Source organism: Melozone crissalis, unplaced genomic scaffold (genome assembly GCF_028551555.1).
Source record: "Melozone crissalis strain CALT ecotype California unplaced genomic scaffold, PUWL_Pcris_2 ptg000068l_1, whole genome shotgun sequence".
NCBI classification, from domain to species: Eukaryota; Metazoa; Chordata; class Aves; order Passeriformes; family Passerellidae; genus Melozone; species Melozone crissalis.
Genome location: NW_026535846.1, coordinates 5,197,705 through 5,267,158, shown reverse-complemented (window position 1 = coordinate 5,267,158; position 69,454 = coordinate 5,197,705). Strand labels below are relative to the sequence as shown.

The following is a 69,454-nucleotide window of genomic DNA, read 5'->3' as shown; positions in this document are numbered from 1 at the left end:
AGAACATGAGGTTTTCCATGGGGGAACACGAGGTTTTCTATGGGGAACACAAGATTTTCCATGGGGGAACACGAGGTTTTCTATGGGGAACACAAGGTTTTCCATGGGGGAACACGAGGTTTTCCATGGAGAACACAAGGTTTTCCTTGGGGAACACCAGGTTTTCCATGGAGAACACAAGGTTTTCCTTGGGGGAACATGAGGTTTTCCATGGGGAACACGAGGTTTTCCATGGGGAACACGAAGTTTTCCATGGGGAACACATGGTTTTCCATGGGGAAAACCCCCTGTGGTGACCCTGGAAGCACCTCCAGCCCTCCCAGCTCCATTCCTGCTGGGCAGGAAGGACATTGGCTTCCAGAAATCCTGGGGAACAAATTCCCAGCTTTGAAGTGGAGCACCAGGCAGCTCAACACCCCCACACTGGTCCTGTCTATTTATTGGCTTTAACTCAGGCTTGTGACACTGAAACAGGACCCTGTGTGGAGCCACAGCACTGGGCTCCCCTCCTGAGCAGGGCACATTCCTGGGAATCAGCCTGGGGAGCCACAATGCCTGGGTGAAGAGTTTTCCAGGGTTGGCTGGGTTAGGACATCACCCAGAAAAGGCCACAGCTGCTGGCTGGGAGTGAAATCATTCCCATAAAGCAAATGCTTGACTTGGAAAAAATCTGTTTACTTATAGAGAGCCATGAGTGGGGCTTGCCAGCAATGTAGCCACATCCCAACCCTCAGCCTGAGCTGTGCCCACCTGGATTTTGGGGGTGTGGAAGTGGTTTTCCCTCTCTGGGCATTGCAATTTCTCCTTCAGCACCACTCTCCAAAGCTGTGTCAGCATTTGGAGATTTCCCCAGGATAAAAGAGACATTTCCAGGGGTGTGAACACCCAGCCAGAGTGGAGAGCTGCTGAACATCCTGGGAATTTCCCTTCTCCATCCTCAGGCTGGGGTTGGAAGCAGGGAGGGTCTCTGCTCAGGAATTCTCTCTGCCCTGGGGGCTCCGTCCCAAAGCTGTGCTGGGCCTGTCCCCTGGAGCTGCTGGAGGTGCCTTGGCTGAGGAACATCCCCCAGACCCCCACAAATGGATTCATGGCACAAAGGCACCTGGAGCAGGGAATGGGAGAAGCAGCAACAGGGAAACCCCTCCCAATTCTTCAAAACTGCTGAATTTGAAGGATTAGCGGGAGTTAAAAGCAGCAGGATGGATGGGGAGGATGAGACCCAGAACTGCACCTTCCCACCCAGGTTTGAGCTGTTCCCCCGGGGTTTTTCTGGTTTTTTTCCCTTCCTGAAAGGTCAGCTCCCTTGTCAGAGCTGGAAGTCACAAGCAGCATCCCTGACACGAGTGCAGCCGTGTGTGATGAGTCACTTGTTTAACAGGAAGAGGCTGCTGGTTGCTATAGGAATGGCAGCCGAGGGGAGAGGATCCCTCCCTTATCCTGAGCAAACTGAAAATCCCAACAATTCCGGCCCAAACCCCCCTTTGCTGAAACTTTTGGGCGCAGTTTGGTACCCTGGCTGCAGGGATGGCCAGGCAGGTCCCTGAGCATGGGACATCCTGGGCTTTGGGGACATCACAGGGCTGGAAAGAGTCCAGGGAGGGATCTGGATGAGCACTGGGATTGGGGTTTGGAGCTCCAGGGGTTTTGGGGTGACAGGGGCAGACCCTGCTGAGCTCCCCACCCCTCCTCAGGGCTTTTCCCTCCATTGAGGGAGTCACAGCATTCCCAGGAGACCCTGATCCCTCTGCCAGGAGCTGCTGCCCTGCTCGGAAAGGTGAGAATTGCACCGGGCTGGGGGAGCTGTGCCTGTGTCACCTTCGGGAATGCGGCCACCCGGGCACCGAGAACACACCAGTGTCACTGTGACCATCCCCTCCCAGCCAATGTCACCTGAGCCATCCCCTCCCAGCCAATGTCACTGTGACCATCCCCTCCCAGCCAATGTCACTGTGACCATGCCCCCTCACCAGTGTCACTGTGCCCATCCCCTCCCAGCTCGGTGACTGCCACTTTCATCCCCCCCGTTAGGGAAATTCATCCACAAACACCAAAGGTTTATGTCCAAAAAGGAGACAGAGGAGTCTCTTTTTACTTTATTGGAATAAAAGGAGAGGCCATGGGGCTTTCGCCTGGGGTGTCTCCAATTTTTGGAGCACCCAGCCTCCTTTTTATCCCAATTTCCAGCCACATTTCCCTTCTCTCTTTCCCCATTTCTGAGGTACTTGAGAGGTTCAGCTTCCCAGAACACCTGATCCCAAAGATTCCCCTCTAATGTATAACCCTCCCTTTTAATTTTTAATTCTTACAGAATTTAGGGGGTTTTCTTCCCCATTGTTTCTTTCCTCTTTCAATGTCTAATTTCATTTATCAAAAAACCTGAGGTTTATTTGTAAAAGCAAATATCTTTTTCCATTCATCATTCAGTGGAATCCTTCCCATTGTTTCTTTTACCTCCCAGTGCTTGTTTTATCTACCAGCAGCCCCACAGCTGGTTTGGAAAGATAAATCCACCATTCCTCCATGGGGGCTTGATGGTTTTGGGTGCTCTGATGCCACGGTGGCACTGCCAGCACTGGGGAAGGCTCTGTCCCACCACCTCTGTCCTCTCCAAACCACCAGAGCCCCTCCAAACCCAGCCTGGCAAATTCCCCAGGCGTTTTGGGAGCTCCTCACGTTGGCAGCACCACGCCCATGGAGGGGGGAGCACTGGAATTCCCTCTGCTCCACGAATCTCCTCGTGCTTCACGGGGTGCCTGTGCCCAAATCTGCATCGTTGGGGGCCTGAGTTCCCCAAATCCTGCCCTGCTGGGTCCCTGCATCCCAAATCCTGCCCTGCATCCCAAATCCTGCCCTGATGGGTCCCTGCATCCCAAATCCTGTCCTGCATCCCAAATCCTGCCCTGCCAGGTCCCTGCATCTTCAAATCCTGCCCTGATGGGTTCCAGCATCCCAAATCCTGCCCTGCCAGGTCCCTGCATCCCATATCCTGTTCTGTTGGGTCCCTGCATCCCAAATCCTGCCCTGCTGAGTCCTTTCATCCCAAATCCTGCCCTGCATCCCCAAATCCTACCCTGGTGGGTGTTCCTGCATCCCAAATTCCCCTTGTTGAGTCTCTTCCCCTCAAATTTCCCTTGTTGAGTGCTAACCCCCCAGATTCTTTCTCATCAAGCCCCTGACCCCCAAATCCCGTCCTGCTGGGTTCCTGCATCCCAAATCCTGTCCTGCATCCCAAATCCTGTCCTGCTGGGTTCCTGCATCCCAAATCCCTCTTGTTGAGTCTCTTCCCCTCAAATCTCTCTTATTGAGTGGCAATAAGAGAGATCCTTTCTCAGCGAGCCCCTGACCCCCAAATCCCGTCCTGCTGTCTCCCTGCTCCCCAAGGTGCACAACTCCAACCCCAAAATCCCATCCTATTCTCTCCCTGCACCCCAAGGTGCACAACCCCACCCCTGGGGAAGGCAGAGCTTCTCCAGGACCACCCAACCAAATCATCACAGCCCTGTGCTTAATGAAATCCGACTCGAAATCATCCACTTTGGGATAATCTGAGTCCAGGTGGTTCTTCCAGCGAGGGAACCCCCCTCGTTTTCCCCATCAGGCGTTTCTCGAGGCACAGCAGAGGTTTTTAAAGGGCGCAGCACCAGCGCAGCCCCCGGGGCGGCTCCGCGCACGGGTTCACACCGGGACACCGCGGGCTCACGGCTGTTTTTAGCTGCCTGGCTTTCTGAGAGAACAAAACCCCATCCAGGAAGAAACATCGCGGAGATATTGGGAGGAATAAACCGAGCCCGAGCTGCCGCTGCTGGAGAGGGATCCCCGGAGCATCCCTGAGCGCTCACAGCCCGGCCCCAGCCCTGCTCACGGCAGGTTTAGGGAAATGTCACAGATTTCACCCCAGGGCACAGGGTGTGGCATTTCCTGACCCTGCTAAACCGGGAACGGGGAGATCAGAGCATCCTCCCGGCGCACGGCTGGATGCTGTGGCGTTAATTAGTGCCTCGGCTTAATTAGTGCGCGGGGAAGGGGAGGGAAGGCAACGGGGTTGATTTGTGGAGCACCCGGGGCAGGTGGGGCCACTCCAGAACCCTCCCAGCAGCCTGGCCCGGCCTTTGGGGGTGTTTCGGGTTTTGGAGCATCCCCAGAGCCGGGCTCTGTCCCTGTGCCCCAGCAGAGGCACCCCAAGGTGTCTCTAGGAGCCCCTTCCTGCCTGGCACTGCATTGGGCAAATCCAGGGGTATTTCTCCTCTAATTGCAGCATTTTCATCCTCTAAACCTTTTGAGTTTAGAGGAAAGAGCAGCATTTTCATCCTCTAAACCTCTCCAGGTGTCACAACCCGAGGGGTGGCACAGCACGATGGGGGCCTCACCTCCTCCATGACCCACAGTGCTGCCCAGCCAGGAGGGGGTGCCTGGAGAAATGCCCCCAAATCAGGGAGTTTGGGGTACCACGGGTACCCTGGCAAGGGGCAAAACCCTGGTGGGGAGCAGGGCTGTGCCTGGGCAGGGCAATCTGCTCAGCAGGGTAAATAAAAGAGAGTTAATACACAGGGAGAGCTGCTGGAAAACCCCGAGCCAGCCCAGCCCAGCCCTCCATCCTCTGCTCCTGGCTCTGCACGGCTCTTGGGACAGCCCAAATCCTTCTGGAGTGAAGGAAAAGGGGAAAATAAACAGCTCAGCTTCTCCCAGCACCTGAGGCTCCCTGGAGCAGTGCTGGGGACTGCTCAGCAGCTTCCAAATGGAGCAAAACTCTGAAGGATTTCACCTCAGCTGGTCCAGCTGATGGAAAGGGAGGATTTTTACAGGTGTGGGTTGGACCTGCACAGGTTTCACCATCCAGAGATGCTCTGGGATGCAGGGATGGAACTTCCCCCTGCCACAGGGAACGGAACTGCTGATGGCGCAGCTCTGGCTGCCAAGGGGAGGGCAGAGCTCAAATCCATCAAAGATGCACAAGGGCAAGGGAGACCTCCCTAAACACCTCCCAGCAGGCTTGGAGGAACAGCAGGATGGAAATGGATGGGATGAAACCCAAAGCAAGGTGACTCCCCATCCATGGAAGTGGTTGGATGGGACTTGGAGCAACCTGGGAGAGGGAAAGGTGTCCCTGTTCCTGGCACGGGGTGGAACCAGATGATCTTTAAGGTCCCTTCTGAACAATTCCACGATGATTGCCTGATGATCAATGGTGGAATGAGATGATCTTTAAGATCCCTTCCAAACCATTCCACGATGATTCCCTGATGATAATCAACGGTGCAGGATGGAGGAGGGGTCAGTGGGTCTGCAGAGCGGCTGCTCCCAGGTTCTGGAACAGGAGCACCTGGAGTAGATCCAGCAGCTCTGCTCCTCTGCTCAGGGCTGAGATAAAGTCACTGTGGCTTCCCCCAGGAACACGGTCACAACTGTTTTTCCCTTTGGGAGGGATGACTCCATGGTAAGTAGTTAATGATGTTTCCAGGGCTGAGGTCTTGGGGATTGACCAAGGGGGAGAATTCATGGGATGCTACAGAGCAGCACGCATTCAGTGGGTCAGGAGCCCCTTTTTATCCTGTTTTTTGTCCCTTTGGATCGGTTTCTGTTGGGATCTTTCATTTGCATGAAGGTTTAAGGTGCTCAATTGGCCATTACAGCTCTGTCCAGGCTGGCTCATGGTGCACTTCACTGGGCAGGAAGGACATTGGCTTCCAGATATCCTGGGGAACAAATTCCCAGCTTTGAAGTGGAGCACCAGGCAGCTCAACACCCCCACACTGGTCCTGCCTATTTATTGGCTTTAACTCAGGCTTCTTTACTGAGGCGTGTTATGATACCTTGAGTACCAGATTTCTTATAACTGCCTTTTAAATCCCTTTTACAATATAACAACCAAACAGCACGTGCTTAACGATCCATCAACTATTTTCCAACAGTTTCTAAGCTATTTTTAGCAGCCACCACACACAGAGTGTCCCCAAGCTCTTGGTTTTCCTTTCCCGTTTTTCCCCCGTTCCCGAGGATGCTCCAGCAGCCGCTGTCCCCCAGCACAGCCCTGTGTCCCCTTTGTCCCCTTCCTGTTCCCAGCACAAACACATCTCCTGCTCCCTGCTCCATCCCTGCCCACAGCCCAAGATCACGTCCCGCCCTCCCTGTCTTGTTTCAGAGGGTTTGAGGTTGTTGGAGATATTTTTGGAAGATAAGGCATTGCCAGGTCTCCCGGGAATCTCCTGTCCCCGAGTCAACCAGCACAGAGAAATTGGTTTTCCCAAATCCAGCAACCTCCTCCTGTGGAAACATTAATAAAACCAAAGCTTGGCTTTTCTGCTGGGTCTGAGGTTCAAGAAATTCCATTAAACCTGGGTTTAGGTTCAGTTTTATACCATCCATGTGAAACTAGGGGGGGAAAAAGGAGTAAAATCTCCATTCATTTTTTCACTTTACTACTCCCTAGGGGTAAGTATATATAATTATAAATAATTATATATAAAATAAATAATAAATTAAATAATAAATAATAAATAAAATGATAAAACCAAACAATATATAATAATAAAATAAACAATATATAATGATAAAATAATTCCATTTTGCTCTGTCTGCTGGCACAATGCCCCTTCCTGATCGTCACCAACCCACACTGTCCCCACATCCCAGGGGACACCTGGCAGGGATGAGCACCCTCAGCACCCTGGAGGTGTCAGCACTGTCCCCCCATGCCAGCAGCAGCTGCAGGTCCCAGCTCTGCTTTGGTGCTTCTGGGCTGAAATGATGGCAGAGAATCCTGAAGGAATAAACTGGATTTTTTCCAGACTCGTGGCCTTTTGCTTGGAGAAATATTGTGACTCAAAAATCTGAAAGTGAGCAGTTTAATGTTCAAAAAAAAAAAGAAAAAAAAAAAGAAAAAAAGAGGACCTGGGGAGGATGGCCAAGAATAACCCTGTCCCTGATCACCCCCACGTGCTGCCTCTGCAATTCCCCGAGGGTTTGCTGAGGAGGAGCTGAGGGTGGGAGCAAAGGGACCTGGAGCAGCTTCCAAATGGAGCAAAACTCTGAAGGATTTCACCTCAGCTGGTCCAGCTGATGGGAAAGGGAAGATTTTTACAGGTGTGGGCTGGACTTGAACAGGTTTCACCATCCTGGGATTCTCTGGGATGCAGGGATGGAATTTCCCCCTGCCACAGTCCCCACCACCTGCAAGGACCCTGCTGTGCAGATGATGCTTCCAAAATATCCAAATATTCCAATAATTTCAAACCATCCAGAAGGACAAACAGACCCAAACTGTGGAGGATGCAAAGGAGTGCAGACAAGGAGGTCTCTGAGCTGTCATCAGTGTGAGATTCCTGGCTAAACACATTTCCCTGCTGGCTCTGAGTGGATTTATCCCACCAAGATCTCCAAGACAGCAACCCTGTGCTCCCAAGTGCTTCTGGGCACAGCTGGGCACGCAGAGCAGCACTGACAGATGGGATTGCCCTTCCTTTGGGCCATTCCATTCCATTCCATTCCATTCCATTCCATTCCGTTCCCCACAGCACTTCCCTGCCTTCTGCCTGGCAATGATTTGCTGCAGTAGCTGCGGCTGCTCCTCCTAGACGGAAACAAAACCACTTAATTGAGTGCTAATTAGGGCACTTAATCACTCCCAAACTCAGCCCCTGCTGAACTCCACCTGCGATCTCACGGGCACACAAAAAGTTCAGCTGCATTTGGCCTCAGCCTCCCATGAGCCCCAGATTCAGTTCAGCTCTTGATGGCTTGGCCCTGCTAATTCCAGGCCTTAAATCCGAGTAAATGTCTCTTTTCTGCATCAAAATTCCTCACACAACAGGTTCTGCTAAAGCAGCTCACTCCATTTAAAAACCACCTGGAAAACAAAATGAATTCTGGTAGGTCTGGGATGTTCCCGACCCCAAAGAGCTCCCAAACCCCATCCTCGCCCTTCTGCCCTCCCCTCACTCTGCCTGGGACTTGGAAATCACCAGGGAAAGCCCAGCTGGGACTAACTGAATGTTTTTAATTGATTTTACACGAGCTGAAGTGTTGTAACCACTGCAGTGTTTTGTATTTGTGTTTGTTATTTGTATTTGGGAGCTTTTAAAACAACTGACAACCACTAATGCACTCATTATTAGCAACTCAAATATTTAACAGCTGCTGCTGCTGCTGTGTAATTAATTCATCCTTCCTTCTCCTGCGGGTGCAGAAACATCCCCCACACTGCAGCAGATCCAAACATCCCACGAGGGAGGGGAGGGGTTGGAAGGGACCTTAAGGATGATCCCAATCCATGGCAGGGATGGGGATGGGCTGCTCCAAATCCCATCCAGCCTGGCCTTGGGCACTGCCAGGGATCCAGTGCAGCTGTGCCAGGCCTGCCACCCTCCCAGGGAGGAATTCCTGATTCCCAAAATCCCACCTGAAGTGCCCCAGTGTCACTTTGAGGCCGTTCATTCTGCCACAAACGCTGTGCAAAGATCAAAGCATTTCCCTTTGCAGCTTTGGCTGCAGAGCACAAGGACAGGATGACCCTGGCACCACCCCAGGGCCACTGCTTTGTGTCTAACCCTCCCCTGCTCCATCCCTAACCCTCCCCTGCTCCATCCCTAACCTTCCCCTGCTCCATCCCCAACCTTCCCCTGCTCCATCCCCAACCCTCCCCTGCTCCATCCCCAACCCTCCCTACCCTGATCTCTCCCTCCAGACACCTCATCCCCCCGGATCCTGCAGAGATGCCCCAGCCGGGCCGGGTTTGCAGGAGCAGCAGCAGCCCCGAGGTTAATTAAGTGAGAGCCAGCAGCACTTCACACATTGGGAATTAATTACATTTCAGGGATTGCTTCCTTTTGCTAAATGCCTGACTCGTCTCAGGGGCTTTTGTCAGTCCATTTTCTTTCTTGTACCAATCAAATAGGATTTGTTTAAAGTATCTCCTAAATAAGCTGGCATAGGGACTTTTAAAAGCTCCTGCTGGTACCCAGAACGTGCTGAGCACCACCAGCAGGTCAGAGAGCATCTCTGGGCTGCAGAGCCAAGGGCAGAGCCTCTCCACAAAAGTGGAATGTGAAGAAAAAGATCATTTAATAGAGAAATAATAACCATGGGATGGTCTCCACCCTCAGTCCAGTAGAGGGTCTGGAGAAAAGCTGCAGGGACCAACCCAGCTCCCAAACCCCAGCTCCCAAACCCCAGCTCCATCACTCCTGCCCTGGTGGCTCAAACCAGCTCAAACCACTTTGCTTTCAGCCCTTCTGGGTTTGGTTGTTTTCTCCCAATTTCCAGGGAATGCTCTTCCTGCAAGTCCAGCTCATGTTCACTGCAGTTAAAAGTAGCTCACTTATTTATTTCCTGCTGAGGTGTGACCCAGCAGGACAGGGGCCAGACAGCATTTGGGATTTACAACCTGGTTTTACAGAGCAGCTGCCATCTTCCCATCTCCCCTGCTCCCACTGCATTGTATTCCCATAAATTCCTACTCACAGGATCCCATTTTCCTGTGCTAAGGTGAACTGCAGTGAACCACAACAAAATGAAAACCTGTCCTGCAATGAACCTCAACAGCTCCAAGCACAGGCTCCTGGTTTTGCCTTTAAATGTCTCTGTTCCAGATCAGTCAGAAGATATTTGCAACAAAATCTCAGGGAGCACAACAGGGGGGGAAGAGGGAGCAGAAATCCCAGGGAAGGCAGGAGCAGAGCTCCAGGGTGATGGGGGAAGGAGGAACAGAGGCCCTGGGTAACCTCTCCCTGCTGCACCAGCACAGCAGTTCCAATCTCTGACACTGAATGAATTATTCAGCTCTCCTGCTCTGACCCATTCCTGCACAGGTTACAGGGATGCAAACACAGCAGGATCAGGATCCTCAGCCAGGCAGCAGGCTGGGAGAGGTTAAGGAGTGAAATTCAAGGAAAAACCTCTGGGTGCTGTGGGTTTGATCATAATGACCTTTATTGGAGACAGGTGGGGTCATTTATTATACAGAAGTAACATCACACCATTCTCTTCCCATTTAATTCCTTTTAGTCTCCTTATAAATCTGTAGCAAAAGTGCACTTTGAGCAGTTTTTAATCTATAGTATATATCTTTCAATATTATCTCTCAGTCAGGTATTTTATTTGTAAAAAGGTATCACCAGATATACAAAATACATGTCTAGTGTACTACATTACTTTTTGTATTTACTGTTTAGATTATTTTTAACTCAGTGCTCTCTTTTTTTTTTCATTTTTTGCAAGACTCAGTGATGAGAGTCTTCTGGTGGCATCACCAGGAGAGGACTCACAGCTTGTGTGTGGAGAAGGGGAGAAGACTCTTAGCCAGGAACAATTGTCACACAACATAACAAGATGACAAGAACATTTGCTGCTGTTGAATGTGTCTCTTAAAATGACAGTACTCTGTATAATAAAAAAGAATTAAAAAACCCAATGTCCGTATTTTATCTTCTGGAAGAGATGTGCCAGGAGAACGGAAGCTGCACCCAGCTGGAATACAATGGCAAAGGTTCATTTGCATTTTGAAGGCAGGAGTTAATTGCTAAACATCACCTTTGTGGTCATGAGAGGAAGGAACAGACACAGGCAGCACGAGGAGCTGGGAGATGCTGCTTTCCTGAGGACAGTGTTTTGGTAAAATACTGAATATCCTGCACAAGCCACAGAATTGCATAAGTTAAAGATCCTCAAGAACAACAAGCACTGGGGACAGATGAGGGGCTGTGACAGCCACACTCAGGGACCCAGCAGGACACATTCCCACTGGGAGGCTGGAGCCAGCTGTGACAGGCTTTGGCACAGCAACAGCACTTCTCCAAAAGAAACTTGCACAAGATTTTCTGAGATTTCTCACCAACTTCTTTAGTCTTTTCTTCCTAGTTATCCTTGAGATTAGAATATACACACATAACAGATAATTGCTTCATTTCAGTCTTCAACAGACCAACCATCTCCCCTGGGAAGCAAGGCCTAGAGAGGTAAAACAATCAGAAGCATTTTAGGGGGGTTATGATTCCCAGATGGAGAAAAACATCACCAGCAATGGCTCAACACTGACCAGGTCATGTCTGCTGGGTTGGTTGGTTTTCCTTCTCACTGTTCATCACCCTGAAGACTCAGAACTCCTGGATTAGTTCCCTAAACACCTTCCCTTGGCCAACCCTTCCCAACTGGTGCTGTTTCTGTGGATTAGCATAGATTCAAAATGCAACTTGCATCAGTTTGCTTGGAATTGAGTGAAATGTGGAACAGATCCTGCTTCAGAATGAGGGCACTTTTGGTTTATGCAACAGCTCCAAGAAAGGCTGGAATTCCCAACTTTTCTACAGCAGAGATGGTCTTTGACAGCTCAGGGCTGCTCTGCTCCCCTGGAACCTGCAGCAACTGGAGGCAAAGCTGCTGCTTGCAAAGGAAAATGCACAGCAGCAGAGGCTGGCTGTGGAGACACCTCTCTGCCTTCTGCAGGAGGAACAGAACAGCACAAAGAAGAGTACAAAAAGAAGCAGTGCTGTTAGTGTTCTCTAAACCCAAGAGAATGCACAATGGAGAGGTTTACAATGCTGCAGAGAGAAGGGTTTGTCTGCTTTTTCTTTATAAAAATTACAGACTTGACATTTCCAATATGTCTTAGCTTTGTACTGCTTCTCAAGTCTGAGTCACCAAAAATATCCAGCAAGCAGCTGCTGCTCATATCCTAAAATATGCCTTCAGCTGACACTGAATATTGAAATCATTCTGCTAAAATACAGAAAAACGATGGCAGAAACCAAGGTATAGCCTCAGGCCAACTTTCAATGGTAAAAATCCTACAATGCTACTTTGAAATCTCTTCTTGAGTTCATGAACAAATAAGCAGCCGGGTTTCAAGTAGAGGTAACACAGATTTTGGAAGATAGCACGTAAAAAAAAAAAAAAAAACCCAAAAAAAGCCCAGAAAGAAAACTGGAACAAAAGCTCTTCTTGTTAGGGCAGTTCAGCACTAATCCTCCACAGGGGTAGGAGGGAGCTCTGCCCTCCCCTGGGTCTGTCCTGGTCCTACAGCACCACGAGGAGCTGCTCTGCTGGCACACACAGCGTCCACCTGGACAAAGCTTGATCCCTTGTTCCTTGTGTCCATCCTTTGTGTCTCCTGTCAGTCCCTGGACTGGTAGAACAGGATATATCCAGACTCAGAGTTTTTGGAAATGTCTGATGTTAACCCATAGAATTCTTCAATGGCCTGGGCGTCAATTTTCTGAAAATGAATGGAAGTTTTAATTAGCTTCAATCATATCACCACCCTAAAAGCCTCTTCCCAGATAAACCATTATTCCCAGCTGTGGTGACATGGTGACACTCCAACATCATTCAATCCAACAAAACATTTTTCCCACTTAATAACTTACTGACTACTGAAAAAAACAGGAAATGAGGATGAAATAGTAAACTTCTCAGAAGGGGTGCAGTCCTAAGCTGGACTACAAAAACAAGTGATCCATGAAAATGGATCCTTAAAGGACTACATGACATTTTTATATTTGCTTTTCTCATGCTGGTGCTACCTTGCCTGAGTATTTTATAATTAAATTATTTTATAATTTAAAAAAAAATCAGTCACTAATCAGGCAAGAAGGTTTTTGTACAGATGTGCAGATTGAAAATTTAGCTAAAATAAGTCCAGGTTTCAAAGTTATTGTGACCCCTTTAAGGAGAAAAGTCCTGTAAATGCTTCATGAGCTCTGTGGATCTCATCTAATTATGGTTTTTGGTCATAAAAGAGCTTTCCTACCAAGCAAAGCCTGGAGCATTATCACAAGGTTTGTGTCTTAAGAAAAATTATGATTTGCTGTACTAATAGAATTAAAATCTGCTTGTATTTCAAGTTGGGATTATGTGCAGAAAAGCTGCTTTGCTCTCATACTCCAAGCAGCAACTGGAGGGAATTTTAGAGGGTTTTTAAAGATGTTGTGGTTCAGGTCCTAAGCACAACTGGCTTCCCATCAGTGAGCATAAATAAATAATAAAACATTCCCAGGCACCTGTGCTGCTCAGCACTCCACTGGGATGGAGTTTTTTAATCCCTTTAGGACTCTGGATGCACAGAAATGAGAGGCTGAGGAGGAGATGAGCCTCAAGTTTCCTTTTACTCCCAAGGAACAAAGCTGAGGAAGTAAAGAAATGTTGCAAACACAAGAAGCTCTGGGTTGAACACCTGCCCTGCTCAGGAGGAGCAGAGACCAACCTGTGATTACACCTTAAAAGAAAAGCAAATAATAAAAAAGAAAGCTGCAGAAGCCACTTGGAGAAGGGGAGATCTCTGCTCCCTGAGCAGATTTTGGCATCACCACGAGCTCAGCAGCACTGCCAAACAGCACTGAGCTGGGAGCAGCCTTTTCCCAGCACAAAAAAAGCAGACAGGAGTTTTCAGAGGATGCATCAACTGCAGAAATTCTCTCTTGAAGGGCTTTGTTAAACACATTCTCTTAAAAAATTAGATGGGAAATAAACCCCCCAAACAGATTTTTGTCTTTTCTCCATTCAAGGAGTGAGGGGAAGCTGAAATCCCCTGCTGAGGCTGCTGCATTTTCACACCATTTATTAACATAACGTTACTACAGGCTGTTAGAGGCACATTTTAACAGAAATCTAGTGAAAGAACACTCCTCTGCTCCTGCAGTATATTTAGCAGACAAGTCAAACATGTTTTATTTTAAGTGCCAGCTCACTTGCCATGCAATCAAGCCTATTTCCACTACTCATCCTGAATGCAACTCAAACATTTGATCCATATTAATTCATGCCTCAGATATTTTTAGTTTCAGCACAGCAAAACTGACTTCCTCCTTTAATTTCACTATGCACAGAAAACAGAGTGGAGCTGAAAGGGGATTATACAGATTCTATTCTTCCCATTCTTACTGACCAGATATAGTTTAACCCAGTTGTAACTGTAGAGTAACTACCAGTGGATGCTGTTACTCTAAAGCTACAACTCTGAGGATTCTGCAACCTCACCTGGCATTAAAAATGTTTGTTATGAACTGAGATTTGCTCATTTCCAGACATCTATTCTGGCTCTTTAAACCAAATGCAGCCCAGCATTCAAATTCCTGAGGGATTTTTTAAGCAGAGCCATTCTGTGCCTGCCCTCAGTTTCAAGGGTGGAGTTTCCAGGTAAATTCTGGCACTGGCTGCTCTGTGACAAATGTCAAACCCAAATCAGCCCCAGATCATTGGCTCAGCTTTCTCTGCCCATTTTTGGCTCAGGATCCCCCTTGGACTGAGCTGTCCCTTGGATTTGCTGTTTCCCCCATATGCTGCAGGATGTTTGGGGATCATCAATCTCCAATTTAATTGAGAGTCGGCCCTCCCATGAAATCCTAACAGACAAATAAATCTGCCTTCCCCACTGCTGACATTTAGTGGGTAATGAGGACAAACTCCTTCCTGTTTGCAGTTTGGAGCTGTTCACTCACATCACTTGCCAAAAATGCAAGAAAGCTTTTTGTATTTCAGGGAGAAAAGGCTTTTCCTGGGTTTTCAGCTGCAATATTTGTGAGCAAGAGCTTTGCACTCACCTTTTCAAACCTGTTTGGTTAGGTGGCCACACCCAGAATTTAAACCCTCCAAAGAGCTTTGGTTTTACAGCATTTAAAAAAAAATCTACAAAAGATGAACTTGAAAACCAAAAGCAAGCCAGAATTAAAGATAGAAAAGCAACATAAAGGGAAAAAATGTGGGTTTTTTCCCAGAAGAGAAGAACTACATGACAGCTCCTTGGATTTACTGCCCAATAACAGCACACATTTAAAAGCCATTTTTGGCACATCTATGGAAGTGTCAACAGTGCTTGCAGATATCCAGAAATTTGGTTTTGCACTAAAAATGAAGATACAACATAGAAGTGACTGATAGAAAACAAATACAGAATAAGAGGATGGTTATTTTACATCTTTTAAAATGTGAAGTTCATCTCCTGGATGGAAAATACAGATAACACTTGCATTTTAAAATATTGGGGTGAACACTATTTCCAAATTAGGTGACAAAATTCTGTACTTGGAAAATGTTTCTGTTTCTATGACAGAAACAGAGGAAAATGACCCCAAAAATATAAAAAATTGGAAAAAGAGAACTGCTCACAGCCACACACACTGAAGAGTCACTCCTGATGCTCAAAGCCATGCACAGATTAAAAAACAATTAAAAATGGGGAATGTCCTACAATTTTATTTCAACACAAGCATGGATTTTGCTATTTAGACACTTCATCAGGCCTTGACCACAGGATCTCCAAGACAAGCAAAGCATTTTCATCTTTACAAAAAGCAGCTCTGCTGTGGCATTTGTTCTACTGTTTGATATTTGCTTAATAATTAGGTGAAATCCATGCAGGTATAAATATTGTGGATATCAGCCTTTACAGATATGTTGGCAGAAAAGGAAAAATTTGCTTGAGCTGTTTCAACATCATCACTAAAAATATCTTTTTTCTACAATTTGTTGGTGAAAAGTGACTCAAAAAAAATGAGAAGCTCTTAAATGCAGGAAGGAAATGCAAGTTAGCAATGGAGAGGAGCCTAAAATTGGGCTGCAATGAGAGTTTTGGGGTGTTCTGTTGTTCTTTTGTTACCCACCTCTACAATGTCATCATCAAAGAGCAGCCAGAAGCCGTGGCTCTTCACGATGGTGATGTAGTGCCCACGGTTGGGGCCACTGCAGGAAAAGGAATTGTAAATTTATTATCCAGGAGCCACTGCCCTCCCCAAAACCACCTCTGCTCTCCCAGCTCCACTGCCCAGCTTTTCCCTGGAGAGGCTTTTTGATTTTTGCCAAGTTGCTCCAATTAAAATGTTCAAAACACACGACGCCGTAAATATTTCATATCATCATTCACAGATTTTAAAAACCAAAATTAAAAATATTTCAATCTCTGTTGTGTTGCATTCACCACTGCTGAGTATTTTGACTTAAAATTGAAGTTTTGAATTAAATCAGCTCTGAAGTATTTTATTTCACAGCAGGAATTCCTTTAGTTCTCAGTGTGGTTTAACCTGACTTCTGGGAGAGCTCTTCCCACTTTTCTGGTGGAAATTTCCAATTCACAGAATGGAATCCCTTTGTTTAGGGCAACTAAATAAAACTAAATTTAAACTTCAATTTAAACCTAATTTAAATTTAAACTGAAGTAAAACCCTATGTGCAAAATATTTCAAACAAGTTCTGAGAACTCAAAATATCCAGAAAATCTCATTTTTCTCAAGCCTTTGGTAAATTCCTGGTAAGAACTGAGAGCATGTGAGTTACAGAAATCCTAAAAGCCCCACACAGGATAAAAGGTTTGAGGAAAAAAAGGAAAACCATTTAATAATCTGAATTATTAATCACCATTATCCAAACATGTAAGTGTAAGTACATAAAAACTACCCAAGAAAATGCATTGCATGAGATCCTAAAATGATAAAATTTATATATAACTATAATTGCATAACAAAAATCTAGAATTGAAGTTTATTTATACTAAATCTATGCATTATTAGCATTTTTCTCCTCACAAAGATATTTCAAAGCATGTATGTGCTGTAATAACTGGTTATTTTAAATCTCACACTTCCTGAAGGCAGTTAGAAATATTTTTCCCTTCCATGAGGGCTTTTTCTCCTAAATGCTTAGAAGTTTTTTCCTCTTTGCTTTTAAAAGCAGAACTGAAGCTGCTAAAACTAACATTTAATGAAGAAAATAAGGATATTTTAGAAACCCAGCAGTGCACAATTTATTCCACATGATGGCACCAGCTTCTAAAGAAACTTCAAGGGTTTAGGCAGCAGCAAGATGAAAAATAGAATTTAAATCTATTTCAGTAGGTGTTTTTCCAAGATTTCTTTTCCTTCCATTTAGATTTCCTGGAAAGCAGAGTTAGGGGTGGGGGGTTTTGTTGTTTTGGGGTTTTTTTTAATGATTATTCTTTGCTACAGCTCAAAGAAAGAACTTGTCTGATGTGCCACTGGGCTGATGACACAAAATCACAAATCTGAGCCTGTAAAGTAAAATTTAAAATAGTAAAATGTTGGAACTCTGGATGCTGAGAATTTTTAACTTTCTGTGCTGAAAGGCACAAAGCCACAAGAGAACACTGCAAATCACCTGAGGCTGTGGAGAAAACCTCCAAAACTGATTGATAGCACTGGGATTGTGGGTGTGGAGTTGGTTAGAAATGTGTAACGTCACAGGGTGGAAAACTCAGTTTGGGGTTTTAGAATATAGAAATAAATATGGAGCAAGATGGAGGTTTTAGGGTGGAGGCAGGTTGTTCTTCTTCACCTTCTTCCTTCTTCTTCATGGGTTTGGGTGATGTTTTGTAATTAGACAGAAAAGTCTACATTGCTGACTTTTAGGGATCAGTTATTGGGTTAAAAGGGAAAATAATCCAGGTGTCCTTTCTTAATTGGATAGCTTAGCCTTAAAAGACCTTGTGACAAGAGATTGTTGGCCATTTTTGTGCCTTCTAATGAAAAGCTGCAGAACTCATGGTTGTGAGGCTGTTTTACTGATAAGAAATAATAAACACCTGAATCTGAACATGAGCTACCTCCTCAAGTGCCTTCAATCCAGACCCAGAGAAACCGACAGTAAAAAATTTAAAATAAAACTTAAAATAGCAAAAAACCTAGTAAAAAATACAGTTTTTTAAAAAAAAAATCAAAATACTTCCAGCTAACCATCTCCTGCATTACCAAGCAGTGTTATAAAGCAGCAGAGGGATGAGAGATTCCCTCAGAATTGCAGGGCAAGGCAGGGGATGTGCAGAGGTACCTGCCACAGTGCACCACCACGGCCACCAGGTCGTACATCCTGTCGGGGTTGGTGGCATCCCCCGAGGTGTTGAAGAGCCTCAGCTCCAGGGGGAACACCACCCTGTAGGACAGCTTGGTGTAGCGGTGCAGCTGGTCCATGTACTTGAACCTCTTCAAGTGCAGAGCCAGGATCATGGGCAGCTTCTTCACCCTCATTCTGGAGCACAGGAATGTGGGAAATAAAGGGTAAGGGTTAGCAAATCACTCCAGACAAAGATTTGTTCAAGAATATCTTCCTTATGAGGAAGCGCCATAAAATGAATCTCATATAATCCAAAATATTGATAGTATAAAAAAATCTCTTTTTTCTCTCTTAGTAACAACAGGCAATATTTATTCCAAGTTATTAACAGCACAACTGACATCTGAATGCAAAACAACTGCAGGAAAACATCAATTTTTCACCCATCAGTGGGAAGAAAGAGCTGGAATAAATCTGTCTTGCTGCTCTGGCTGTGACCAAGTCTGAGGGGAGAAATAAGATTTTTTTTTTGTACCCAGTGCTCCCAGACAAAGCAGATGGGATGTTTTCCAGTGGCTTTAAGCTGATTAATGCTAACTGGGGAAAATGTGGATGTCTGGAAAGAGCAGATAGAAACTCTTCAGGGAGAAACACAGAATGAATCTCCTCATGACGAGGCTGCCATTAAGTTACTCAGTCTCTTCACTTCTCCTTCACCCAACACAGACCTAGACAACCTCACCTTTTCTTTGCCTGAATTCACCAGAATTTGCCCAGAAATGTACAGAGAACATCTCCCTCAGGCTGAATGTTTGGCCCTTACCTCTTCTGTGCCTCCTGTTTGCTGCGGCACTGCTCACAATAGTATTTGTATTCACTGCATAGAGTTTCAGTGTTACTAAATCCCCTGTGGAAATCAGAGAGTGGCATAAGCAGGGATATTCCAGAGCATCCAGGCTGAAAATGCTGAAAAAAACCCCCAAACAACACACAGAGGATGAAGCTCCTTTCATTCATGGCGCTCCCAGAGAAATCTGATGTGTATTTGTCTCATTCCTGGGATGCAGCATCAATGTTCAGCTGGAAAAATCTGGAATTTGCACTATTAACTGCCTATTTTCTGGCTAGGAAAGGTAATAAACAGCAAGAAGGTGATTGGATTTTGTCTCCATCAGTAGCCTTTCCATGTTTTCTTTAGTGGCAGAAATTAAATGTTCACATCTCCAGCCATTAAGTAGCAAAGCCTGGATGATCCTTCAGCTTCCAGCAATTAGAGATCCATTATCAGCTATTAAATAGCCAGATGCTGGATGCTAATTAAATATCCAAGCAGCTGATAAGCCTTGGATCCAGCAGACAAACACATGGAGCAAATGTCTACCAGGAAAAACCAAACTGACCCTTAACATCAGGGCCAGGCAACTAAAATTCAATAAGAATATGAAAATAATCAAGAAGTTATTGTGAAACCAAACACTGCATGTTTATTTTTGATAAAGCCTGGCTGTGTGATGTAACAAATTCAAATCTCCACATAAGAAAGTGAAAATCAATCTTATCTACCACTAGTATTTATTAACTACTGAAACCCACTAAGAACCCTTCCAAAACTCACAATATTTTACCTCATGTCAAAGCCTACAGAGAATAACTAATCCAGGCTCTTTCCTTCTGACCAGGGCAGGTATTTTTTCCCTTCCCAAAGAATTCTGTTTACCTTAGACAATGTGTAATTGATGTATTTTGTTCCACATCAACCGAGAGGTCCAGAAAGTCCTCATCTTTGCTACTAACCTTGAAAGAAAATAATAATAAGAGATATTTGGTAACGATTTAAAGCTGGCAGATTTCTTTTATCCAATTCTGGAGTGGTGCAATGTGATTAAAAATAAATGTACACGCACACAAAGAGGCCTTTTCTTGAGGTAAACTACAAGTGATTAAACAGTCTGATGTGATGTTAAAATCTGTAGAGGAGCATTAAAAAAGGCAACAAAAAAACAAATCCAAAAACCCATGGAAAAAAAGCACAAAAACCCAAACACTTCCTCATGAAACATCTCTTCCCCCTTGAGACTTGAAGGCATTTCTGATTATTTCACTGGCAAACCCAGGTTTAACCACTCAGAGCTCTCACAGGAGAGGTTTTAACCACATTCCATTTTCTCTGCAGCCTGCTGCAGCTTTCTGCTGCATTTCAGGGTGTAACAGTCAATACTCAGAGGCAAGGCAGAAACAGGCAGATGGCTCCTCAATTAAATGGGTTAGCAGGGAGGAAAACCATCCTTCCATTTGTGGAACAGTCACATTTCACTGCAAAAACCTTGAGACAGAATCCTATTAATGTCATTTTTAGAGCTTCTCCTCACCACATAGCCATAACTTTAGATTTTAAATGCCAAGAGCAGTCTTTTCTGTTGTAATCACTTCTTGGGTTTTTTATTTCTCTCCCCATCTGGGTTTTCATTTTTTTTTAGCACTATTAAATCAGAGCATATGACAAACTACAAATCTCTGGTCTGAAGGTGCTGTGGTTCTAATTCCAGACTTCATGCCACTTTTGCTCTCAAACAGAGTGGCCAACGACCAGCACCAAGCACAGAATTCCAGTTCAAGCAACTCAGTTCATGCCAGAGTTAAATTAAGAGCAACTCTCATGTAGGAACACAACATAAACTCTCAGCCACTGACACAGGGAATAACATGGGGACAAAAAGGCAGCTTGGGTCAGCCAAGTGCAGCTGCCTCAATGGAAACAGGGAGGAGAAACAGGGAAAACACTGGGCTTTTTCTGGGCAACATACCTTAATGAGCACTGGTTTGAACATAGAGTCCTAAAATAGGCTATGCTCCATATTTTAATAGAGACAGTGCAATTTCATCTACCCTAATGAATGAAAAAGGGTGCTCAGTGTTAGGGAAACCAATCCAGGAGCTGGGAGCAAGCTAAGGAGGAGTGGTTTGGTGGTGCACGTACAGCCTCACAGTTAAGACATCTGGTTTCATTGGTTAGTGTTCCTTGGAAGATTTCATGGACCCACGTCAGATCAGCCTTGTCTCCTTCTTCACTCTCAATGCTGCCATTCTGGAGCTTCCCATTCTGCTTCTCCTGCTTCTTCTCCTCTTGCAGCAAGTCAGCAATAGTGTTCAGTAGGTAGTTCAGGAATTCGTGTGCATCCTGCTGCATGTAATTATCAAATAATTCTGGAAAGGGAGACAGGAGGAGAGTGAACAACTACAGACACTTCCCAACACCAGGTCACTGTGGTTTATTCCCTTCCCTCCTCTCCCCTGTTACACAGCTCTGGTGAGTTTGGGGAGAATTGCACTTTGTTGTTCTCTCAATGATTATCCTCAGGTTGCAAGAAACAAACAGCTGAAAAATATCATTAAGAAAACTTAGCTTGGCCATTTCTTAGAACTGAAAAAACCATGATTGGTTTGGGGCTTTTTGTGGTTTTTTTTTCTTCTTTTCTTTGGAAAGGGAGAGGAATAAAGAAATTCAGATGTGTTGCCTTGGGCCACTGGTTCATTAAATCCAGCACCAAGGGGCAAAAATCCCCTACTGGAAGTTTGTTATCTTTTCAAGTTCAAGCAGAGAGGAGAAATCAACAGCTAGAAATGTCCTCACCAAACAGCCCTGGGAAATAACCAGGAGTTCTGATCCTGAGGAATTCATCCTGCCACAAATGCAAGGGAACAGGCTGTGAGTGGCTGGGTGTTGCATACATCTTTTATAAAGATTTTTCCTTAGGATTCTTCCTCCTGAGAAGCTGAGAGGCCTCAGGAACAAAATGTAAACAATGGTTATCTGCTGCTGTGGAATGCAACAGGTGCATCTGGGATTGGTCTCATAGAGTTGTTTGTAATTAATGGCCAATCACAGTCAGCTGGCTTAAACTCTCTGTCCGAGACAGAAGCTTTTGTTATCATTCCTTTCCTTTCTATTCTTAGCCAGCCTTCTAATGAAACCTTTTCTTCTATTTTTTTAGTATAGTTTTAATGTAATATGTATTATAAAATAATAAATCAGCCTTCTGAAACATGGAGTCAGATCCTCATCTCTTCCCTCATCCTCAGACCCCTGTGAACACTGTCACAGCTGGGTCTCCTGTGAGAGTTCATGAGAGCAAGGACCTGCAGTGTGCTTTGTTCCTCTAGGGAGCACCATGCCAGGGTGGAATATCTGGACATGTGCAAGTCCAGAAACACAGACACTGAGACAGGACAAGCACACAGGTGGTGAACTTCACACCATAAAAATCTCCAAGAAACCTGTCCAAACTTGACAATTTTTACTCAAAAAAAACCCCTGAATTTAACATTTTACATCCTTAAAAACACATTTAAAAACCATTTCCTCATTTACCATTTTCCTTCCTCAAGCGGGAAATAAATTTCTTGGGTGGGATGACCCCCACCTTCTTCTTTTGTGTGGCAATACTGTTGAAGAGATCAGAGAGGCAGGTCAGGAGGCTTTCCTTCTTTCGAGGCTGCACCTTGTAGGCCAAAACCTTTTCCCGAAAGGGCCGACAAAAGTACAGGGCCTGCAAGACGGAGTTGCAGTAGCAGGTATTGCCGAACTGGTCAGAAACAGAACACAGGGAGAACAAAGGCCTTTGCATTAGGGCTGCCAAAAAGGAATCACAGGAAGAGTTCATCAAGAATGTCACACAGTGAAGCTGGAGGAGTCACCTGGCAGAGATCATTTACTGGGGAATACTGGTTGGGATGGGGGAAATACTGGTTGGTGTGGGGGGAAGAAACACTGCTTGGAATTGGGGAAATACTTCTTGTGGGATGGGGGAAACATTGGGGGGAACACTGGTTGTGAATGGGGGGAAACACTGGTTAGGAATGGGGGGAAACACTGGTTAGGAATGGGGGGAAATGCTGCTTGGAGTGAGGGAAACACTGGTTGGAATAGGGGGAAACATTGGTTGGAAGGGGGGGAAGAAACACTGGTTAGAGTGGGGGGGATGGGGGGAACTGCTTGGGATGGGGGGAATGGAGGGAAACATTGGTTGGAGGGAGGGAAACACTAGCTTCAGTGGGGGGAAATACTGGTTGGAATAAGGGGACACACAGGTTGTGGAATGAGGGAACACTGGTTGGGATGAGGGAAACACTGCTTGGAATGGGGGGGGACGGGGGGAAATACTGATTGAAATGGGGCAAACATTGGCTGGGATGGAGGGAAGAAATATTGGTTGGAACATGGGGGAAAATGCTTGGGATGGGGGAAATATTACTTGGAATGGGGGGAAACACTGGTTGAGATGGGGAGGAAACACTGCTTGGAATTGGGGAGGAAACTGCTTGGAATGGGGGAATGGGGGGAAACACTGGTTGGAGTGGGGGAAGAAACACTGCTTGGAATGGGAAAAACTGGCTGGAATGGGGGGAAACACTGCTTGGAGTAAGGGGAAACACTGGTTGGAACGGGGGAAACACTGGCTGGGAATGGGGGAGAAACACTGGCTGGGAATGGGGGAGAAACAGGTTGTGGGATGGGGGAAATGCTGGTTGGAATGGGGGAAATGCTGGTTGGGATAGGGGGAAAAACTGCTTGGGATGGGGGAAAATACTGCTTGGGATGGGGGGAAGGAATGCTGGTTGTGAGATGGGGGAACACTGGTTGGGATGGGGGGAACACTGCCTGGAATGGGGGAAAACACTGCTTGGAGAGGGGAGAAAACACTGCTTAGGATGGGGGAGAAAACACTGCCTGGAATGGGGGAAAATACTGGTTGGAATAAGAGGAAACACTGGTTGGAGTGGGGGGAAATGCTGGTTGGGATGGGGGGAACACTGCTTGGGATGGGGGAAACTGTCTGGAATAGGTGAAACACTGGTTGGGATGGAGGGGAACACTGCTTGGAATGGGGAGAAATGGAGAGAAACACTGGTTGGAGTGGGGGGAAACACTGGTTGTGGGATGGGGAAAACACTGGGTGGAATGGGGGGGAACACTGGTTGTGGGATGAGGGAAATACTGGCTGGAATTAGGGGAAACACTGCTTGGGATGAGGGAAACATTGCTTGGAATGGGGGGAAGAAACACTGGTTGGAATGGGGGGAATGGGGGGAACTGCTTGGGATGGGGGAAGAAACACTGGTTGGAATGGGGGAAACTGGCTGGAATAAGGGGAAACACTGGCTGGGATGGGGGGGAAACACTGGCTGGGATGGGGGGGAAACACTGGCTGGGATGATGGAAACACTGGCTGGGATGATGGAAACACTGGCTGGGATGATGGAAACACTGGCTGGGATGAGGGGAAACACTGGCTGGGATGAGGGGAAACACTGGCTGGGATGAGGGGAAACACTGGCTGGGATGAGGGAAACACTGGCTGGGATGAGGGAAACACTGGCTGGGATGAGGGGAAACACTGGCTGGGATGGGGGGGAAACACTGGCTGGGATGATGGAAACACTGGCTGGGATGATGGAAACACTGGCTGGGATGATGGAAACACTGGCTGGGATGAGGGGAAACACTGGCTGGGATGAGGGGAAACACTGGCTGGGATGAGGGAAACACTGGCTGGGATGAGGGAAACACTGGCTGGGATGAGGGGAAACACTGGCTGGGATGAGGGAAACACTGGCTGGGATGAGGGGAAACACTGGCTGGGATGAGGGGAAACACTGGCTGGGATGAGGGGAAACACTGGCTGGGATGAGGGAAACACTGGCTGGGATGAGGGGAAACACTGGCTGGGATGAGGGAAACACTGGCTGGGATGAGGGGAAACACTGGCTGGGATGAGGGAAACACTGGCTGGGATGAGGGGGAAAGGTTGAGCCTTTGTGACAGCAAGGGAAGGGAGAGGAGACATCACTCACAGGATACTGGGAATAAGTAATAAAGTAATTAAGGGTTCAGCAAAGAATCAAAATTTGTGGAGACACAGCACAACTCATCATCCTGAGAGGGGAGAGGTAGCAAGGACACTAAATAAATAAATAATGAATTACACAGAGTATTTTTAGTTGGGAGGGACCCCTGAGGATCACTGAGTCCAACTCCAAAGTGAACAACCCATAGAGGGATCAAACCCACAGCCTTGGCACTACCACCACCCTGCTCTGACCAACTGAGCCAATCCCAGGGGCAAAACCTATTATAAATTAATAATAAAACCAATATTTCCTGCTCATAACAGAATGTTTTGAGCAGCACATGATGCAGGGCCAGGCACAGAGCAGCTGGTTTGCATCTGGCTTGTGTGCAGGCAGTGTCAGGCACAGATAAGGCCTTACAGAAGCTGCTCCCCCTGGCTGAGCAAGGAGGACACCAGGACATCAGCTTATCACCCACAACCACAAACCATGGCTTCAGAGCTGCTGCTCTGCAATCTACTGGGCTGCTGCTTCAAAAAAGGGACACAAATTCTGGGGTTTCAGTCCCCATATATTCTGGTAATGAGGTTCTGCACCCCAAGAGCAACATACTTTAAATAAACCAAAAAAGCATAAAAATCTGTCTGCAGAGCAGACTGGTTTTAGGTGATACACTGAGACATGGCCACTGTTCACCCAAATTTGGTGTGATCACTGCAGCAGAATGGTTTCAAGGTAATAATCACTGAAACAGAAAATTAACATCTTCATTCATACAGCTCAAAAGACTACAGATTATAGCTCCAGCAACATTGATTTACACCATATGCAAACAACAGGGAACAACATTTAAAACTTATTAACATGAGGAAAATATATCTGGAAACTAAACAAACACATGAATTAGGAGAGAGAATCACTCACATGCTTGTTAGTGACCTAGAAAAACAAAGAATCATCATGCTAAATAAATCTGCACACAACTCAAAACAGGCATCCTAATTCTGAAAGCTTATTTGAACATAGGAGCATCTTAAAATGAAAATTGAGATGAAATTCTGGAATGACACCATTGTTCCATCCCTCTTGGGATTTAGTAAATATACACTATTTTAAGAGTTTCCTACATATTCTGCAGTGGCTTTAGACACAGTTTAACAGAGTCAAGTTGCTTTAGTTCACTGATCAAAAAATTAAATAACTATTTATAAAATATACTATATTATATATATAAAAATATATTCTATTATATGAAATATACTATAATATATAAAATACACTATATTACATTAAATGTACTATACTATAAATAATTCAATAACTACTCAACCCAAAGTTTTGGCCTCCACTGCCCACAAGTTCAACACCTGATTGTATTTGCAGTGCAATGACACATTTAACAGCACTGATGCTGAAGCCATGAAACTGCCCTCCTTAAAATGCTCCCATTAATTCCAAATCATGAAAGAACCAGAAATAACTCCAGAAAAAGCTCAGCAGAACAACAGTGTGAAAACACCACCCTCAAGAAACCAGTTGCACGAAATGCAGCACAACAGTGTTAGTCATGTTTTGTCCTTCAAAACAGAGAATGGATGGGTTCTAATAATTCTGGTTATTTTTAGGATGCTGTTTTTCCTCCTCACTCCATTCAGTGCTCTGCTATTTCTGTCACAGTTCCATTTTTGCCATTATGGTGCAAACCTCAGCAGCTCTGGAATGGCCACCAACACCCCATGAAGGGAACAGAATTCTGGCTGTTTGGATAGCTGGGTGTCTGAAATATAAACTGCTAGAAACCCACACAAAGTCAATTAACTGGGTCTCTAATGAGCTCAATAAATATTGTTTAGTTGGCCTTACTTGGTCTGTGAAGACATGGAGCATCTCCCAGCTCTCAACACAACAGGAATGATTGTTTCTAGTGAGTTCTGCCAAAATTGCATTTTCCCATCATGAATAGGATGCCACAGAACCACTGCTGCTCTGAACTCACCAGGATCACCATCCTCTGCACAGCTCTGCTGCCCCACAGCCACACAAACTGCAAAAATTCAGCTTTTTGGAGGGTTCACGGCTACACCAAAAATCCAGAAGGAGTATTACAACACGAAGGAAATATCCACCCAGTCCGTGTCATTCATCTCCTGCACAAAACTTCCACTCCTCCCACGAGAGGAGTATTTTTAGAACTAAAAAGTAACACATTTTAATTTTAAAGCCTCCCCTGCACTGCAGCATCAGTGGAAAATCTGCTCTAGAACAGCATATGAACAATGGACACACTTTATTATTTCCAATTTTCCAGCTAAATATTAAAATCTTATAAGTAAAAATGTACTGGAGCAGGAAGAGTTCTCTCAGAGACTTTACAAGAAATACATTTATTTTTCTGTGTTTCAGATGAAGTGCTATTTTGGTTAATAAGCACACTGCAGGATGTGGTGTCTGTGCTCAGTCCCACTCCAAGTGAGAAGTTTCATCAATCAAGTTCCTGCTAAGCTCCAAATTAGGATGTGAATTAAAACCCAGCATTTTAAGCATAGAAAATTCACTTACATTGACCAAGCCAAAATAATGCTCATTCACAGGGAACTGCTCAGGACCAATCTCTTTCTCCAAAGCAGAGGCATTGGCGCCCTACAAAAAACAAAATTAATGTTAGAGAAAACAGAAATTTCCTAAAAACCCCCAAAGTTTAGGAAATAATTTATTTCCATTGAAAATCAGTATTTTGTCAGAATTAAATGAATGTGATGCTTTATTATCACAAATGTACCAAGGTATCATTTAAAATCTCAACTCCCTCAGCCAAAATTAGTGATCTGATCTAACAAAAGGGTTTGCTACATTTGAGTTTATTTGGAAATTACCACAATTAACTGTTCTCACTTAAAACACCAGGTTGGCAACAGTGATCTAGAAACAGCAACTTAATTTAGTCAAGAATTCACTGTAAAAATAAAGAAACTTATCCTGTCTTTTTCTAGGTTTATTTTGCAAAATACTATGGATAAATGGAGTTTTTTTTACAAATCCCCAGAAGAATGGAAGGAAGAATTTTATCACAGATCACCTGAAAGTGCTTTGGCTTGGTTACCTTTAATTTCAAGGTGATGTATGAAGCTCACAGTGCATTTTGACACATCCTTGAGTTTCCAGCAGTACAGTGAGGATGGAATTTGCTGTTTTGGATACAACTGAAAACCACCACTGCTCTTATCTGGCACATAAAGCAACAACTAAAGCATTCCAATGTTTTATTTTCAATTTTAACTTGCTCCACTTCATATTCAAAGTGGTCTCTTCATCTCTTTCCATTTTCAATCCACCAGCCCCTTGTGGATGGGAATATCTGGGGTTGGTTCCTTCCCTCATTCCTCTTCACCTTGTTCTTTAATGCCTCTTGCTGATGCTCCAGCATTCCTGAGCTCCTTTGTGCAGAATCCAAACACTTTGGATTCCTAATTCTGTTTTAAATGCCCAAATGACTCCAATTCTAACCTTGCCCAAACAGAAATCCTCCTGCACAGGTGAGCCACCTTCAGACATCTCAGAAAAACATTCAACCAAACATTACAGCGCAGCAAAACTCAATTTATTTCTTCCAAAACTCAATTTATTTATTCCCCTGAAGCTACCAATGCTTTTCAATTCCTGAGCAAACATTTCCATCCTCTCCCTATTAATATAAACCACAAGCAGAGACTGTAAGGACAGCTCCATCCAGATTGTTTTTAACAGAGAAACAACTCAAAATTTTCTAAAAACCAGGAGAGAAACTAAGAAACAATCAGGTTTAACAGCTGTAGTTGGATGTCCCCCATCAGATTTATAGTGAGTTTCATTTCTCAGAGCAGATAAAATGAGGCAGGCTCAGAACTGGGAACTCCAAACCCCAGCAAACACTCACAGGGTGCTGACAGATTTACAAGCAGAGCTCTGCTCCAGCAGCAATTACACACAACATTTCTGAGGCATCAGTGCCACTGCAGGCAGCTCCTTTCATTTGTTTCCTTGCAGTCATTCCCTGCTTCTCTTTTTCCTCCAATATTTCCCCTCAATAAAATCCAAATCCAACCTAAAATAAAAGGAGAACCATCAGCAAGGAGGATTTGCTGCCAGGGGTCTGTCCTGGGCTACCTCAGCTCTTCACTGCTCTGATCCACACTGCCTTTGGGAAATGCTGTAAAATTCAAAATTCAACATTTCCAAAATTCATGGAAATGCACAGGAGGGGAAAATTCTGGAATTTTTAGCCTGGAAATCAGAACTGGCTCCTGCTGAGGTTGTTTTGCTCTTCCATGCTGCATGTTTGGAGATTAGGAAAGGAGGATTTGTAAACCCTGTGAGCTTGTGAAGTTCAGTTTCAATTTCTCAGGAGGTTCCTCCCCCTCTCCATGATCTCCAGTATTTTATCAGGGAAACACTGGAGAAAAGCCCATTAAAGGAGGTACCAAACCTCCAAAACCAGTGAAATCTGACAGCCCAAATGCTCCAGCTGGAAAGCAACATATAGAATAAATATCTGAACAAATAAATGAAAACATAAGAATGGTTTTATTCAAAATGTACTTTTGAATAAAGCTATGAGATAAAGAACTGAATAACCTACCATAAACCAGGGCTGTTAACCAAACCACCAACCTGTATCCATTTAACCTGACAGGTTACAGGTGAGTTTTTTTCCAAGTGTTTCCTTGTGTTTATAAACTTTCCCAAAGTTTATAAATTTGGGTAAATTAACTGCAGAGGCAGATTAAAAATCAAGGTTTCCTTAATAAATTACATTATATTTAATGTATCATTTCCAACTGAAGTGGTAGATGCCTCATCCCTGGGAGTGTTCAAGGCCACGCTGGAACACTCTGGGACAGTGGAAGGTGTCCCTGCCCCTGGAATGGGATGAGCTTTGAGGTCCCTTCCAACCCAAATCATTCTGGGATTCTGAGATGATTCTAAAGTTTCTTGCCAGAGAATATTTTAAATTCATAAAATAACCAAAACAGGACTCAAAGGACTTGTGGGAGGAATAAAAAAAAAAAAAAATCAGAGATGAATCATAAATAGCTCTGAAGATGCAAACTTGCAAATTAAGCAGTGAAAAAGTTCCAGGAAATGCAATGCCCAGTGTTCCATGGAAAAAGAACTCCCCTGCAGCAGCACAGATGATTCACCACAGAGTCAATGGCCAGGAGAACTGAACAAGGACATGGGGAAATTCACTTGATGTGAGGGCACCACTTGGCCCCAGTCATGTTTTGGGGTAAGGTCCAGAAGTGCAGGCAAAGTCCAGCTCCTCCCAACCAGGGATCCCTGCAACTCAATTAACAATTACCAATTAACCCAGTGCACTGAAACCTGCTCCAGCCTGAGCCATGTCCTGCTGCAATGAGGCTTTGCTGTCACCCTGACAGGTGTCACATCCCTCTGCCCACCCAGGTAAAAGATTTTTCCATCTTTTAGCTGTGAAACAATCCCCACTTCGTCATTTTGGAAATATAAAAGTCACACCTTGTCCAGAATTAAAAATCTAACCAAAGTGGCAAGTGCATATAATATGAAAATTTATTTTGTTATTTGGGGAATTAATTAAATTCTCCTCTTTGGGGTGCCACAGTCAAAGTGTTCTGCATCTTGTGGTACTTTGCACACCTAAAACCATCAGAAAATCAATAGAGTTTTGCTAAACTATGTCACATATTGTGGGAGCAACAAGAAATGTAATGAAAAAATCCCTCATCCATAGCAATAGAGTCTGTTTGGCATACAACAGTTAAGTAAAAACACTAAAAACTAAAATACAGCTGAATATAAAGATTTATGACTTCTCCCTGCTAGTGCAAGGCAAATAAATGAATGTTTTAACAACCCCAGAGTACATCCCTGACTTGTGGGAGGTGCAAGGAAATGCTCTCAAGTTGCTGCTCTGCTTCAGGACCATCAAACTCAGCTCTGTGAGCAGGAATAAACCCAAATTTCTGCAACACACAATTACCCCAGGAGGAAAACTTCTCATTTAACCATGTGGTAATAGTGATTGACTTACATAATGAGATGTGGATTTAGCGTTCCACAGTGCTGGGGGAGGTGACAAAGGAAGTTTCAGCACTTGTAAGAAGAATTTTCCATTTTCTAGAAATTCCTGGACTTCCAATGTTGTCTCAGAGCTCCCCTTCTCTGCTCACAGCCCACTCACAGAACTGGCTGTGCTTCCACAGCTCTGCAATTATCAGTCAAACAGGAAAATGAAAAACTGCCTGGCCCATCACCACCTCAGCAGGAATACACACAGCTACAAATGGCCAAGAAAACCCCCAAAGAACAACAATAAAATATTTCCTGTCACAGCTGAAGTCATTCCACTTTATGCATATCACCTAATTAGAAGAAGGTGATGAACACTTCCATGAACATTTCATGGCTGAAAAGACAAAGAACACCCTTAAAAAATCCAATATACCAAATATTGAAGCACAAGGAATTGGTAATATTCAAGTTTTCCTCACTTTTTCATACCAGCACAGTGAGGGACATCACACCAATATCCTGATTTAAAAGTGCAAGAAAAGGCTGGGTGTGGCACTCAGTGCTCTGGGCTGGTGACAAGGTGGGGATTGTCATTTTGGGCTCGATGATCCTGGAGGTATTTTCCAACCTCGTGGATTCTGGGATTCTATTCCATGCTCAGAGCTGGATAAGACACAGAGATAACAGCATTAAGGCAAACTAATATCTACCCAGAGAACACTCAAGACAAGTTTTGTTGAATTTTCTAAGGAAAGGGATGTGAAAGGAGCAGTTTCAAACCCCCTTACCTGAGGGAGCTAACCAAGACATGCTGAGGCAGGGATCCCACAGTATTCCTGAAATTTTAACTGAAAAACCCATCAAATCCAGAAGAGAGATCAACTCCTCCAGCCTGTAAGCTCTGAGTGATTTTTGCTCACTAGAGAAGTCTTGAAGATTTATTTGCAGTTCAATGCACCATGCAAGTGGAATAAATAGTAGTAGACTTTTGTTTCTTAGCCACTGCAGCACCAAAAGGAGATCACAGAGAAGGATAATGAGGCATTATTGCCTCTTCTTAGCAAAAAAAAAAAAAAAAAAAAATCCTATTCCTGCAAAGAAAATGAGCATTTTGCATAGCCTAGATTTAATTGATTTCAGAAATGTATCAAACAACAGGAGTTTCACTACTTGGTGACCTTAAACTTATTGGATTTGTAATTATTCTTACAGACAAAAGCTCACAGATTGCATTCACTTATCTGACAGGAATCAGAGGAGTGCTCACTTTTGTCTGTATTATATTTAATTATCTTTATGGCAGAAATTGCAATCAGGCTCTGAGTTGAGGAGTTTTGGTGAAGCTGTGGATGATAAAAGCTGGGAGTGATTATGAACAACCCCAGAGCTCAGAACAGGAGTTGCTGTCAGCTGAGAATTCCACATTTCCAGCATCCTCATGGCTCCTGCTTCAAGTTACAACCTCTCTCCTCTTCAGCAATATGAGTTTCACTGAAATCCTGACCCACCACAAACCCTGGCTGACAATCAGTGCACTGTTATTACAAACTACCCATGTTTTTACCCTGAATTCACACTTTCCCACTTGGCTGGAATCCCCATTTCCATTCCCAAATATCTGCTCTCTGTGCTCAGAGCTCACTCTGCCCATGTGGGGATGGTCAGAAAAGCAGAGAGAAGGGTGTGAGGGGACCAGAGCATGGAGCAGCTGCTGCTGCAGCTCCAGGGAGAAAAAAGGACCAAAATTAGCACAACTCTGGGGCAGGACCCTCAGTGCTATTCTGAGCTCTTGTCAGAATAATCAGGTCAGTGCTGCGCTGCTGCTCAGCAAACAGTGAGCTGGAAAATGAGGGGAAAACCCACAAAACAGGGAAGGAGTCAGGAGAGGGGAGATCCCACTGCCCTCAGAGCTCATGGCATTCACCCCTGACAAGTTCTGAGGAGCTGTAATTACACAGGTTTTGAATTGCCAGTGGGTTTAGAGCCTTTCCATAACCATCACTGGCTCAATGTAATGACAAAAAATACTCAAGATTTCTCTGATGTCATTAACAGACACAGAAGTTCAGAAAGACTTGTCAAACAAATGTCCCATGAGGTTTTAATTGATGGTTTTTAACAGGGATGCAGGAGCTGCTTAAAGTACAAGGGAATTCACTGAAATGGTGAAGTCCTTCCAATCTTTACAAAAATACAACTACAAACTTACAGTTTGGTCTTTTTTCAAAATTAATCCTGCCAAAATATACAAGAAGTCAATTTTAATTTTAATTTTTTTAAAGTCTGCTGTCTGCTATTTTTTTGTTAAAGTCTTATTTTGGGCACTCCACTACTTTAGATGGACACACATAAATATACACACCCCAACAGATGCTCCATTTACACTTCATTTGTGGACAGTTGCAGATTGTCAGAAGAGAACTTTTAAAATCTGGATGTTTGTCCTAAAATTTCAGAAAAATTTCTATCTGTTCACTGTATCCTGTTAAAACTCTAGTTCTTTATGCTGGTGTTCACCTTTCAGCTGCTTCTGGCCTAAAATACACCCAAGACGAATTAATTCCATTAGTTCACTTTTAATAATCAATTTAAAGCCCTCTCCATAAATGCAAATTGGAAGATTCAGCCTTTCTTTAAGGATAATTACTATTATTTTAGCTCAGTGCTAAATATTAATTTCAAATTACCTGATTTTTATGCATTTCTCTCTTTGCAATGAATCTAATTCAGTTCAAGGGAAGGAATTAAAGGCTCATAACTCAGGGGATCTTTAACCTTTCCCTGCAGCTGGATGCACACCCAGGAGCAGTGCAGCACCACTGGAGTAAAAACTTGATGAAATAAAATCCCTGAGGATATTTGGCTTGGACTCCACACCATTCTAACTCCTGGACTGGAACCAGCCTGCGAAAGACATTTCCCTTAAAAAAACACAAAAAAAGGAAAAATCTACAGAATTTCAGTGTCCAGAACATGCCTGGTGCACAACTGGCTCTCTAATTACTCATTTGGCTTTGAACAAATGAGAGCAGCAGAAGACTGAGGGTTTGAAGCAAGCTGGGAAGCAGCTTTCAGGTTGTGCAGAAAGGCTCCCAGGGACACCATCGTGCAGCACTCCAGATTAGAGGAGCTGCTTAAACCAACTGCTGAGGAGTTGTTTAAGAGTGAATAAACAAATCAAAACAAAAAGGGGGAAAAAGAACAAGTAGGCAAAAAAAACCCTCTAAAAAAAACCCCAAAAAAGCTGCTTTTGCAGGAAAGAAATCTGCATGAGCTGATGCAGAATCTGCCTGCACTTGCTGTATTTGCTGAGATAATAGCTCCAGCTTCAGGACTATTAAAATTACCCTGGGGGAAGTGGAAATGGAGCAGATTGGGGTTGTATTGCTGCAGGTTTACAGAACACACTGGCATGGTTTTGTAAACACAGATTAGATGTTGCTCTCCCCATCCTTTAAAACTCGGGGCTGTGGAGCACTGAAGTCAGATAAAAGAGTTGTCAGCTCTGGTTTGAAAGGATCCCTTTTCACAGATCTGGGAAGGCTGTCTGTGTTCCAGGCATAACAAATTACTGTAAATTGAGCCCTGGATTGCAGCACTTTGCCAGCACAAGCACTCCAAACAAACTGATAATCCTGAAAGGAGCAGTGTCACAGACCATCCAAGGCTCCACCTTCCAAATGCCACAGAATCTTCCTCCTGGAAAGGCTGTGCCCATTTCCAGCAGGGAGCAGAGCTCACAGAGCACCCTGACTGCTGCCATGGCATCCAGGGAAACTCCAAGTGCTGCATTTCCACCGGAATTTCCTCCTAGGAAGCCTTAACTGGAGTGTTTAAATCAATGAGAGCAGGGTGCTGTGTAAACTCATCCAAGCACGTTTATTCTGTGAGGAGCTGCTCCTGCCAGGTCCTCAGGATCCACACTCCCAAAGGACAGCAGGGCCCAGCTCCTGGGAAACCCTCTCATTTATGCTCTGCGAGGGACAACAGAGCTGGCTCCAGTGAGAAAACACCTGGAAAGGACTGGGGAGAAAGGGCAGGAAAAGCAGAACCACTGCCCAGGGCTGAGCTTTGCCAGCAGCTGCCTCCCCTCCTCAGCCACTGCTCCCAGTCTATCCCAGTTCATTCCAGTCCATCCCAGTCCCCTCAGCCACTGCCTCCCACATCAGCACTGCACTCAGTCCATCCCAGTACATTCCAGTTCATCCAATCTTCAGCCACTGCCTCCCACAGCACCACTGCTCCCAGTCCATCCAATCCTCAGCTACTGCCTCCCAGTCCATCCCAGTGCATCCCAGTCCCCTCAGCCACTGCCTCCCACATCAGCAGTGCTCCCAGTCCATCCCAGCTCATCCCAGTCACCTCAGCCATTGCCTCCCAAATCACCACAGCCCCCAGCCCATCCCAGTCCCCTCAGCCACTGCCTCCCACACCACCACTGCTCCCAGTCCATCCCAGTCCATCCTAGGCTGCTCAGCCACTGCCTCCCACATCACAACTGCTCCCAGTCCATCCCAGTCCCCTCAGGCTCCCACATCCCACAGCTCCCAGTCCATCCCCCTGATTTCCCCCCCCAAGACTCGTGGTGCCCCTGTGTTTCTGCAGTGACCCAGTAACACACATAGCAGGGGAGGCTTTGCCAGCTCAGCTCTCAGGGACTCTGCAGCTCCCTGAGAGAACAAACACAAACAGCTCCCAGCTGTGCAGGCCTAGTGTTTACCAGCATTGTTCTTTTGTGAGCTGGCAGGGAGATTTTATCAGGAGCCTCACACATCAAACAGGGCAGGGACAATGCTGTGGAGGGTGAGGAAGTGGATGCTGAGGGAGAGCAAAGATTTATAAACAGGTTAATATTTCATTTATAACTTCAGCTACTACACAGGCACAGAGCAGTAAAATTCAGCTGTGAGCCCAATCAATGGATCTGAATGGGGAGATATAGTCACAACTCAGTGTGTGAGGGGTTAAGTGGATAAATCATGGAATAGTTTAGGTTGGAAGGAACCTCAGAGCTCATCCACTGCCGCCCCCTGCCAGGGCATGACACCTTCCCCCGTCCCAGGCTGCTCCAAGCCCTGTCCAGCCTGGCCTTGGGCACTGCCAGGGATCCAGGGGCAGCCACAGCTGCTCTGGGCACCCTGTGCCAGTGCTTGCCCACCCTTAATGGAAAAAAATTCCTTCCTTTCTAGTCTAAATTAACCCACTTTTCATTTAAAACCATTCCCTCTTGTCCTTTCACAACAAAGTTTCTCCCCATCTGTTTTACAAGCCCACTTTAAGTGTTCACTATAAAAGGAGCTGAAAATAGAAAATACAACACACAAACAAACCACAATGATGCACAGTGCTGCCCTTTATTTTGGCAGCAAGTGCAGGAATCCCCCAAACTGACATCTGCTGGAGCAAGCACTGAAAACCATTGCTTTTTTAATGGCAAAAAGACAGCAAGTGATGTGCATGTAAACAGATTAATTCCAAGGCAATAAAAGCATTTGCTCTAGAACCAAACAACAGAGATTGAGTAACAGAGCACATCTTGAACAAGCTACACTCTGTTATTTTTGCATCCTTCTCCAGGTATTCACACTTCATTTTTACATGAACTGAAGCAGAAGTCCTCTAATATAATCAGTGTCTACTTTGAACAAATGAACCATGGAGTGCCCATGGCACCACACAGCTGGGAGCTCTCATGATCTCTCATTTTCCTGAGAGAAATGTCATTAAAGAATGACATTTTAGAAGTTTATAGACAATCAAAGCAGGCACCAGAACAGCACAAAAGCTCCTTCAGGTGTTCAGGATTCCTGTAAAATCCCAAAGCTCATTCCAAGGGGACCTGTGTGGTCCCCCTGAACTGTGGCCTCCTTTGCTTCCAGCCCCAAACTGTCAGAAGCCCCAAATGTGCAGCAGCAAACGCCCATCACACACAGCATTAAACCACAACACAAACAGCATGTGGGAAAACCGTGAAGTGACCTCCTCCCTGCTTTGTAAAGGGTTATGTATTTTTTTTCCCCCCAAAACAATTATTCTCAGTTATTCTCAGGCTGGGTTCTAAGTGCAAAGATGAATATTTGGCTTCTTTCAGCTTAAAAAGTCAGTCAAGAAGCAGAGCACTGCTGGAGACAGAAATCTGCTTAGCCAGCTCCACCCTCCCTTCTTGCAGTGATAAAAATAAAAGCTATAAATGTTAATTCTCTGATAGAGCCAAAGCAAAGTCCTACAGCTACAGGTGACAGCAGGGAGGTGACATTCCACACCAGGGACACCACAGCTCTGCTTGAGCTGCCCAGTGTAAATTATTCAGGTGGCAAATGGAAATGTGGCACTCACAAATGCTGCAGCCGCCTCCCCTGCAGCACTGAAGTCAATAATTATGTCCTGATTCAGAGTGTGTAAGGCTGCCCCCAATTTGTAGCCTGGATTGGAGTTCTTCAGGCATGTCCTACTGGTTTGACCAACAATTAGACATGAATCCAGAGGAAGTGGCCCTAATTGCCTACAAGAAACAAAATTCTGCTCACAGCTCACTACAGACTCCTCACAAGCTGCCAGGAAGGAAAATCCCAGCTCTGGCCTTTGCACCTTGCTCCCTTCTCAAGTTCTGGTCTGCTCTTCCAAAAGTTCTGTCAATTCAACAAAATCCTCAAGTTCTGACTGAGAAACTCAGTTCTACAACTGCCTCAGAGCACAGCAAACACATCCTGGGTCAGAGGATGCAGTCAGACCCATGGGATTCTGCCCTCCTCACTCTCCTCAGCCAAGAGAGGATTCCCACCTTGTCCTAGGTTGACACGTGCCCCACACTGGGCGACTCCCTCCTCCACATTCCTGCTCCTGGACTGTGCTGTCTGCAGAGGGACAGACAGTGGGACAGAGCTCTCCTTTGCTTTTAGTTGGTTTAGCTAGCTGAGGCAAAGAAGTTCCCTGGACTGTGGGTTTTTTTCCACTTTTCTCCAAGGAGGTATTTTCTCCTGGACTGGTTGGGGGGAGGGGCCAATTCAATCTGCTTTCTTAGAGGAGCCCCTTTGGAGGTTCTCTCCCAAATTTGCCCTGGACCAGGACACACCTGTTCAGCCCAGACCCACAGACCCCTCTTTAAACACTTCTGAAACAGCAGCTGTAGATTTTTTTAAGCAAAATGCCTCAGCAGTGCTCTCTGTTTCCACTCTGCAGCCATTTCCCTCAATCCTGCAGCTCCCTGCAAACAGAAGGAAAAACCCCAAAGCCCAGGGCAGAGGGAAAGGCTGGGACACACAGCTGGTGCCAGGGAGGCAGAGCTGGGGCAGTGGCTCCTGGCCATGGCTGTGCTTCCCCCGTGCTGCCACAGCCTCCCCAAGCCAGGAATCACATCCCAGGGAACAACCCCTGCTCCCTCCCAGCTCTGGCCAGGCTGGAGCTGCCATAGGGATGAGGTGAAACTGAGGCCTTGGGAAGGCTGAGCTGAGCAGAGGCTGGACAGAGATAAAGAATAAAGCAGGGATTTATTAAAAGGATCTCTTCAATGGATGCACCTTGGGCAGCACAAGAGCCCAGCCAGGGCTGCACCCAAGATGAACCAAAATGGTCACAAAATCCCTGACTGCTCATGGGGTCTCTCACTGTGATCAGTTCTGCTCCATTTGCATCTTGCAGTTCATTATCCCATTCCAGCTCTAGCCCATGCAGTCCCATCCTTGTTTTTCTCTCTCAGCCCACAGTGTTTGTGCTCCTGGGCTGAGATTTGGATCATTTGTCCTTGGTCCCAGCTGGAGCAGGAATTGTTTTGTCTCCTATGCTCACCATCCCATAATATGAACCCAGACTCACACACTAAAGCAGCACAGAATGTGAAAAACAGAAAAGCTCAAACCTGAGGCATCAAAACCCTGGGAAAGGGACGGTGCTCCCACCAAGGAAATGCCACCACCCTGAGGCACAGCAGAGCTGATCCTCCAGAAGTGATTTCAGGGAGGGGAGATGATCCAAGCTCAGCCTCATCACTGGCTGGAATGAACTCAAGCTTGGGATTTCATTTTTAGAGAGACATTGGAGAGGAATGGGGTGCCTGAGAAGCAGGAACAGCAGTCCCTGTGATGCTGAAGGGTCTGACAATGTCACAAACCTGGGTTTCACTGTTCTAGCCTGGAACACAGATGCTGACTGGAAATGCTGGTAAAAACTGCATATTTTACTAAAAAAAATATGTAAAGTTCTGTACAATCACTCCACTTTAACATAATCCTGGAGAAAGCAGCTCCCAAAGGGACTTTGTTCATGTATTTCAATGTTTTTAAAAAAAGGCTCAGCTTTTTCATCTACCTTTTTTTTTTAACAGTATTTTTACTTGCTGGACATGCAAATAAACTGATCCAGTTCTAAAATCCAGCACCCAGACCTTAATTTCCTGGGTAGATGAGAGAATAAATGTTAATATTGACCATAAGTTAGCCAAGCTACACATGCACCTAAAACACTGATGCTGACAGATCCCACAGCATTTGATTAAATGACTAATTAAGAAATTTGGAGGACAGTTTTATGCAATTATTTCTGCACAGAACTGAAACAACAAATTCTCCACACGAAACACAATGGGGAGAATCTGCTGCAGTTCTCAGAAAAGAACTCCCAGAACCTCAGGAGGGGAATGGGAGGAACCTGCCCAGCTTCCACCCCCCATCCCAACCAAAATCAGGAGCAAAAATGCCAAAAGCCCACAGGGATGTGCTCAGGTGTGGCTGCAGAGTCCCAGGGAAATGCTCTGCCTTCCCTGTCCCAGCTGCTCCCAGGAATGCACCCAAAATATTCCAGGGACTGAGTCAATCTCTGCCCCTGGGTGCAGAACTCCTCAGCAAATTCCTGACTCACCTCTCATGGCCTTCATCTCACTGGGTCTGCCATGGCAATTAAAAATATAAATTATGTAGGAAAAAACCCCATTTGGTGAGATTAGGGAAGGATAAATCCTGGGAAGTTTTCCAGGGAGGTCTCCAAGGCCAGGGGTTTGAAAAGCAAAGATTAATGCCTCCTGTTAGGGTGTGAGGCTGCAAGTGCTCAGTTTGGAGCTGGGCATTTTGGTCAGTTTGTACTGGCTCAGCTCAGCTGGGCCTGGACTCACACTGGGAGGCAGCACCTGCATGGAACAGAAGGAAAATCCTGTTCCTGTCCCACACAGGTGAAACAGAGCCAGTGACCGGTGTGGAGGCTGCACAGGGAGAGGGAAGCTGAGCAGTGAAAAGGAGGGACTGTGAACACCGAACTGCTCCAGTGGGCACCCCCTGCAGCCGGGGCTCGGAGCACGGAGCTCCTCCCAGAAGGTTCTGTGAGCTCAGCGCTGCTGTTTCACGGCCGGGCTCAGATATTTCAGCCGTGCCCAGCGCCAGCCCGGCCACTCCGGGCTCTACTTACACAGCAGCGGAGCTTCATTAAGAATTCTGCATAATCATGCAATTACCAGCCTGCCTCTCTGCCCGGCTGGCGGCAGGGACGGTCCCGGTACACGCATGCACGTGGAGCCACTGCAGAGCACTGACAAACGAGTAGAACGAGCTTTAAAATGAACTCAGTTATCACAACAACCCGACACGACCCGGGCACGAGGCCAATTAATGCTCGATAATTCCTTTTCTCCGCGAAAGGCAGCACCCACCGGCCCGAGAAACATTTCAGGGCACGGGCGGCGCAGACACACCCACCGGGATTGCCGGGCTCGCGTTCCTGCCGAGCCTCCGGCAGCTTTCCCACCGGGATTTCACCCCATTATCCCAAAGCCCTGCCAGCCCCGGCCAGGCCGGCACCCGCGCTCAGCCCGGCCGCGGCTCCCCGCGCTCCGCTCGCCCTGCCCCGGCACAGCCGCTCCGCCCCGGCCCCTCCGAGCCCGGAGCCGGCGGCGGGGCCTCCCGCAGCGCTGGCTCTGAACTGCCCGCACGGTGCCGGGACGCGCAGCGCGGGCTCTCCCCGCCGCTCGGCGCAGGGCACAAGGCCGGGAGCCCCCGAGGAGCGGCGGCGCGGGCCGAGCGGCCCCAGGGCTCTCACCATGGTACAGACGGCGGCGAGTCTCCGCACCGTCACCAGCGCCTCCATCCGCCCCCGGCCGCCGCCATCTTGGGCCGCGACTGACAGCGCCAGCTGCGCACCCGATAACCGGCCCGGGCCGTGCGCCGCCGAAACAGCGCCGCCTGCGCCGCGAAACCACCGTTCCGAGGCGTGCTCGGTCCGGGGGAACCGGCTGGGGAACGGGATCGGGAATGGGAATGGGAATGGGAATCAGGAATGGGAATGGGAATGGGAATGGGATCGGGAACAGGAATGGGATCAGGAATGGGAATGGGGAATGGGAATGGGAACAGGGATGGGAATGGGATCGGGAATGGGGAATGGGAAATGGAAATGGGAACGGAAATGGGAATGGGAATGGGAATGGGATCGGGAATGGGAATGGGGAATGGAATTGGGAATGGGAACGGGAATGGGAATGGGATTGGGAGTGGGAACAGAATTGGGTACGGGATCGGGAACAGGCATGGGAATGGGAAGGGATGGGAATAGCAATGGGATCGGGAATGGGAACAGAATTGGGAATGGGATCGGGGACAAGGATGGGAATCGGATTGGGAATGGGAATGGGAAGGGGAATGGGAATGGGAATGGGAATGGGATCAGGATGGGAACAGGATTGGGAACAGACAGGGATGGGAAAAGGATCGGGATGGGATTGGGATCATTATGGGGAACAGTTTTCCCAGAGCAGCTGTGGCTGCCCCTGGATCCTGACAGTGCCCAAGGCCAGGCTGGGCATTGGGGTTTGGAGCAGCTTGGGATAGGGAAAGGTGTCCCTGCCATGGCTGGGGTGGCACTGGAGGGGCTTTGGGGTCTCTCCCAGCCCATAACATTCTGTGGGTCTGTGATTCCATGATCCTTGTGCTCCCCTTCCCTCAGGATATCCCGTGGTTCCTGGGGCTCAGGGAGGCCCCACTGGGCTGGGCACTGCCAGGGCTCTGTGACACTGGAGGAAGGCACTGTCCCACAGGGCTGGGGCTGGGAACTGGGGGTGTCACCAAAACACCACCAAGGGACACCACGGCCAGCGCAGAGCACCAGAACCCTCAGAGGTGCCCATGGAACTCTGTGATTCCCAAGACTCCTTGCAGAGGTTGCGGGATTTTGGGATGGGGTGGGACAGTGGTGCTGCCCAGGGATCCTCTGCTGTTCCACACCACATGTCCCTGCTCTAGCATGGTGACAAAAGGGCTCTTTGAGAGCTCAGCACTGCAATGACAACAGTGCCCATTGTCAATCCATTGTCAGTCCTGTGGGAGAAGGAGTGGGAAGCGTTCCTGAGACATCACAAAGCTCGTCCTGCAGGGCACAGTGACAGCAAACACAGCTCAGAAGGAACAGCAAGGAATGGACAGAAATTCAGGATGGGGCTGATCCTGACCCAGAGCTGTGCCCAGCAGGAGCAGGGAGGTCACTGTGCCCCTGTCCCTGGCACTGTGAGGGCACACCCTGAGTGCTGTGCCCAGCTCAGGCCCCTCAGCTTGGGAAGGACCTTGGGACACTGAGCACATCCAGAGAGAGGGGCTGGGAGCACAAACCCTGAGAGGAGCCCCTGAGGGAGCTGGGGGTGCTCAGCCTGCAGAAAAGGAGACTCAGGGGTGCCCCCATCACTGCACAGCTCCTGAAAGGGGCCTGTGCTCAGCTGGGGCTGGGCTCTGTCTGCAGGAACTGACACAACCAGAGCACACAGCCTGAGCTGTGCCAAGGGAAATACAGGTTGGATATTAGGAAAAGTTTTTTATGGAAAGGTGAGAAAGTTCTGGACTCATTTGGTCCCATTCCCATCCTGGTCCTGTTCCCATTCCCAATCTCATCCACCACTAGAGGTGGTGGAGTCCCCATCCCTGGGTGTGTTTAACAAGGCCTGGATGTGGCACTGGGTGCCAGGGTTTGGCTGAGGTGCTGGGACTGGACTGGACTCGATGGTCTTGAAGGTCTCTTCCAACCCAGGGATTCTGTGATTCTGTGAATGACAACAGTGCCCATTGTCAATCCTGTGGGAGAAGGAGTGGGAAACGTTCCTGAGGCACCACAGAGCCCATCCTGCAGGGCACAGTGAAAGCAAACACACCTCAGAAGGAACAGCCCTGGGAAGCAGTGAGGAACGGGCAGAAATTGGGGATGGGGCTGATCCTGACCCAGAGGTGTGCCCAGCCTGGAGGCTGCAGCCTCCCCTCATCCCCACGAGCTGTGGGAGTGCCTGTGAGGGCACTGGGAGCTCCCTGCTCACAGTCCCAGCTCTGCCAGGGCTGTTTCCACTCTCCAGCCCTGACCTTGTGGGAATATCTGTGGGGAAGGGTGAACTGTTCTGTTTCCAAAGCAGGAACTTTTTTATGAGGCTGAGATGTTTCCATTCTGTTTGAGCTGCTGGCCTGCAGAGAAGAGATCTCCTACCCATGTTGGGCTTCCCAAGTCATCTGTTCCATCCTCCCCAGGGACAGGCCCCAGGAGCACAAAAACCCCAATCCTTCCCAAAAATCCCCAAAGTGAAAAGGGCCACGTGCTCCTCACAGGACTGCCATGAATGGCAGTGCTTTAAAATTAGGGACAGGAAATGAAGGAATTGGGGAAGCTGTGCAGTGTTTGACCAGATTGAAGTGTGTATTTAAATGTTCACCTCTCTTACATCCGAAAATAGAGTCAAAGATGATTTATCACAGCTGCTGCAGCAGTATCTGAGGACATTTCCTTGCCCTTTAGCCTCAGGATCAGAACAACTTGGTGCTGAGTAGAATTACAGGGCTAAAATCGTGGTCTTGTCCCTGAATGTCTTCAGAGGTCACTGCTGGAGCACAGAGATGCACTTTTAATTCATCTAAACTCAGCAAGGTGGAATTCTGAGCACCCAGGCCAAGGCTGGTTCCCTGAGCACACCACACTCATTTTTCATCCTTTCTTATCTCCTCCTCCTTTGCCTTTCCCAGCGTGGAGGTGTTCAGTTCCTGGGAGCACACAGGTGCTTCAAGGACAATTTCTGTTGAATGCAGTGTCAGAAGTGACCTTTGGGCACCAAGTTTGCCACAAAGAGGGGCAGAGAGAGCTGCAGGGACCAATTCTTGTTGGTTCGAGTCACTTCAGGGGTCTGTGCATGAGCTACCAGCCACAAATTCTGTCTCAGCATCTGCCACAGCCCCTGGCACTTCCCCACAGCCAGATTTCCCATTTCTGCTCCAAAACCAGCCCTGTTTCTCCTCCCAAGTCCCCCTAACATCAATATATTCTATAAAAGATGTGCCAGAGGCAAATGTAATGGCTACAAATTGACTTCTGGAGGAAAAAAATCATTTCTGCCACAGCTAGGCAGATGGAGAAACATTTCCTCAACATGCTGGGACCTTAGCAAGGTCTCTCTGGCTCTGCTCATCTCTTACTCCTTTTGTACAATGCATGAGGAAAAATTACAGCCAGTTTTAAAGCACTCTGACATCCTCCTGTCACGGGCACTATGGTCATGGCAAATACTTTTATTTTTAGCAAGCTTCGTCTCTGAAAATGTGTAGGAGGGCCAATAACAATATAAATAGAAAATCTTCTAACAAACAGAGCCAAAAGCAACACAGAGCAGTAAATAAATCTGTAAAAAATTTGGTGTGGAAATAACAATCTCTGTGCACCATGCAAAGGCACAGATCTTTGCATGAGCAACCCAAGGGGTGGTAAAGTGAAACCTCCAGAACCATCCAAGTGTTTCCAAAGTTGCTCTCAGTTTTGCAAACATTCCCCCTCTAATTTAAGCTATTGTTTTTCCAAGAGAATTAGAATGTAAAACATGGGGGTTTTTAGCTAAATATAAGTCCATTGTGCACAAACAATGAATATCTCCTTTAAAAACAATTGTTATTCCACATGCCAAGGGTTACACAACCTCAGAGAGTGTGAATCCTTCTGCTCCCTGAAAAGGCTGCTCTGGCAATCAAGAAAATCAGACAAGGACATTTGAAAACTTCTGGGTTTGATTCTGTATCTTACTTGAATAATTTCAGAATTAAATCCTCCAAGTTGAGAGGAGAGGGGAGCTCGGGAGTTGGTTGAAAACTTTGGGAGAACGCACAGCTTTGGGTTTGATTCTATATTTTACTTGAATCCTTTCAGAATTAAAGCCTCCAAGCTGAGAGGAGAGGGGAGTTTGGGAGTAGATTGAAAACTCTGGGAGAATGCACAGCTTTTTTATTTGTACTAAAAGCCCTTCTCTCTGCACAGAGATTCCTGCATGTGGTGGAACAAGATCTGGGGAGAAGCACAAGAAGCCAGGGCTGGTGCAGGAAAAATTCATATTGAACCAGATCAGCCAAGGAGCTCCAACTCCACTGCTCTACTTCCAACGTGCAGCCTGAAACTCTTTCACATTTGTTTTAAGCAACCAGAAGCCCTCAGAGCTACCAAAAGCAGCAGTTTGACATTTCCTGCAGCATTGCTGTCTCATTCCTGCCCCCACACATCCCCTCTCCCGTGTCAGCAGCAGATCCAGCCCTGCAAGCACATGGAGCAGCTTCCCTGTCCCTCCTCACACAGCAGCAGCTGCTCCTTGCCCCTGCTTGGGACTCCTGATTTCTGAGTGCCACATCCAAGCTCAGCACCCTCTGAGCACAGTTTGCATTCTTTGTGTCTGCCTCACATTCATCCAGGCCAAAGCTCACCCTCATGTGCCTCTGACTCCCTTTGTGTTCCTCAACACTACATTTGGTTACCCAAAACAATTTTGACTTTTTTTTTCTCTTTCAATTGAACGTGCCTCCCTCTTGGATCAAGCCAGCAGAGCTGTTTACTTCTAGGAATGTCTTTGCTCATATAGAATATTCTTCATGATCTTTCTGAACTTATCTGGCTTTTTTTTTCCCTGGGCTGGAGCTCTTGTGGCCACCTAGAAGCTGACAGATCTATGACTGTTTGGTTTTGGAGGAGGACTATTGTGATGAATGGTTTTATATTACTCACTAACATATGCTTTTAATAGCAAATGGGAACAAAGGTTCCAGCACTCAGACAGGCAGACAGTGACTTACTGCTGCTAACTAATCCCAAATTTATCACTGTCCTGCTCAACTGCACATTTCAAAGTGCTGCCCTATTAATTGACCACAAGATTTTGAGCTTTTTTCCTATTTCTCCTCTCATTTTGCCTCTTACAAAACTTGTGTGAGATTAAAGCACATCGGTAAATAAATTTCCTGGAAAAGATTTTTTTTTATGAGTGTTTGGGATTTTGCAAAAACCTGGAAGCAAATTGACACTGGAAGACTTGCAAACCATTCCCACAGGAGCCATGTCCCAAAAGACAGAGGATCCAGCATTTCCCTCCCAGTTCCATGAGCTGCATCAGCCTCCAGACCTTTCTTCCTCCTCTTCATCAGCTGCCAGGATGGTCAAAGGAACAATGCTGGGAGCATCACTGCACAAACACTGCTGCACAACGAGGTTTCAGAGGGGAAACAGAACCTTGGAAAAGAGATATGTCCATAAATCTTGGCATTCTTGTGCTGATTTCACTGCTGTGCCCCAGAGCTGGATTTTCCTCAGGGCAGTTCACATCCTGTGAGATGCTGGTGTGGAAGCTGGGATGGGTGCTTTGGGAAGGGGCAATGATCCAGAGCCCTGCCCTGATTTCCCATCCCCTGGGGGCCCAACCTGGCTCTGGAGCCTGCTGGGGAGGGCTCAGGCGTGTGCTGTGGGTCCCCATGAGAGCCCCATGAGAGCTGCTGGGCACAGAGAGCCTTTCTGGTGGCTGCAGCCTCTCCAGAGCGAGCCAAGCCCATCTCCTGCCTGCAGAGAATCTGCATCCCCAGGTCTCCATGAGCTTTGGGAGTTTATCTCGCTCTCCATTCCCATCCAGGTCACCCACACAGCCTGACAGAGTCCATGTCCCAGCCTTGCCTCTGCTCCTTTCTGAGAAGCCTTTCAAAGATGAATGCTCCAACTACATTATTTTTTTAAGTTTAATTTACATCTGGTTTGTATTATATGCAGTTCTGCTTTATCTGGGTCACTCCCTCCCCAGTGTTCTTCCCTCCCCGCTATCCCAGAGAGCTGATTGTAGCCAGTGTTCATTTCCAGGCTGTCATCCCACAGACCCTGCCAGCTGCCCTAAAACCCCACTCAGTTTTCCTAGAGAAGCCATTCTCTCCTCATTCTTCCCTCTGGAAGCCGCCCAGCCCCGGTCTGTCAGCAGCCCCAAATTCCCTTTGCAGAGCCTGCAGGGTCCCACCCCAACGCTGCCCCACGTTCCAGCCGCCCTTCAGGACTCACAAAGCAGCAGATCAAATGTATCCCGGGGGATTCACGGCATGTCAGCTGGGATTTTGGAATATCCCACAGCTGCCCCAAAGCTCTGAGGGGGGGTGGAAATGTTTATTATCCTGAAGAGCGGGGTCTCATGGGCAGCACACAATGAAGGGCGCAGGGAGGACAACAGAGCGCGGGGCTGGGGCCGCGGAAAGGGCGAAGGACTCGGACAGGCAGAACCGGATTATTCACAGCCGAATTAGAGCAGAGCACGGCCGTGACCGCACCGCGCTCCGAGCGCTCCCGTGACGGTTGCAAAGCTCCAAAATCTGGGTTTTAGCAGCCGGCCAGGGGAGCGCACGGAGCAGGCCCGGGGAGGGCTGTGATGGGAGAGCCGTGAGGGGAGGACTGCGAGGGGAGAGCTGAGAGGGGAAAGCCGTGAGGGGAGAAAGAGCCGTGAGGGGAGAAAGAGCCGTGAGAAGAGAGCCGTGAGGGGAGGACTGTGAGGGGAGGGCTGTGAGGGGAGAGCCGTGAGGGGAGGGCTGTGAGGGGAGGGCTGTGAAGGGCTGCAGGGTGAGGGGAGAGCCGTGAGGGGACGGCTGTGATGGGAGAGGCGTGAGGGGAGAGTTGTGAAGGGAGGGCTGTGAGGGGCGAGCTGTGAGGGGCGGCAGGCGCGGCCCACTCGGGGCCGGGGCAGGAATGTCCCGCTGCCCTCGCCATTGGCTGCGGGCTGCCGGAATCAGCTTTCACGGGGGCCGATCAAAAAAGTTCCCCTCGGCTCTGCGAAGTCGCTGTCTGAGCAGAGGCATTGGCTGAGGGAGGCCGGGCGCTCTCGCATTCCTCGGGAGATCGCCTGCAGTGGGATGAGAGCGCTTCTGGCTGCCGGCAGAGCCGGGCGAGGACGGGCGCCGCGGAGCCGCGCTCCTGCTTCCCTCCCGCAGCCCGGGCCGAGCAGCCATCCCTTCTGGCATGCTCCTCATCCCTGAGCACACGATGTCTCAGTACTCCACCAACTTCCTGCTGCTGCCCATCCCGGAGTACCCCGCGCTGGACTGCGCGCCCAACAAAATCATCAAGCTGGTGGTGCTGGGCGGCAGCGGCGTGGGCAAGACAGGTAAGGACAGGTGTGTGCCCCGCTTGCCTTTTCCTTCCCTGCCAGACACACCCAAACTAGCGAAATTTACCGCAGCTTAACTATTTCAACTTGCTTTTCTTTTCTTACTTTCTTTTTTTTTTTTTTTTTTTAAGAAAAGGCATAGGAGAATTTTTGTGATTTGCTGCAGATGCGTGAGAAGCCAACATGAGCCAGCAGCGAGTTTTGTACTCCCAAATGCTTCTAGCTGCTCTTGAGCAAATTATTTAACTGTAGCTAGATTTCCACACCCCAAAAAGTGTATTTTATCCTCCACTTCTGTAAGTGTTTTATGCTCAGCAGACAAATCACAGTGTACAAGATGTGTCTTTATTATTCTCCAAAGGAGATGGGAAGAAAAGAGGGTAAAGAGAGAATTGTTGAATATCTGGTCCATGATTTCAGGAATTATGAAAAGCAGATTGATTTATTACGTTTGTGGTTCCATGGGATTCAGCAAAATGTTTGTTTTGGCTTTGAAGCAGCCACATCTTCATATTATTTTGAAATAGTTTCTTAAAGACAGCTGCACAGGCAATTTCATTTAAGGATGTTAAAGGATGACTCAGTATCACTGTGAGAAAAATTATTGCTTGAAATGAAATCTATTATAAAATAATGTTGCTTGCAGAATAAGATATTTTATTTAATTCTTAATTAAGTGGTGTTGCAAGTTACTAGGAGTCTATTGAGATCAAAGCAGCACAGGAGTATAAGTTACTGTTGCCATGATGGGATTTAAATGTTTTATGCAGAAAAAGGAAAATGTTCTTATCAAAGAGTTTAAGAAAGCAGCTCAGGTTAAGGTGAATAAGAAGCCAGGGTGCTCCAGCATGACCCAAGAGTGCAGAGCACATGGAGTTTGTTTGCTGGGTGTGATTAGATATCACTAATGGGTTTTGTGAGAGGTTTTAAGCCTGGAAAGAACCATTCCATCCATCAGCCTCACTTCTTCCATGACAGAAAATGCTTAAATCTGGATTAGCTGCAGTCTGCTGCCTTGTTACTCTTCTAAATTATTTCAGAGCAAAGGACAGATTGTTTTACCTGCAAGCACAGGGAAACAACCTCCTGAATCCCAGGGCTCATTTCCAACACAAGCTGTGACAAACTCTGTGCTGGGTATCCCAGATCTTTGTCTGTGAGAGCTGAGAGTTGAGAGCAGCACTGGCAGAGCAGCATGTGAGCAATGCAGAGGTGAAGCTGGCTCCCTGTGAGCCTCCCTCCTGCAGGGATGCCCCAGGAGCTGTGCAGGGTGCTCAGGGCTCTGTCTCACCAAGCACCCACCTTTCTGTCGTTGTTTTGCAGCCCTGGTCGTGCGCTTCCTCACTAAGAGATTTATTGGGGACTACGAAGCCAACACTGGTGAGTTCTGCTCTGCCCAGCAGCCCTGCAGGGAGTGGGAAAGAAATCCTGTCTGCTTTGTGACTGCTGCACGTTACAGGGAAGCCAAGTGGTGTTGGATGTCCATAAGGTGCATATTTTCAGTTAATAGCCTTGAGCTATGAAAGCAATAAATCAAAGGCTCATTATTTATGATCCTTTCAGCTGTTTTTTTTTTTTTTTCTCCAAGTTGATGGAAAGGGATCAGAGTAAAAGGTTTGCTTGGGTACATACCTATAGTGAAACACAGACTCAAGGAACAGCCTACACATCAACTAAACCATGGAAACCCCATGCTGCTCCCCCTGCAACCCCAGGGAAGGCAGAGCAATTCTGAGGAGTGTAAATGCAGTTCAGAACCTTTTCTGTGCATTCCCTTTATTTCAGGGGCTCTTATAACCAGGGAAACCTTGAAATTGAAACCTTCTCTCCACAAGACAGGCAAAGCAACCATTCATTCCTTGTTTGATCCAGAGGGTGTGTTCATGTGAACTGTTCCAGGAAAATACTGTACCCCCATGCTCACCCCTACTGCACACCCCATACATTGGCCACCTCACAGTTTTGGGGTGCAAGTGGGCAGAATTCAGAAAATGCTTCACTTTGGAGATGCTTGCTGAGCTCAGGATGAGGAGGGAGCAGCACAAGGCACCTTTGATCTGAGGAAATGCGCTCTGGAAGCTCCTCCTGCCAGCTCCCCCTCCCTGACCCTGGTTAACCCTGATGCTTGGCTGCACTTTTGCTCCTTTTCTTGTGTCACCTCTTCTCTGGGAGGCTGTACATCAAGTGAGAGCTGGGAGCTGTGCAGTGATGGCTGCCAGAGCAGTGCTGGGAGCCACATGCTTTTCCCATTAAGCTCCCAGGCCCGTGGCCATGCTGCAGGAGAGGTGAATGTTCCAGCAATAAGGAACAGGTGGCAGTGACTGCCCTTGGGATCACTCAGCCCTGCCTGTCCTTGTGCCAGGCATCCCTGGGCAGAGCAGGGGCACTGCCTGGCAGCTCCTGCCCTTTGTTCTGCAGGGCATCATGCAATGGGAACATGGGGCTGTCTTGTCTTGGGGGTGCAGTGTCTTCTCATAAATCACCTTTACAGCTTTAAATCAGGGCTGCTTTTAAACACAAACCAAATCCCACCAGGGCTGGATCCCCTCACAGTATCAAACCACAACATGATAATGTGGGATTCAGTGCTGAATTTCCTTGTGCTGAAAATGCTCTGTGAGCTCAGGCTCTTTTCCACTGGAATAAAATCACTTGTTTCCTTGAAACAAAGCTGATTTTCAGAAGTGAGGGCATTACTGTCCCTAGTGGGCTCCCTGTTCATGTGAATTCCTGGCTCTCCAGTGGGTGGATTTCTCCACGTCTGACATTGTTCTGGAGGCAGCAGTGACAATGGTGCTGGGGCAGGACAGAAGGGCTGTACACAGCAGCTGTGGATTAGCATTTCCTCACAGCCCCACGTGACTGGTGCTAAGTTCTAAAGGAAAATGAGGATAACAACCACCCCTGAACCACAGAGAGTTCACAAGACCAAGACTTCAATTTTCATTGCCATTTACCTCAGCTGCAGTAACAAAATAAAGTTCAAGCCCAGGATAGGGGTGGTTAGATCAGAGCTAGATCAGGCCTAGGTGGGTAGAACTGGCTCCTCCAGATTAACCAAAGTCAGGTTTAAAGTGTCCAGTCTTTGGGGATTTCAACCAAGCTCTAAATCACACAAACCCCAAAGAGCACCTGGGGGATTTGTATACCATCCCTCACTCTGTGTCCAAAACTGGAGCACTTGCTTTTAAAGGCATTCAGAAAAATGCAGCAGGAAACACTCACTCCTTTCACCAACCACACCTGGATGTCTTCATTTGTGATTATAAAAGTGAACTGCACTTGTATTTAAAGTTGACAATATGGACTGGAAACCTGAGTGGGGTTTATGTGCCCACTTTGAATGTGTGACTCAATCCTGAGTGTCCCTTCCCAGCCCCCAGCTGTGCCTTCAGGACATGTCCCCACACAGCAAACACAGCCCCACTGCTGAGCAAACAGCCACACCAACACTCCAGGCCAGGCATTTTCCTACAGGCAGCTCCACATCCTAAACCTCAGAGCTCTGGATTTCAACAGTCCCATTTTACCTTTCCTTTGTCATTTTGCTTCCCTGTGCAGTCCCTGACTGACATCTTCATTCTCCCCCAGGTGCTTTGTATTCCAGGAAGTTCACCATAGATGGGGAGCAGATCTCTCTGCAGGTGCAGGACACTCCCTTTGTCTCATTGGAGGTAAAACAACTGCTCTGTGCTTTTCCACACACTTCTGTCTCATGTTTATTGCCAGCACTTCCATCTCTAATTAACTCTGCTTAGCAGCAGGAAAACACCTGGGCTCAAACCCAAGACTCATCAAGGTACCTTAAACTGCACCAAAATGAGCTCTTGAAGGTGTTAAATCAGGCTCCTCAGGAGTGAGCCAAAATTAAACCAATTTTATTTCCAACACATTACTAAACAGCAGTAAAATCACAATCTGCTTCCCTCCTGCCAACAGCTGATTGTTTTATTTTCTGTCAAGTGGTTTCTGTCCCTGCATGGTAGGAAACTCACCTGCCCAGAGTCTCCTCCTCCCCACCCAAAGTCTCTCAGATTTGGAGAAGTGTTTGTTTCCAAGGGCCCAGGCTTCACAGCAGCTGCCATTTCCAGCTGTGATGCTTTGCCCTGCTTTCCTTACCCTGGTTTTAAATGTAATTAATTATTTTTTTAAGGTGTTAGCATTTATCACACTCCTTTTTCTAACAGTGTTCTAGACAGTTGGACTTGATGATATTAAAGACTTTTTCCAATCTTAATGATTCTATAATTCTATTGCGATATTAAAGACCTTTTCCAATCTTAAGGATTTGATGATTCTATTATATTTTAGATTTAATATTCTACCATGAACCTCTTTCTAGGAATATTTTTCCAAGCAGGATTAATACTGTCTCTCCTTGAAGATCTGCTTCACATGCAGAACAAGAGGATGAAAATAGTGTCAAAGCAACAGGAAATGTAGTGAAATTTGGGGTTACATGAACGCTGGAAGTCTCATGAGTAATAATTCCTACAGAATAGCAGAGATTCCATTATTAAATCAGGTATTTTCATTGCAGCACCAAGCTTAAACTTCTAGGTGTGGCCTTAACCTCAGACTAGATTTGGCCAATATGTTGGCATGGGAACACCACCCTCTCTCCTCATGTGCCAGGCTGCCCTGGACAGCTCTGCACCCTTGTTTTACCTGCCCAGAGCCCCCTGTGCATCTCTGTGCCACGGGACTCTTCCACCCTGAATTCCCACAAGGGAATAAGCAAAGCTCCAATTTCCAAAGTTCCATTTCCAGCTCCTCTGCCTGGAAGTGGGTAGAAGGGGAAGCTTTGATGCAATCCCACCCTGCTGTGCAGGGTGCACAGAGCAGAGGGCAGGAGCCCTCATCTGCTCTGCACACTCACAGGCAAACAAAAGCTGCAGTGGAAGCTCTCCAAATATTCAAGTGGGATTTGTCAGCACAAAGGCCTGGCCAGCTTGCCCTGCAGAGAGGAGCTGGGGGGGATTGGGCACCACTGGGGTTGCCTGATAAACACTTAACAAAGGGAATCCCCGCTCTCTTCTGTGCCGTGGGATAATTTAACTCCTGTTTTCAGACCACAGAGATGCTATTTTCCTGTTTAAATTAAAGCTGTGTCCTACAAATATAAATTGAAGTTCATTGACTCCAGAGCTGCACAAAATTTAGCCAAGCCTACAGCTGATATTGCTTAGTTAGAAATTATTTAAATTAGTTAGGAAAGAGTTTCATTTTCTTTGTCCCAGTCCAAGGTCTGTGCTGTTCCAAGATCTCCCACAGACACCCTTATCTCCCCCTGTGTCTGTTTGCTTCAAATGATAAATCTGCAATAATTGGAGGGACTGTGACAGAACAAGTTAAGACTGAGAAAAGGCTGGATTTTTTTTTTTAAATCCTTAAGAAAAACAGTTTCCTGCACTCTGCAGGCTGAGTGCTGTGTTCCAGGAGGAAATCATGTGGAAACCCTGAGGATTCAAGCCCCCAGAAATGTGAAATTGTAAGAGAGAAACAGAAGCAGATGAGTGGTTTTGTTGGGTGATTCATTGCTGCTTGGCCTATACACTGCAAAAGCCTGTGTGTTTCAAAATTCATTCTGGAGCAGAGATTTCCATTTAAAAAGTAGCCCACTAACCTTTGATTTCCTGAATAAAGCATTCCACTTGGGATTATCCATCCATCCATCCATCTCACTGCTGGGTGGGCCTAGCTGCAGTGAGGGAGAATTTCTGCTCTTAGGGCTCTCTGAATGTCCACCTTCTCCAAACCCATTTTCAAAGCTTGCCAGTGCAATTAGTTTTGTTGGGTTTTTTTTTGCCATGAAAGGGTTTTGCTGGTGAAAAGGCTTCCAGGACATGGAGAGTGGCTAATTATCCCCAGACTGGCTGCAACCCAGACCCCAACAGTGCAAATTGCCCTTCTTCCCACAGCCTGCCCCAGCCTGGCTGGAGTTCACTCTCATTAACCCCCCCAACAAGGCTGTGGGGAGGATCCCTCTGCATCATTCTGCTCTGGGGTGTGAGGGGTTTGGGGAGGAGGGACAAGAGCAGCTGATAACCAATGTCACTGCTCACAGGATTTAGCTGTGAGCTGGCAAAGACAAAGAACCTCAAGGTGTGATGAGCCAGTGTCTCTGAGGGCAAAAGTGAAATATTTACAAAGGGCACTTGGCTGGCAGAGCTCCTGGGGAAAGCTTTGAGCCTAATTTACTCTCTGACCCTTCAGAAATTCTGCTTCCTCCTCCTCACAGAAGAGCTTGTCAGTAGTTCTTCTTTTACTGTCTGATCTACCAGGAGAAAACTGATCAGTTTTACTCATTCTTTGCTACCTCTGCCATCTGAAGTTAGGCTTTATCATTCATGTTTAGGTCTAAATAAAAGTGCTCTGTTCGGGGAGAGTGCTGAGCACTAAGTTCTGTTAGAATTAATGTGAATGGCAGATATGCATTCTATAAATTATAGATAATGGAATGTGTTTTCTATCAGTCTTACTGAAGTTTGATGAAAATTTCTTGGATAGAATTTAGCAACAACAATAAAAAATTGAGCTCTCTATTTTTGATGTGGAACTCCCCTTAAAATACACAATTTCTACCAGCTTCATGAAGAGCTGTACACAGAATATGCTTGTTATATAAAATATTAATAAAGGATATTTTAAAAGGATAGGATAAAGGATATTTTAAAAATTACAACATTGCAGAAATGTAACATTGACAGGAGTTACAGCTTTTCCAAAGCAAGCAGACTGCAGCAGGGATCTCCCTCTCTGGCTGGGCTATCCCTGTCCCTGCAGGGTAACAAAGAGGAGAGGATTAGCTGGAAATAGCATCATCCTGACAAGTGAGCTGATCTCTTTTCAGGCCCACAGTGCTGCACTCAGCTTTGTAGTCCCAGAGCTGGTGTTGTTGGGGCTCTAAATAGGAGGGGTGATGGACTCAAGAAATGTGGGACCAGAAAAACATGGTATAAACCATCACTGCTCCACTAATTACCAATGAGACTTTAGCTGATTTTCAGTTCCAGTCATTGGTTCTTGATAACAAATTGCTTTTTTCCAAAAGAACTTTGCCTCTGACTATGTGGAGACCTGCAAGGCAGGGAAACCTGGCAGGCTTCACCAAACAGAGTTAGTGAGAGCCTCTGTCCATGGCGACACTGAATAAAGAATTGGAAAAAGCCCTAAAAGTCACCTGGGGGGACAGCTGTTCACTTGTCACGCTGTGACAAACCTGATGGATTTTTAATGCTCTTACTGTGCCTATCACAGTTTTTTTCCACAATAAGAGAGTGAATTTCTGACTGATTGGGTACAAGAGAATTCAGAAGTAACTTTCCAAAGCAGTATTTTGGCTTTTCTCTTCAAACAATTTGCTCTGACCCCTCTCCACTCCACATTACTGCTTTCCTGCAGTATGGGATGAGAGAATCATGGAATCAGTGAGGTTGGAAAAGGAGAAATGAGTCAAACCCATGATTGATCCCCACCTTGCACTGAATGCCACATCCAGTCATTCCTTGGACACCTCCAGGGATGGGGACTCCAAACCTCCCTGGGCAGTCCCTGCCAATGCCTGACCACCCTTTCCATGGAGAAACTCCCCCTGATATCCACCCTAAACCTCCCCTGGTGCAGCTTGAGGTGTTTCCTCTTGTCCTGTCCCTGGGAGCAGAGCCTGGCCCACACTTGGCTACAGTGACCAGGTATGGATGCAATAGCCTGGTCAGAGTGTGAGAAAATGGGGTTTGTATTCCCACAGTGAGCTTGTGAGACTGTTTAGGGAGTCGTAGAAACAATGATAACTTGTTAGTATAAACAACCTGCAGGTGCTGTTTTCCTACTCTGTTTTTCTCTTCTTCTCAAGGACTGTTTGTGAGAAAGATATTTTTGTTAGTTAGATTTGACACATTCTACTTGATTTGCTATCTATAAAAGAGAGGATTTTTCATATTAAATGCTCTTCTCCTGCAAACCAGCCTTTGAGTGAATTTGTGTCATTTCTGGCTCAACGGTGACAACCAGGTCACCCCAGAATCTCCTTTTCTCTGTTGTCATCTTATCACAGGGGTTCCATACTGTTGTCTCCTTATCACAAAGGTTTCATACCTTCTTGGTGTTTCTCGTGGGCATCTCCTCAGAGCACTGACTCTTTCACAAAGCAGCCAACTGACTCCAGCTCCCTTCTCAACACCACCCCACTCTTCTATAGCATCTTCTTCTCACTGGTCACAGCTGTGGCCTGTTAAAGTCAGGCCTGCTCCTAATCTTTGATAATTGGCCCACTCAACACTCAACTAAAGCATTGACTAGTCCCAGTATAGGAATAGTAAAGACACCATTGGTGTGATAGAGACTACATACCATAAGGGAAAAATGAAATAATAATGAATAAACTGAGCTATAAACAGCAAAGATCAACCCTTGTACCTTCTGCATCATGGTCTAGCAAGATAAACCAAGGAAAATGAATTTAAGTTTGCCATCCCAAAACCCAAGCAAGCTACTTATTGAGTGAGCCTGTCTCTGTGGCAAAGGAGTGGGATGGCTCGGGCAACTCCTTAGGGGTGAGATTACTTTCTACACTATTTTTATTTTCTTATATTCTGTCCCCCTACATTTCTCCAGGCTGGACAAGCTAGCACACCAGGAATTTCCCTGGTACCTCCAGAGAGGTTTCTGGGAAAACAGTCTCGTGCTCAAATCCAGCTCTGTGTGGGGCTGATCCCTGATGTGCACATGCCATGTTGCTGTTTTGCAGGATGACACGGACAGCATCTGCTGCCAGGAGCAGATAAACCGCTCCATCTACTGGGCCGACGGCTTCGTCTTCGTCTTCTCCATCACGGACTACGAGAGCTTCCGCCTGCTGCGCCCGCTGCACCAGCACATCCGCAGGATCCACCCCAACGCCAACATCCCCCTGCTGCTCATGGCCAACAAGGGGGACCTGCTGAGGGCCAGGCAGGTGTCCTCCAAGGAGGGGCTGCAGCTGGCCGCCGAGCTGGGCGGCACCTACTGCGAGGTGTCGGCGCGGGAGAGCTGCGAGGGCGTGCTCGAGGCCTTCCAGCAGCTGTGCCAGGAGCTCAGCAGGAGCAGCTCCAGCTGCAACGGGGAGAAGAGGAGAGGTCTCCACCTGGTGAGGCCCAAGTCGCCCAACATGCAGGACTTGAAGCGGCGTTTGAAGCAGGCTCTGACTTCCAAAGGCAAATCTGCCACCGCGCTTTGATGTTCCTGCTCAGGGATTGTGTTCTGGAGCCCTGGGTAAAAGGGCAACAAGCTGGGAAAAAGGGGCATCAGTTCAGCCATCAGGATGTGTGAGAGACTCTCATTCCTGTGAGAGACCCTCATTCCTGTGAGAGACTCTTTCATTTGGTCTTCACATCCTCCTCAAAAAGCCCCTGCTCATTCAGCAGAGGAACTCACAGAATTTGCTCTCTGGAGCAAGGATTTCCAAACTGTGGTTTAATAAATCGTCCCAGATTCATTCTATCTTTTTATTTCTTTTTGGAAAGGGGTGCAGTCAAATATCTTGGTATTAAAAAGTGGGTTTTGTCAATGGGAATAATGAAATCCTGCTTTTAAGAGATGTGACCTCCCTTGGGGATGGTTGTGTTCCCAAACACAGGCAGTGAACTACAGCAGGGCATGAGGAGAGTGATGGGAGCTCTACTGAGCAAGGAAAATGGACCAGATCTGCTTCAGTGCAAGACTGGAAAATAAATGAATTAATTCATTTAAATGAAGAGCATAAATAGTGAAAATTATTAATTGAAATGAAAAGTTCTGAGCAATGGGGAGAGATTTGTTCATATGCAAACTTAAGCCTTACAGTGTCTCTTTAAAGGGAGATTTTTTTAAAAATCACTATTTTTTCAGATTATTTTTGTTTAAAAGCACAGTCACTGCTTCTGAAAGTGATTATTTGGACAAAATTTGGGGCAGCATTCTGTATTTACCAATGTCACAATGTCCAGTAGTTTCTCCATGGCATTTCTCATTTTTCTGAAGGTTTCTTACATGGCAAAAGGGAAAAATAGATCAGAGTGGTTTAAAACCTGCCAAAAAATGGGCTTCACTGATCAAGAGCAAGGAGGTCACCTAAAACTCTTAATTTTTTCCCCCAAACTAGTTAGACTTCAAGTTCAAAACACTTTTAAAGAAACAAAGCCTTCACACAAAACATATTTACACCATTAGGTTATCCAGGGGTTTTTTAATAAGAAAAGGTTTTATGATGCCTGAAATGTTTGGCTTTGGGAATTCATTATTTTATTGTTTGAGTGTTTGTTGTTAAACCCAGGCGTCCCTGACCAGCTCCCAGAGCATCCCAGCCTGTCAGGACAAATCCCAGTGGCAGGGTCTGGTTGTGCCTCAGCACGTCCAAGGATTTGGGGCTGCATCCCAGGAACTGATTCATGGAACCAACACCAGCCCAGGGAGCTCCCAGCACTCTGTTCTCACTGAGGTGGGGAGCAACAGGCCTGGAGCATGAAAAATTCATGATGCTCCAACCTCTCCTTCAAAGAGAGCAGATGAGCAATTCAAGGACCATGAAATGAAGTCAAGCTCAGTGATTTATACTCAGGGACACTGGAGGGAAACCCGAGTTTGATGGATATGGAAAAACACTCCCAGCTGCAGCTTCATCTGGCAAGACTGAGCTAAATCAACCTTTTCCTCATTAGGAGCAGCAAAAATGCAAATGGAGTCTGATGAGTATTTGTATAGCTCAGGGCTTTAAAATGTACTTTGTATTTTTCATTTCCCTATATTAGACAGCTCTAGCCATGATGTTATCACCTGGATTTGCCTTATCTCCAGCTCACTTTCTGTTTTATTTATTGTTTTCCACAGCTGCTCATCTGAGAATGTCTTGTGTTCTGATTCATTTAAGAGTTTTTCATTCCCACAAATGCTCTGCACCTGGTTTTAAATTCAGTTTCAAGTGGTATTAGGAGGGGAAAAGTTGGATCATCCAAAAAGGGACTCAAATTATATCAGGGAATTTTTACTTTGGCTTATGCTTAATTAAAAATTTGGTGTTTGAGCAGTGTCATTAATCATCCCAGGCACTCTGGTATTTATGGCATGGAATTTCAATATTTTAAATTAATAATAGCACTGCTCAAATATTGAATGTGAAATTCAATAACTCAAATATTGAATCTAGAGATTCAATGGCTCAAATATTGAGTCTAAAGTTTCAATAACAAGAAATAGAACAGTTTGCAAGACACACAGAAATGGAAGTATTTTTGTGTTGGAAAAATGATCACCAGTTTTGAATAGCAATTAACAATTTTGCCACTCCAGTACTGCATAACAAGGGCTAAATTTGCTGAAGCCATTTTGCTGACATTGATTTGTTTGCAACTTCCTTCAGCTCAAATAATTTCTAATTTAGGAAGAAATGTCACCAAAATTCAAACCTGTCAGTATTTTAGTTTCATTAGTGATTAATAAAAACCTGCAAGGTCTTCCTGAGTAGTGAATAACATGGCTTCTCTATGTGTCAAATATTTAAATATTCCTTATTTACACTAAAATTTATTGTTTTCCCTTCTTACAACCTAAGACACCCTGCTTTGGAAATATTCCCTATGTAAGGAAATACTCCTTATGAAAAGAAGTATTCCCACATTCCTGTGGTGGGGGGGGGGGGAAATCTACATTTTGGCTAAAGCCAAAAAAGATTGAAACATTGAAGTCTTCTCTTAGGTACTAACATGTGGCAATCATTTATTCTGCTACAGAAACTTCAGTATTTCCTTTGTTCATTGACCAGGAGTACAAATACTGGTTTTAAGCCAGGACTAAGCATCTAGAGAAGGCAATAAAGCTCAGTATTTTTATTTGGGGTGCAGCAGTTGAACCCCAGGACACCTCACTGTGCCCCAGAGGCAAGGCTGAAGGGCAGCACAAAAAGCAGGGAGAAAAGAATGCTATAGAATTAAGTGCCTAAAAATAATCCTGCACAAGATCAAAGTTTAGTCATGTAGAACCTGATCCTGAATTAGAAACTTCAGGCTGCCAGGGGAAAACATGAATTCTACTGAAGGTTTAAAATTAACCCTCTAGATAGAAAGTACTGACACAAAGTCAAGAGGGGAGAGGGAAAACAAAGGTTTGAAAGTGTGAGATGATTTTTGGATATCAAAGAAAATTCTCCTCTCAGTTCTATTGATTTAGTCCAGATTAACTCTGCTGGAATCAATACCAACAGCAGTGAACTGTAGAATTCCTTCTTTCAAAAATTTTTTTTCCTCATCCCTCATCATTCTCCTGAGCATTTTAAATCTTTGTGCACCATCTGGTTTTCAAGATGGTTTTACAGCTGGGTTTACTTGGGCACAAAGCAGTTGAGTGATTTGCCCCAAGGTTACACAGCTGAGCAAGTACTTGAGAGGAACTCCAACCCTGTGTCCTTTGTAATTAATTCCCAACTCTCTACAACAACTCTCAGACCTTACACCTCCCTCAAGGTATGCACAAAGCACAGAGAGTTGTGCTGCACAGGATTGTAATTAAAAGTTGGGCAAAATCTCTTCAATCTCACCTGTGTTGGGTGCTGAGCAAAGTCCCAGTGGCAGGCTGGCAGCTCACAGTGACCCCAGACAGGCTTAGAGCCACTGGAGATATTTGTCAATGGTTATTTCTGTGTTCTTGGCCAAGATCCCTTCCTCTGAGTTACTCTGCCCACAGGTCACAGAGAGCTGGCACCCACTTCAGCATCCCTGGGGTAGAATCACCAAGGAGAAATGAAGGAATTGCCCCCATTTGCATAGGGATGCTGAAATATTTACATCTGAACTCACATCTTGCTTCTGCAGTCCTTTACAACTCCGTTGTTGTTTGGATCCCACGTTTACACCTGGAAACCAGAAAATTCAGGTCCTGATTTCAGGGAACTGCTCAGACAGAAATATCTGTATCCAGGGTACCTGGCTGCTCCCAGGATTTGTGTCAGGTGTACAAATGAAGAAGGAATCATTTTCTGAGACATCAAAAGAAACTTGCTCTGTACCAGAAAACAATCTTGCCTAATTGTTTTCCAAGGCAAGCTGGGGGGCTGCCAGCTGGTTGTTACTGCTGGATTTCCCTCTGCCCACTGGCAAAGCAGATTTGGGGTCAGAATCCCAGTGCTGTGTTAGCAGAGCCTGCACACAGCCCTGAGGCAGCAGAACACAATGAAATTCTTGCTAATATTTCATGTTCATGGGTTCCCAGAGCTCTGCTGAGCTGTGCCTGTCTCCTCTGGGGCTCACACAGGAAAACCACGGAATTAAAGTTAAAAAAGGTCTCCAGCTTCACTTTAAAAGCTCCAAAGCAGGGACAATGGGCTGGAGCAGATGATCCAATCTATCACTAATGGAGACAAAGCAAGACTCTTCCTTTGATAATTTCTCACTGGCTCTGCCCTCCTTGCCCCTTTCCATTCATGCCTTTGTTCTCATTTCACTTAGCAAGCAAAACCTTCTGCAATTCTTCTTCCTTTGCCTTAGAAACATACTTTTGCAGGCTAGTTTAAAATTTATTTCCAAATATTTGAACTCCAAGCACAGTTTATAACAAAAGAAGAGTGTCTACTTAGTCTTTTAACCTTATTTACCTAAAGCATTTTAAAGCCCAGCTACAGCTCTGTGCTTTGAATTTCTGCCACTTCTCCCCAAGAGCTTTCACTGGCTTAGCCCAATATTTCCTCCCCTGTTTTGTGCTTACAATGTTGGGCTTATTAATGTTATAGAGTCATTGCTTACTTAAACCTGTTCAGTTCTTACATTTTGCTGCTCTCTCTGAAATCCCTTCCGTTTAATCAGACAGATTCTCTTCTCTAAGCAGCTGTGCAACTGGAAAAGCAGCTCACAACAGCTGGTGGTTTTCTGCTCTGTCAGATTTTAGCCCATTATTGAAGATTTTGGAATAAACAGGAGCATGGAAAATGATGCATCAAGGCCACTTCTCATCTCCCTTCATCTGTAGCTGGTGCAATAATTCTATCTGTCATGAAGTGGACAAAGTTCATCCTAAATGATAATGCTTTTTCCTACAGATGGAAAAACACCAAATATGAAGCACAGAGCTGAGCTGATAGACTGTAAACCCTGGGATCCAATTCATTCAGGAGCTGTCATACCAATCCTCTCTTCTTTAGAAGATACATTTTTTACATTTTCCCTCTTATCCAAAAGGGTTTCAAGACGGAGCCTCTGCATCTCATCACACAGACACTTCCATCCCTCCAGCAGGTCAGGGGAAGCTGCACATTTTCCAGGGCTGATGGGTGGAACTCTGCATGTCTGTGCTGTTGTGAGGGATGATTGTGGAGACTGTTCCTAAGGACGTTTTTCTTCTCTCTGGCCAGTAATGCAGAGCACTCCCAATCAGTAACCGGTCATTTGGAAAAGATACAAGGGGGGTTTGTGCTGAATCTGGAGACACTCTGTACCTTCTCTGATGGTTACAAAGCTCACCGGATAAGCTGAGGTTGGGTTTTTTCTGAGGCTGCCTTTGAACTCTCACAGAGAGAGCTGAATTATTTCACTTTTGATTGTGATCCAGGTTTCCAGATGCTTGCAGAGGCCACCACTCTTCGTGTTCTGCATTGTATTTCACTTCAAAACTCAATATTTTCCTATGCCATGATGAAAAAGCCAATTTGGAATCTCACATTAATAATGTTACAGCCTATTCTCTGATTCCCTGTTTTTGATGAAGGTCATGGCTTTACATTTATTGAGGACCTGAACTCAAACTCACGCTCTTCAGCAAAGGTGTTTGACTGGGTTACCCAGAGCAGCTATGGCTGCCCCTGGATCCCTGGGAGTGTCCCAGGCCAGGCTGGACAGGGCTTGGAGCAGCCTGGGACAGTGGGGGCTGTCCCTGCCAAGTCCAGGAGGGACTGGATGGGATTTAAGGTTCCTTCCAACCCAAACCATTTCAGGACTGTGGTTTTGAATGAACAAGACTTTTCATTCTTTACCCAACAAGACAAGGCACACCCCAGCAGTTCTGTGACTGTCAGCACAGAGCAGTGGGACAGGGAATAAAAGGGGAATCCAATTTTGAATTACTCTCCTCTCTGCTTTTGATTTCCCCTAAGGGAGACTGAGCCTCCCTCAAGCTCTGGGAAAGGTGACAGGCTGGGAGTGCTGCTGGATGTGGAGGAGCTGATGGTGGCAATTCTGCCTCAACAGTCCGTGCTCCAATCCCTCCATCTGGGAATGGTGGCAGAGGTCAACATCTGTAAGAACCTCCCAAATGCCCAAAGGAAGGTTACTGGGAACCATCAACTCTCTGAGTCTGAACCAAAATGTTCTTTGTGTGAACTTTCTCCAGATACATCTTTCTCCAGATACATCTTTCTCCAGACACATCTGGAGATGCTCTGCTGAAAAGGAAACCCAGAATCCCGGCTGGAGAGCCAGGAGTGTTTCCCATCCACATCCTTGGGAGCAGTGGTGAACCCCCCACATCTTCATCTCCTTCCAGCCCATGTGGTTCCATCAGGGCGATGTCAAAGTCCCTTCTCTCCTGAGGGACTGCCGTGGTGCTGCTGTTCCCAGTGCAAACACTGGGATGGAGGGGTGGACTTGCCCTTCTCCTCCACCCTTTTAGCTGCCAAGACCACCTATGGAGTGCAGAACCCGAGAGTTAGCACCAGATACCAAATATATCTGACAAGTGTTCATCAGTCTGCGCTGGAGAGCAGGAGCTGGCTCTCAGGAGAGCCCTAATCTGCCAAAAGAGCAGCTTTTAAAGCCCAGAATACATATTTGTGTCAGGCCTGTGAAATGATACATTTTACATGGAAGTGCTGTTCTGTGGGAGTTATTTATTAGGCAGCTTTAAAGAAAGCAAGAAGTTTTGTTTCTAAATCCTGAGTGCTAATCGTTGAAAGTCCTCATTTTATCTGTTTTTGTAGCTTTAGTTTTAGCCATTTGCACTTCTGAACCTCAAACTGGAATGAATGAAGGAAATGGAATAAACCTGAACCTCAAACTGTGGCATGAAGTGAAGCACATGGAGCCAGAGGTTCATCTCTTTGTACATTTGGAAATGCACATTTTTACCACACTGCAAATACATCTCAGCACTGGAAAAATCAAAAATCTTGAGTAGGGAGAATATGTTCAGTTTGCAAAGTCCAGACACTCCTGAATTCCAGTGCTGTGGCTTCTGGGAAGAGCCACTGGTAAGACAAGAACAGACATCTAAAACCACCAATTCTCATCACCCACTTACACGTGGTTTGCAAGAGGTTTGAAAGCCAAGGCTTCCCAGGATGAGGGGAAAGGCTCTCAAAGGGTTAAATGCTTCCTGCCTTTAATCTAGAATCACGTAATGTGGAATGAATGTTTCAGCTCAAACTGTTTCCTCACTCTGACAGTTTCATGGTGTGAGGTCAAAGTGGGGGAGAGTGGGGAGAGGAGAGGGGGAGCATGGAGTGGTGAGCTGCTAAATCCAGAGAGACACATGCAGAGAAATAAAAAAGATGGATTCTGCAGCAGCCTCAGCCCGTCTGGGATGGCTGTGGTGGAGCCATGGTAAATGTGTGGGACTTTGGGGACTTCCTGCTCCGGGCTCCCTCTGCTCGTCCCTTGTGCTCCTGCTCGGCTCCGGGCACCGTTCCCACGCCACGGTGCAAAATGTGCCTCGAGTTTCTCACAGTGGCTCTGCCTGGACACAAAGTACAGCTCAGTCCTTCCTGCACCCTGCACATGCAGGAGATGGGATTCCTCTGGGGAAACTGCTGGCTGTTATTTATTTTCCCTTACTGTGTGGACCTTTCCTGTGCAACCAGGTCTGTTCCATGTTCTGCTCTACCTAGTGCAGAAAACTTCCATTTAAAGCAGATTTCAAATTAATTTGATTTTTTGGACCAACTATCACTTCTTACACCAAAAGTGACCTGGTTTGATTTCCTTTGCAAGTCCTCCTACGAGGACAAAACACTCAGTCATGGCTGTCTCCATGTCAAAACACATTTCTACTGATCAGTGCACCACGTTTGTCTTTCTCCTTGTAATTCTCACCCACTCTGCCAGGGGAAGAAGTTTTCATTTGGAGAATTATTGCATTTCTTGCCCATCAACATAAACTTCTAATCATTGATACAAGGATTAAAAGTAAAAGAAAACATAAACAATTTCACAAACACTTAATTAAATGCATGACATGCCCTCCCTCTTAAGCCAAGCACAACAGTCTCAACCTCCCTGTTTCCACCCTGAGTTACTCAGCCCACCCCAAATCCTTGTTTTTCTTCCTTAAACAATCTGAGCAAGGGCACCACGTGCTCCTTCGTGGGGCTGATGCTTTGGCATGTGATGGGGTGTGACAGGAACGTGGTCTCCACAGAGGTCACCTCTGCAGCCCCAGCTTGCACATCAGTGCAGTGACTCCACAACTGATGCCCCATTCACTCCCCCCAAGGAGCAGAGGTAAGGACATCCCCTCCCTCCCTCCCTCCCCAGCCCATGGCAGGAGCACAGGGACATTCAGTAGATCAGCCTGCTGCTGAGAATAGTAAATTCTGCATCTTCCCACCAAATGATAACAAATGTCTGAAGGGAATCAGCTGACAAATCCTCTTGCTCAACACCACTCGTCCCTAAGCTGCATGAAAAAAACAAACTCCTTTCATGGCAGGAAATCCTCAGGCCAGTTTGTCACCAGGATTGAGACAGATTTAAATAACAGACCTGCTAACAGTGGATTTTGAGTGGTGAATGATACAGCCAGAAAAGCTGGACAGCAAGAATTTCTGTGGGCTGAGGGTACAAATCCTATTTTTAAGATACACACAGGTTCTAATGCTTTCAGGATAAAGATGCAGTAGGATTCTAGAACTCTTTTTAGGAGTGATTTAGGGAAAGGTCAAACTCCTGCCCACAGCTCCAAACATTCTATTTCTAAAATGGGCCACATAAAAATTCCCTAGGCCAGACCTGCCAGTTTTCAGCATCCAGCTTCAGCCTTCAAACAGAACTGGAAGATCCTAATTTAAATCTCTTTTTTAGTGCTTCTCTGTGTATTTTGGAATGTCCTTTATGGGACACTAGCAGTTTCTCTGATCCCATGTCTTCACATTCCCTGTGTGTTGGGCATGTTTTCAAAGGGGCCAGGAGCACTGCAGAGTGGTTGTCCCACCCCTGTGCTTCAGTTCCAGTGAAATTAAAATGATTTTTTCCTTCCTTTGCAAAGTGTTTTGAGATCTATTGATCAAAACCCCTGTGTGCAAGCCAGGTGTCAGAGTGTTTTTAATATTCAATTGCTGCTCCCTTGTGCAGGAGAAGAGCTGATGGTTTGTTATTAATAGGGCAGGAAATGGGGATTAAACTTTGCTCTCTAATTACAAACAAAAGCTGTAAGAGCTCTGTAGCTTCTGGATAAACCTAGGAATGAGCAACTGTTTCTAAGGCAAGTGAGTCCCAGAAGTAGAAACCCAGATTGATGTCTCACAGGGAGCTGAATTAAAACAAGGTTGGGTTGGCAGGCTGCCTCCTCTTCACCTTGTGCACATTCTCCAAGGGAGGAATCTGGAATAGAACTGCTCTGATGCAGGGTTTCCTGTTGCAAATGCTCTCTGCATCTGGGATTTTTGTTAATATGTGCCTAAGCCACGTTTTTGAGTGCTGTAAATTGCCATAGCACCACGAGAGTTTTGGGGATCAAAAGAAATCCTGGCTTTTGTTAGTTGAGGGTTTAACCCAGACTGAAAATCTGAAAATCATGCCTAGCAAAAGGTATCTCTAGGCTGGGGAGGCAGTTCCACCCTGCAGGTGAAGCAGGGCTCCCATCTCCCCAAGGCCAGGGTACAGCTGCAGTTGCAGGGAGAGCTGTGCAGGGCAGCCTTGGAATCTTCTGTGTCTCCATAAAATCACATGGAAAAAGTTTCAGAGCTTTATAAACAAAACTCTGCCTGTTCAGTGGCCTTGCTGATTTGCTTTAAACTCCTTGTGCATATTTGGCATTCACTTTCCAGGAATAGCCCAGTGAGATTCACCCTGGCCCAAGAATTCCTGGATTGGTGTCTTTGGGATATTCCAATTCCCTTTTGCGCAGTGCCAGAAGGCTCCAAGGGCTGTGGGAGCCCTGATCCACCTGTGGGCCACGGGACTATCACATAACAAATCTGATACTGCAGCAACAGCCAAATGGATTATTTATGGATGCATATGGGTTCTATATGGTACAGAAGGTCATGGGGTCCTGCTGGTACATGCAGGGAGTGCAGCCACACCAGGCCCAGCCCTGCAAGCTGCATTCTGATTAACAATTCTGGCTGCAAAATGCAGCCCTGTGCTAACACAGCCCTGCTGCTCCCAGTCTGGGAGCTGGTCTGGTCAGAATTCCCTGGGACTGGCTGCCCCACACTCCATTGTGTGATGTGGCCATGCCCTTGGAGCTGCACAGCTGGGAATTGGTTCTGGAGAGGCTGCACACTCACCCACCCAGCAGCAACAATGCAAGGGGATTTTTCTCTAAGTGCTCCTAATTAACAAAGCACAACCCATGTAATCATCCAGCCCTGCTCAACATCAATGGAAAAATACACAGACAAAGAATTACCTCCCCACTGCTTTTGAATGGCACAGTAAAGTAAATAATCTGACCACAAGAATTCAGGGAGCAAAACAAAGCCTGAACCCAGCAGCAGCAGCAGCATCTCCCTGCCTTTAAAGCTCGAGCAGTGTTTAAAAGATGCTCTCTGCCATGAGCAGCTCTCCAAGTGCTGCACACTTGCTGTGCCACGAGCTGGAGATGTGGCAGTGGCCTGGGGACATCCCAGCTCACCAAACATCTTCATTTATTGCAACATCAGTGATGGCAGGAGCTGTGCCTGCCCAGAAATCCAGGTCTCAGAAAGAGCTCTCACATAAAAATAAACAGGACTCTCTTGGGCTGTTACTTAGCAGGGCATAAAAGCAACTGAGGAGATACTGATTAAAATGGTCATGGAAAATTTGGGTCATACTATTTAAATTCAGTTTTCTGGTTATGTTCCTTCTTTGGTGTGTCTCCCTCCCTCTGCTGTTTCTGATGCTGAAGGCAGCTACATAAGCACCAGGATCTCTGAGTGCTCTTCTGACTCTTCACACCAAATTTACCTCTCAGTGTTGCAGTGAGTCCAGGTACTCCAAAAAGAGATCATCACTACCTGTGAAGAAAAGAGCAGGAAATAAAATGATCTATAAGGAGCCACTTGGCCCAGTTCATTGTGTGAGCAGCCAAAAATTTAAAAAACATGAATTTAGTACCATCATTTTTCAAGCAATAATACAGGGAAAAGAAAAGAAAAGAAAAGAAAAGAAAAGAAAAGAAAAGAAAAGAAAAGAAAAGAAAAGAAAAGAAAAGAAAAGAAAAGAAAGGAAAAGAAAAGAAAAGAAAAGAAAAGAAAAGAGGAGAAAAGAGGAGAAAGGAAAGGAAAGGAAAGGAAAGGAAAGGAAAGGAAAGGAAAGGAAAGGAAAGGAAAGGAAAGGAAAGGAAAGGAAAGGAAAGGAAAGGAAAGAACCTTGCCATTGTCAACCTGGTTTTCTATTAGTACTTCTGTGTGCATGAGATTTCTTGAATAAATGTTTGCCTCGAAATTCCACCCCCTTTTAATAAAAATAATTTAACCTGAATTCTAAGTAGAAAAAAGGAGCTTGAACATTATCTGGTGCTACAGCTGTGCCTCCCAGATCACTGATATCTTACAAGGCCACGAGAAAAGACCTGCAGCTGCCCTGCAGAACCACACTCATTTTCAATCTTTCAGCTGAAAATGCTGGGCAGATGCATGGCAGTTTTTTCTTTCTGGCTAAAAGCACTCTATAGACCCCACAAATCTGAGAATTGGGAGTCTAGGCTAATTAGGCTTTAAAGGAAGGGTAACAGCAAGTTAGTTTTGCATTATATTAAGTCAGTTATAAGTTGTTATTCTTGGTTCTTCATTTGTCCCTCATTTCTGTGACATCCTCCCTACATTTTCCATGGAGGCTTTTCTGTGTCACTTTTCAGGGTTTTTTGTGCCACTTGTGAGGGACAGAAGGGATATGTGATGGGGAGTTCTTTATATCAGACTGTAGGGCCAACATTTTCCACTTGCAAAGTCCCAAGGATGTGCTTTGACTGCTCCCACTCAGGCATCCACACAAGCATCTGGGGATGGGATGGGAGGGAATGGCAGTTCACCAGATGTCCATGGGTGTGTAATTGATCCATGGGGACATCAGGGCAGAATTTGGCAAAATATCAGCTGAGATATCAGAGTTAAACCACAAAAAACAAGCCTTGCTGTAAGAATTTTGCTGCAGACAGAAAACTATTAAAAAATTAATGGTAACAGAGTGGACCAAAAAGGACTGGTGTTGGCCAATTACTCAAATTGCTGAAGGATCAGACTTACAGACTTACAACCAGACCTGTAAAATATTTTTCTGCAGCACCCTGGCA

The 69,454-nt window shown here is 46.2% G+C and overlaps 2 protein-coding genes across 2 annotated transcripts; one reads left to right on the top strand and one right to left on the bottom strand.

The window, feature by feature from the left end:
• Window positions 1-10,712: 10,712 nt before the first annotated feature.
• Window positions 10,713-40,738, bottom strand: LOC128946001 (ubiquitin carboxyl-terminal hydrolase 12-like). Its single transcript, XM_054289948.1, has 9 exons — window positions 40,666-40,738; window positions 27,175-27,255; window positions 22,136-22,349; window positions 20,744-20,970; window positions 19,484-19,560; window positions 18,590-18,673; window positions 17,764-17,961; window positions 15,588-15,666; window positions 10,713-12,205 (listed from the first exon to the last, which is right to left on the bottom strand). The coding sequence occupies exons 1-9, from the start codon at window positions 40,711-40,713 to the stop codon at window positions 12,104-12,106; spliced, it is 1,110 nt and encodes a 369-aa protein (XP_054145923.1). The 5' UTR covers window positions 40,714-40,738; the 3' UTR covers window positions 10,713-12,103.
• Window positions 40,739-47,797: 7,059 nt separating this feature from the next.
• On the top strand, window positions 47,798-57,770 carry LOC128945884 (ras-like protein family member 11A-like). The gene is made up of 4 exons (XM_054289785.1): window positions 47,798-48,022; window positions 49,349-49,405; window positions 51,617-51,699; window positions 56,775-57,770. The coding sequence occupies exons 1-4, from the start codon at window positions 47,878-47,880 to the stop codon at window positions 57,240-57,242; spliced, it is 753 nt and encodes a 250-aa protein (XP_054145760.1). The 5' UTR covers window positions 47,798-47,877; the 3' UTR covers window positions 57,243-57,770.
• Window positions 57,771-69,454: the final 11,684 nt, after the last annotated feature.

Bases quoted from the DNA above. Each gene is read 5' to 3' on its own strand.
- LOC128946001 (XM_054289948.1), bottom strand. From the start codon at position 40,713: ATGGAGGCGCTGGTGACGGTGCGGAGACTCGCCGCCGTCTGTACCATG. The intron at 22,350-27,174 runs GTAAGTGAATTT...GTTTCTGACCAG, and splicing joins ATTATTTTGGCTTGGTCAAT to TTCGGCAATACCTGCTACTG. The intron at 20,971-22,135 runs GTAAATGAGGAA...CTCCCTTTCCAG, and splicing joins CCGCTTGAGGAAGGAAAATG to AATTATTTGATAATTACATG.
- LOC128945884 (XM_054289785.1), top strand. From the start codon at position 47,878: ATGCTCCTCATCCCTGAGCACACGATGTCTCAGTACTCCACCAACTTC. The intron at 48,023-49,348 runs GTAAGGACAGGT...GTTGTTTTGCAG, and splicing joins CAGCGGCGTGGGCAAGACAG to CCCTGGTCGTGCGCTTCCTC. The intron at 51,700-56,774 runs GTAAAACAACTG...GCTGTTTTGCAG, and splicing joins CTCCCTTTGTCTCATTGGAG to GATGACACGGACAGCATCTG.